Here is a 72089-nt window from a genome sequence, read left to right as displayed (position 1 = left end):
AGTTTTTATTTACGTCATTGTGTCAGAAGAGATGTAGGTACGTCCGGAAGCATCCGTATCCTGAGAATACCTGGGTCAAGTATTATTTCACGTCTCCATTTTTGGCGGTTTATTTAAGCTTTTATGTGGGGAATGAGACGGTGTGTCCATCAAAGACGACAAGACCGACGACGAAGGATTTTCTCCGTATTTTCTGATAATGTTCGAGTGATATAATTCGCAAATTATTTTAAAGGATGCTCCTTGTGGCCAGCAGATGTTGTGCAGGAGGAATCCGCCATCGATGACAAAGTCCATATTTCTGATACAAGTTTGGCCTTGTATAACATACGGCTTCAATATTTTATATAATTCTGATTTCGATGTCTTCCTCATGAGACCAAACTCATCGAATAAAGATAACGGATATGGTGAAAGCTCAAACTCAAAAGCTTTCCGTGTTTCTACCTCTTCACCATGAAAAAGAATCGATATCCGCTTAAATAGTATACTAGAGTCCACCATACACGTATCGTTGTTAACGTGAGTCTGCACTTGGGCTGCTGTCAGAATTCTTACTTTGCTTGTTACCGCTGACAATGAAACTTTGTCAGCACTTTTTCCCATAATAGATTTCATACTTTTGTTATTTTTCTCGAATGCTAGATGACCATACCGACAATCCCCGTCGACAATGAATACAAGACAGATCGAGGTTCAAAAGGTCGTTGTTCGTCAAACCAAAATATGAATTTTTTTATGTTATCATAATTTCGTTCATTCGATGGTGTTTCCTTCTGGCAATTACCCCCAGCTCTCAGCAGACCCGTGGTACGGGTCCCTCTGAGTCCCTAATCGCCGCGTACGTCTTCTCTAGATGGGGTGCCAGATAATCGAGGAGAATAATTCCCGCGGTCATCGTCACCGCATGGAATGAGGCCGTCTTATAGGCAAAGCACATCTGGACCGCCACCTTCCACGGACAGCCCGCTTGAACCACGGGTCCTGCACAGTGGTGCGCCATCACACTAGGCCTCCAGCGCCCTGATGAATGTGTCCAATAGCAGCGAGTTAAGTGCATTATTGGTATCAAGAAACACTAGAATTCCTACACAACGACGACTTACACGCCTGTACAAAATCCCTGACCTTCAGGATACGACGGAACCCGTATTGTGCCGGCGATAGCGCATCCCTAGCCTCCAAGTACTCTTTCACCCTGGCGACTATAACTTTTTCCCATAACTTCCCCACCTCATCTAGTAAGCATATGGGCCTTTAAGATTGAGGAAGGTCCGGTTGTACATCATGTCTCCTTTTAATAAAAACTAGCTTAGCTTTTTTCCAAGTTGATGGAAAGATACTAGTTTTTAGACACTTCGTATAACACTCAGCCAGCCCCTAACTGAAGTGTAAAGCCGCTATCCGGACAACCATACCTAGTACCCGGTCTAGTCCTGGAACCTTCCTGCGAGAGATCTTCTTAACTGCTCTCATCACCTCCTGAGGCGTCAATACAGCACTGTCAATCTGCACTAGACGAGTATCCTGCGCTATAGTTTGTTCTACCTAGGAAAAGAGGCTCGCTACCATTCGGTCGACAAGAGCTGGTTCCAAAGATTCAGTGACCATAATAGAGTACGATTTGAGTTTTCTCTTAACTAGACGGTAAGGTCTGCCCTATAGGTTCTCTTTTATAATGGCCTGATACTCCCGCTAAGCCAAGGCTTTGGCTTTTTTGATGGCTTAACGAAGATAATTTCACTTTGCACAAAAAAAAAAGGTATATATGTGATATCTCAGACTCAGAAGTAGAGAACTATAAGAGAGACAATAACCACTATTGGGATTCGTGGACGTCAAACACATTCATCCCTAAGTAACATCCATTTACCCCAGAAAATACAGGAATTATATCAAACATTAGCATATCAGAAAAAATAATTGATTACTTTGAACTCTTTGCTTCAGACGAGATTGTGCAATTTATTGTAAATGAAACAATTGACTATTGGTCGAAAAAAAAATAATATGAAAGATGGTGAAGCAACAACATTATCCGAAATATACTGCTTTTTTGTTGTGTCATTTCTAATGACACGCAACAAGAAGTTGTCCTTTGGGGAATACTGGAGTGTAGACAAACTCCTGCGTAGTGATATTTTTGGAAAGATTATGCCTAGAGACCGTTATTTTGAATTGTTATCGATGCTTCATATCAGCCAAGATATCATACATGTACCAATGATGAATTATAAAAAATTAGGAACGTAGTTGATATGCTCCGACAAAATTTCAGCCAATCATTCTATACTTACCAAAAATTATGCATCGATGAAAGTTTACTTCTATGTAAAAATGGACGGCTTTCATTCAAACAATACATTCCTTCAAAAAGAAGTAGATTTGGGATAAAATCATTTATTTTTTGTGATTGTCAAACTGGTTTTGTGCAAGACCTTATTGTTTATGCCGGATCATCGGCACTATGATCAACAACTAAAATAGGAAAATCAGAAAATCGGAAGCGATAGTAGATGCACTAATAATGGCACCTTATCTAGGAAAAGAATAAACAGTTTTCTTAGATAATTGATATTCAAGTCCAGTCCTGTTTAATTTATTATATAATAATCATACAACATATGACGATTACTGAAGGACAAGAAACAAGGTAAATGAGGCAATTAGACAAATCAAACGGGAGTACTGGGAGAAATTCTCGGCCGACATGGAACACGACCTATACGGAGCACAGAAAAAAAATGGAATATGATACGAAACCGAAGAAAACATGTAAACGAATCCGTACAGACCACCAAAATCACAACAGACGAATGGGAAAAACATTTCACAGAGCTCTACAAAAACAAGACGAAGGAGACGTACAACAAAAGCGAGGAAGAAAAAGAGAAGGCATTAAACGGTTACAGTATCTCATCTCAAGAAATATGAGAAACCATAGACAAATTAAAAAACCATAAAACACCAGGAACAGATTAGATAACAAACGAACTAATAAAATATTGTGGAAGACCATTAACAGAACAACTAAGTACCCTATTTAACAAAATAGTAAAACACAAAAAAGGGAAATACTAATGGAAGGAGAGTATAACAGTTTCCATATTTAAGAAAGGAACTAAGACAGAACCGAAGAACTATCGCGGAATCAGTCTTTTAAGTGCAGTACAGAAGGTGATAACAAAAATCTTGGCGAAGGTAATAGAGCCGACAGAAATAAGCGAAGAACAGTAAGGCTTTATACAAAATAGATCGACGGTGGATGCAATATTCATACTACGACAAATAGTCGAAAAAGCGATAGAATTTGACAAACCAATATACATGTGCTTCGTTGATCTCCAACAAACGTTTGACAAAATTAATCTTAGGGACGTACTACGGATCCTAATAGTCAAAGGAGTAAACAGCAACATAAGATAAATAATACAAGAATTTAACATTCAAAATACAACAATAATAAGAACAAGTAGTATGACAACGAAGAAGATCTCAATAATGAGTGGAATCAGACAAAGAGACAGTCTAAGTCGGATCCTTTTTTACTTAATCATGGACGAAATAATAAGGGAGGTGAAAACAGCTGAAGAAGGAGTTAGTTAGAAAAAGAAAAAAGAAAAATAATATGCTACGCCGACGAAGCAGTCTTCATGTCGGCAGGCGAGAGCGACCTACAAAGGATGCTGTACAAATTTGAAAGGACGGCAGGCAAAACTAACATGACTATTTCGACACAAAAGACCGAATCACTCACTATCTCCAAGGAGCCCAGATGATGCAAGTTAGCTGTATATAACAAAAACGCAAACCGAGCTATACGATTAAAATATTTATGAGCAATAATCACTGTTGAGGTACCGGTGCCCTTGATCGGTAATACGCTTTTTATTTATCGTGAAGATGCTGTGATGTTCGTGTTCTCGATTGTTGCTGCGTTGTATTTCGCTGTTGTCGGAATCCTACGATGCGCTGGCTTCGGTTTCATTGAGTTAAGTTCTTTCGTTCTGTCAAGATCTTCTGTATCGTTCGGTTACGATATATTGAATAATTCGTTAGGATGTATATTCTTATAATGCTAAGGTGCGGGGCGGCACGGTCTCTTATATTTAGGGAATGCTCGTCATCCCTTCTCTGCGCCCATTTAGCCAATAGAAAAAAAGATAATCTTTATGTTATAGTCTCGCACGAATAAAATGTATGACGGCCGTAGACGTGGAGATGACGCATCAGTAGGAACGCATTGAAATAAAGAAATTCACCCGACACGACGGCGCCGAGTGTTTACTTAGTAAGTAAACACCGATCCAATAGGTCCGAAGCACGAAAGGACCGTTGCATCGATCCTCAGATAGCCCTTTTGTTCGATATATCTATAGTTTTTTAAATATGAGCCTTTATACGTTGTTCGTGATTTTCATGATATCGTAATCGACTAAATGGCACGTCCCTGTAATCGTGATCTTGCAAAACTTTTAACGAGTCACTCATTAGGAAATGGATGGTGGGATCGCACTTTGGTTATTTTGATTGTTTGATAACAGTGGGATAGAAAGAGAATTTAGGACGGACTTTATCATAAGAATATAAGTTATAAATGATGCATGCGTAATTAATATTTTTTCAATTATACGAATCAGTTGGCGCTTGAAAGATTTTACCGATACGGTTTTTAGCATAAGATCGACCTTAGAAAATCCTTTTGCTTCGTGGTTAGCGAGCTGATTCAAAGTGCGCGTTGCTAGGAAGGATGTAGACGCTATTATTTCGTGTATTATCGTATTCATTCTGCACGTACTTTCACATTTATCTTTGTATCGACGCCAGAGAATGTTTCGAACTCTGCTGTCACGCAGATTCGTTAACATTCGTCGATGCGTTTGTGTTATATCCATCGTGGGTGCGACTACGTGTGATTTTAATCTTATGACACTCGTAATAGGAGTGTTTTGATTAATTAGAACGACCATTGGTGCGTCATTTAAAGTAAAGCCTCTGCTTAATTTTGCAAATGCGTTTAAGATTACCCGATGTTTCGTGATAATGCTAGAATGTTTAATTGACTCATGATATGTTGAGTAATGTCCCCCTTTATTACGGGAAGGTTTGTCGATTTTTTCCGTGTAATCCGGAATTCTACACTTGTATAGGAGTTCCGTATATTGGTTATGAATTTCTAATTTGTATGTTAATGTTCGTTCTAATGTATACAATCGTTTCAACGAGTTAGTGTACGACTTTTCTAACCGGTTTAGTTTTTTCTCGACTGATAACCTAGCACCGTATCTACCTGTGTTGTCTAGCCATGTAAAGCTTTTGTATTGATTCTCGCTTAATTTTTCTTTGTAATATTTAATATTACTTTTTGGTGTTTGTTCGATACTACAAATTTCGTCTACCTGCTTACGTGAATTAATACTAGCAGTAGAGCAATCCACGGTTTCTGAAGCATGCATGTTTTTCTTGGGTGCTGCAATATACTCTAATGGCGTATTTTGCAAAATCAAGAATCGATTTAATAATAAGATCTGACCCGTGCGTAATATTGCATAAAAGATTCCTCTACCATTAATTGCACCTTTTTCCGCCGGTTTATCGAAGCTGAGGTGCGCTATTCGAATGTTCGAATGTATAGCTGGGAACTTCGAATATGATTGCTGCGATTCTGATATGTTTGTTATGTTTAGCAGGAATAAAAATTTAAACTCGTCGTTATACTTCTTTGCTTGCGCTATCAATGTAGCCATAATGGATTTGTTTATGTTTATTTTTGTGTTATTCGTTTTCGCGTTATTCGTTTTTGCGTTATTCGTTTTCGCGTTATTTATTTTCGTGTTATTTATTATCGTGTTAGTCATTTCTTTAGGCTTTTCGTTAGATTGCTTTTCGCTAGTTGCGATTGTTTCATCGGGCCTACCTTCTTGAGGAGCTACGTTACTTGGAAATTCGAAATTGTTTTGGTTAAGAGACATCGAGGGTTTCATTTTCGTGATTGTATTTAATGCGAAGCAACTAACCGATCTATCGTATTTATCGTGATTTGATTCGAATTTGACTTTAGCTTGATGTGAAGATTGAGTTAACGTTTGACCGATTCTCTCAATCGGCACGTCGAATTTTTTTACTCGTTCATGCGATTTAACGATAGCAATACGACATTTGACGGTTTGCGGAACATGATTGTTTCTATTCGCTATTACAATCCAACCTAGTCGCGTATTTTGTGCGGATAATGATTTGTTAAGTTGGACGATTTGACCAGCGTGCCATAAGCTACAAAATATTTCCATCCCGATAATTGCATCTATTTCTGATGGTTTACTGAATTCGGGATCAGCTAATTGTATATTCGCGGGAATAATCAAGTTTTCCGACAATGCTTGATAAGCTGACGATATTCTCGTTATATGAGGTAGAAGTAAGAATTTTAGTTTCGCGGTATAATTTTCTGTACGTGACAGCATTGTGGTTATAATGATTTTGTTGACGCTTGTTTCAGTTTCATTTATCCCCGCTATCGGTATGTCCACGGCTTGTATAGGAATACGAAGTTTGTTGGCGAATTCCATTTTTAGAAAATTAGCTTCGGCGCGCGAATCCAAAAGCACGCGACACTTATGTGGCTTCCCGTCGCGATCTAATAATGATACTACCGCAGTTAATAATAGTGTGGGTAAAGGTACGCGATCGAGTTTTAAATGTGCGCATTTTATCGTCGTATCTTCTTCCTCTACATGTAATAAAGTATTATGCCTGCCTTTACATTTTCTACAGCTTCCTGCCTGACACGCTTCTACCTTGCGATTGTGGCGTAAACATTTGGTGCACAAACCTGCCCGCTCAATGATCTTCCTACGTTCCTCGGGTTTAGCCCTTAATAATTGATCACACTCAGATGTGTAATGATTGTTCTTACATAATGAACATCGGTATCGTATTTGCGCTGAATAAACTTGCGATTCGTTTTGACGTTCGCTTCGCGGATATTCTTGATGATTAGTATAACGTGCATTGCCTTGTATTTCGTTTCGAGGATTTGAATATCGCGAGAAAGGTTTAGGTGAATTACTTATTTTAATTCTTTCCGTGTTTTTAAATGCTCTTTCTGGTTGGGAATGTAAGAGCGCGAGTCCACTATCGCGTAAAAATCTTACTAATTCGTCTACGGTTGGTAGATCCCGTTTGGATCGTCGATTTTCCCATTCATAACGAGTTTGATCGTCTAACCGCGAGACTACCATGTGAATGGGGAAAGCTTCAAAAAACGACTTCTTAGTGGACACTAAGGAATGATAGTTCGTGCAAAGGGCATCTGATGTATCGATTAATGATTGCGGTGATTGCCTATTGGTTCTTGGACATTCCTGTATCGCTTTTATATGCTTGTTGATTAATACAAGTGGATTGTCATAGTATTCTTCTAATATATTCCAAGCCACTTGATAGTTATCTCCCGTTGTTTCCAACGCGCGTATTTTGTTTTCTGCTTTTCCCGATACGCAAGCCTTTAAATAAGAAAATTTCTGAATATTCAGTAACTCAATCTTTTGGCCGATGATAGATTGAAATTGATCCGCGAAATTCGGCCAGTCTTCGAACCGCCCGTCGAATTGTGGCAGACGCAGCGCTGGTAATTTCAAACTATTGTCGTTATTTGGAGTATTATTCGTAAATGAAGAGGCATTCACGGTGGATAGCGATACGGGCGAATCGGTCGTTTGAATTGTTAATGCATTGAGTTTTGCTAGTATTTCCTCCGCCTTTACTTTCGCGCTATGAACGGCCTCGCGATGATCATTACCCTCTTGGATACGATCTTCAACTGTTTCGTCGGAAGATTTGTCTAATAATTCGTTTTGAATATCTTCAAATGTTATCATATCTGAATCGAGCTCCTTTAATTTTAACTTGACCATTGCTATATCCTCCCGATTAGGATTGTCTAAGCCATTGATGAGTTTTTTAAAAATTGTTAATTTGCTTTTTAATGCTGCGCGTCTACGTATGAGCTTCGATTCACTAAGTTCGCTGATTGAGGAATGCATTCTCACGATAAAAAGGCACGATTTGGGAGAGATAAGAGAGGAAGTATTTCACAAACGGGTGACTCGATAAAAAGTATTGCTTAAGACTCATGTGTTTTATGTTGACCGCCCTGTGGTGATGTACTACACGCTTCCAGGCTGTGTTGATTTCCTGTGGTGAGTCACTGCACGCTTTCCAGGACGTCTTATGATCGCTTTGTTGTTTCCCTGTGGTGACGGTTTCGCGCTTCCAGGTTGAGTCTTGACGCTGATAGGCTTGGAAACTTCCACGTTCTCTTTCTCGTCTGCTTGAAGTGGACTGTATTTGCTGACGATGCCTCGATAGGATCGTGTAATCCGGCTCGAAGGACCAAAAAATATGTTGAGGTACCGGTGCCCTTGATCGGTAACACGCTTTTTATTTATCGTGAAGATGCTGTGATGTTCGTGTTCTCGATTGTTGCTGCGTTGTATTTCGCTGTTGTCGGAATCCTATGATTCGCTGGCTTCGGTTTCGTTGAGTTAAGTTCTTTCGTTCTGTCGTGATCTTCTGTATCGTTCGGTTACGATATATTGAATAATTCGTTAGGATGATATTCTTATAATGCTAAGGTGCGGGGCAGCACGGCCTCTTATATTTAGGGAATGCTCGTCATCCCTTCTCTGCGCCCGTTAGCCAATAGAAAAAAAGATAATCTTTATGTTATAGTCTCGCACGAATAAAATGTATAACGGCCGTAGACGTGGAGATGACGCATCAGTAGGAAAACATTGAAATAAAGAAATTCACCCGACACGACGGCGCCGAGTGTTTACTTAGTAAGTAAACACTGACCCAATAGGTCCAAAGCATGAAAAGGACCGTTGCACCGATCCTCAGATAGCCCTTTTGTTCGATATATCTATAGTTTTTTAAATATGAGCCTTTATACGTTGTTCGTGCTTTTCATGATATTGAAATCTATGCTATGCCGACTTCTTATGTAGTTGCGTACCGACGCAACAAGCAACATAAGATAAATAATACAAGAATTTAACATTCAAAATACAACAATAATAAGAACAAGTAGTATGACAACGAAGAAGATCTCAATAATGAGTGGAATCAGACAAAGAGACAGTCTAAGCCGGATCCTTTTTTACTTAATCATGGACGAAATAATAAGGGAGGTGAAAACAGCTGAAGAAGGAGTTAGTTAGAAAAAGAAAAAAAAAAATAATATCCTACGCCGACGAAGCAGTCTTCATGTCGGCAGGTGAGAGCGACCTACAAAGGATGCTGTACAAATTTGAAAGGACGGCAGGCAAAACTAACATGACTATTTCGACACAAAAGACCGAATCACTCACTATCTCCAAGGAGCCCAGATGATGCAAGTTAGCTGTATATAACAAAAACGCAAACCGAGCTATACGATTAAAATATTTATGAGCAATTATCACGATCAACAGAAACCTAGAGGAGGAGGTAAGAGAGCAAGCAACCAAAACCTCCATAATCTCCGGATACTTTGGGAATACCATATGGAGAAATAAGCATATGAGCATTAAAGCTAGGTACACATATACAAGACTTGTGTAAAACCGATAATGACATATGCGGCAGAGACAAGGGCAGAGTTTAAGATATCGAAACGTATCCTGAGAATTACAAAAATGAAGACGCTACGGGTAATAACAGGGAACTCACTAAGAGATAGAAAAAGAAACAAAGAGAAAAGAAATGAATGTTAGACCCAGGACGTAATAAAACGGATAAGAGGGAGAAGAAAAGAGTGGCGAGACCATGAAGACAGGATGGACGACAGTAGGCTACCAAAGGTTGTAAAAACAGGAAAAATAAAGATACGAGACTACTTGGAAGACCTCGAAAAAGGTGGCATGAAAGCTGGACATTCTCATCACAAGATCAACAAACACCCTAAAAAGAGAACTATATAGCTTGTGACGTCCCCGCAGTTTAAACGAGTAACCCCACAAAAAAAACAAAAATGCGTTCCTTATCCCGGTCAATTTCTTTTAAATTTAGAAAATCTACACGGTTTAGAACTATGTTGCCCTATTTTTGGTCAGTCCGTTCAGCCGGTACTCTACCAGGGATCTGGGCTAAAGGAACCCTTACCCAAAATAAGTAAAATCTTTTACTATCCTTGGCGTTGCCGCTGCTTGATAGGTGTTGAAGATGGTTGATAGATGTTAGTTCCGTCAGTAATTTGGATTGACTTCTCTGAATATGATTGAGGATTTTGGCCAACAGGAGTTTAATTCCAATTCACAACACACGATATTAGGTAAAACAAAATATATTCTAAATAACAGTTAATATTCAAAATTATACACTGAGTTTACACAAAATTATGTTCACAATATTAAAAAGAAAACGACGTGTCACAAAGCAAACGTAAACTAAACGTAGTATTATAAAGATGCAAGAACGTACCCCTATATTATACTTGTACAATTAAGTAAAATTATAAGTTGAGTAAATTATTAACTATTAGTTAATAATTTACGATAACTAGTGAAAAAGTCTGTCTTCCAAGTTAACTGAATAATAATAAAGAAGATTATCTTGAAAAAGACTGCTCTTTTGTTGAGGTTCGTTGACGTATAATGAAGACTGTCTTGAAAAAGACTTGTCTTAAACGAGAAGTTGTTGTATTGGAAGAGAGACTTTCTAGTAAAATTTTATAAGTACAAAATATTCAAGATTTATATGTTAAGAGTAGAGTTTATGTGTTATAAGTATAAGGGTTGCCGAATAGACTGACCGAGAGGAGTCTCTAAGCTCCCCACGTTGGGTCCCGTACGGCCGAGTGGGAGGTACCCCACTCGCGCTAGGTGCTTCCTCCACTACCGACCCCTACCATCCCGTGGGAAAAGAATGTGCTGATCTTTTAGTTTTGCACGTGCGAAAATATTAGTTATCATTAAGCGCTAAACCGCTGTCGTCAGCTGGGAATGGAATTTGCCTCAGAAAAATATCAGTTGCTATCAACCGCCAATTCTCCGTAGCGACTAAGGTGTCAAGTTACTATCAGGCAGAAATTCTCGGAACTGCACGTGCGCCTTATTACGACGGTAGAAATTTTATGTGCAAGCTAGCATTCACCACTTTATATAAATGTTACTAACTATTTGTTTTATTAATTATTAATAGTTGTCGGAGTTTATTCCTAATTAGAAGAAATCTTAATTAGAAGAAAGATGAAATATATAATAATGTTATTTGCAGCAATCATTTAAATAAAGTTAAATGCTAGTAGTAATTGTTATATTATCTGAGTGTTAAATAATAAGTGTCGGTAAAGCAGGTTTTCATATGAACGACAATTGACATATATTTTATTATTACTGTTAAAAATGATAATTATCGATGGTCGTTCATAAGAGTGCCTAATACAAAATAGATTACAGTGAATATAACATAAGTTATCGTGCGGTTAAGAGTACTTAATACAAAATAGGATTTATAGTGAATATAATATAAGTTATTGTGCGGTTATTTGTTATACAGAGGTAAATTATCAGTAATCGTATCGTAATTATGCGCAAATCCAAATAAATATATATAAATGACAAGAATTTTTAAAAATTTTTCGTATATATGACAGGAGGACAAATCACAGCCGTTGGATAGTACAAATCGTCACTAGGACGTGACAAGCTAATATATAACAGGACGAAGTCCCCTAATAATAATAATAATAAATAATAATAATAATAATAATAATAATAATAATAATAATAATAATAAAAATAATAATAATAATAATAATAAGAAGAAGAAGATACAAATGCGTGCGGGACCGTAGCAAAAAGGCGACAAGGAATGCCAAAGATTACTGATACACTGAGAAAAAGAGAGGCATCTTCCCATTCAACTAAAAATTTATTAGTTGTGAAATGGTTGGACAAAAAAGAAATATACATGCTATCCATTATGGATACTTCAGACTTTGCAATTTTTGTTAAGCATGGAGGCAAGAAAACTATTCGAAAACCTTAATGCGTCATAAACTATAATAATGGTATGGGTTCAATCGACAAAGCAGACATGGTGATAAACACTATAAATTCGACACGGAAATCTCTAAAATGGTACCGTAAATATTTCTTTCATTTGCTGGACATATAAATATGTGGAATTGTAAGATTCGTGAAAAAATTGGGCCGTTGGACAGACTGGACCGGGACTCGAGCCCGGATCTTCCGCTTTCCGGGCGACTACTCTTTAACCAATTGAGCTATCCAGGGCCCACCGTCCAATCTCCTCACGAACGCCTACTTAAGTGTTTGGCTTGGAGGTGCTCGCATCCCACAGAATGCATATTATATTTATAAGCCTAATACGCGAAAACCGATATCTATAGCCAAATTTCACTTGAATTTAATCTGAGAAATACTGCAAAAATATCATGGGAATATTTCTTATCATCATCAAAGAGTCAACAATAATCCATTACGGCTAATAGAGCGGCATTTTCCTTCAGTATATAAACCACCAAGAAAAAACCGAAGTAGAAGGTGCGTTGTCTGCACGGCAAACGACAAAAGACGCGAGTCTTGATATGAGTGTAAAGATTGTAATGTTGGTCTCTCTGTACGGAACCTTGCTTTAGAATTTACCATACTGAGTTACGTTACTAAGATGTATTGTATAATTTGATATCTAACTACCTTAACTGTATGATTACTTATAATAATAGTAAAATTTGTTAATATATAAATTTCTGAATACTCACAGTATACTCATTTTTATGTTTTTTATATAATATGATGAAGCAGTTGTTACATAACTCTTAAAAAAATATACACACAAGAGAGGATTCCAAAGTGTCATTGAAAGACGTAAGTGCGAACATCGAAGCCTACAGATGCGCTATGTGCACGCAGCAAAGTGCGGTGTCCCGTTCAGTGGTGCTACTCCCACAAAACGGACTGCCGTAGCGAAAGGGTTAATCCTATGCATCGCCATGTCGCAGGCACGAACTAAAGTTCCGCGCACCCACTCCGTATTTATATCAGCATTATCTTCAGGGCGTGATGCCCACTCGCCCGATATGAGAGCGTCAACGAAAATGTCATCGTCCAAAGCCCTCGAATCCCACCGATAAAAAGATCTACTTTGCGTGTGCGAGCTTCGGAAATATGTAGCTTCGTGTCTATAATTGAATATTATTAAGAATAATAAGGACATTAACACTTTGACGTCCGGGCGTTTCGAAAAAATTTCTTCGCTTGGCGTCGGCTGCGCTACTTAGGATTACTTCGCTCACGCGAAGTTTTTTTTTTTTAAAGTTTGGATTGGCAACTAAGTGATTGCGGATTTTATCGATAGATGGTTGTTATATTTTCTTTTGTTGCTTTAACCCTCTATAGGCCGAATTTTTGTTATAAATAAAAAAAAATAATCGCAACTGAAAATCAACAATTATAAACATATATGCAGATGAAAAAAAAATTTTAAGGATTAAAAAATTTTATTACAATAAATTCACTGTGTTACGTTCAGGTAACAACGACCCATAATATTTCCACTTCTGCGTAGAAAAATTTAAACGTGAAATTCTACAAAGTATTTTTCACCTTGCTTTAAACGTAAATGTACATTGCATTTTTAACATTTCATTTTCCGAATTCTTTTACACCCGGGATTTTTGCAGCGTCTTCTGCTGACCGAAAAAAATTGACCAATGTACTACTTCATCTTTTCGCACGTTTTGTATTGAAAGTACTGTATTGTGTCTCCTATTTATATTTTTATGTAATTGTTTATCTACATTGATAAAAAGAGAACACCGTCTTTTCTAACGGATACCTTTATGCTCCTGACATAAACAAAATACAATGTCAGTTTTAAATGTCAACAATTTATATTGATTCCTGGGGCTTTTTTTCCGTAAAAATCTATCCCTCTGGTATCTTTATAGCTCTTCCGCAATAAAACTAATAAACATTACCAGAAATTGTTGGCTGCAAAAGAATATTGGAAAGGAGAAGACGAGAAAAGATGTAGATTGTGCAAAGAATGGGAGGAAGAGTACATGCACGTACTGGTGGCATGTGAAGTAAGGAGGAGTGAAGAAAGAATAGAAAAGATACTAAGTCAGGATGCGAAGGAGGTAGAAATACTAAAACGAGTGATAGGAAAGAGAAAAGAAGCGGAGAAGGCCTGAGAGAAGAGTGTTAAGATAATTTTTATATAAAGTCAGTTATCAATTTGAATTTTTGATTATCAATTGTTATGTTTGTAATATAGTTTATATAAGATGACGAATAGAGAGTGGAAGTGTATAGTTAGAATAAATATTTTTGTAGGGGGGTTATTGTAAGAGAAAGAATGTAAAGGAAGCCCTCCAAACCCGAAAAGAGAATAAAAAATAAATAAATAAATAAAATAAATTGTTCGCTGCAACAAATTTCTCAACTTGTTCTGACATTTGACGGAACACACAAGCTTTATTCTAAATATAGAGAAATGTCTCTTATAAACTATAGTTACTTCAAAGTAACAGTGAATTGTATTGGTTCAATCTCTGACCGTTACTATTATTTTAATGTAACATTTATTTATTTATAAACTATTTCAGAACTTTTGAACGGATAACGAAATGTGTAGTTGATCGGGTTCGTGTAACTTCTTCATTAACTTTGGTGAGGTACCGGTGCCTTGATCGGTAACACGATATTTTTGTTTATCGTGAAAATGCTCGATGCTTTCTTCTTCTCGATGCTTTCTGGCTGTGTTGTTTCGATATGTTAAGATGTCGTGTTTCGATATGTATGATGCAATATAATGATCTCGCAGCGGTTGCAAGGGGTTTTTATAGTGTGAGAATGAGCGCCATCCCCTCCCCGCGTCGATTAGCCGAACAGAAAAAGGTTCAGTCATAGCTGCATATGAACAAAGTGTCTGGCTACCCGGACGCAGAAACAAGGCACGAGAAAGATCTATGAGGAATAGAGAAAATCGTCCGTCTCGGCGGCACCGTATGTTTACCCAGTAAGCAAGCATCGATTTAGATATCTGGCGATAGAACGGTCTGTCGCGCCAATACCCCAGACAGGGCTTTGTTCGACAAGTTCTATGGTCTTGAATAATATCGAAACCCATGTCATGCTCTTTTAATACCGTTGCGTAACGACGCAACAAATACAATTAATTACAGAACCAACACAAATAATTTAAATAGCATTTACAACGAGATATTAAATTTTAATTTTCATCAATAGGACACAGTAATAGAGGAAGGGCACTATAGTAGTGAGGATACCTAGACTATTAAACACTAATCTAGATTGAATCAGTATTGTTTTGATTACGTGTTTGAATATAATAGTTTTAGGCTAACGATTTGTAAATGTTAACTACAATTATTTTTTTTAAAACATAAGAATGTATGTCTTCGTAATAATATGTAAAAGACTCTAAACAACGATCGAGGTAATATTAAATAACTTTCTTTTTAATTTTTTATATATTGGGTTGGCAAGAAAGTAATTTCGGATTTTTAATGTGATATAAAACTTGAATTTTCTATACAAAAAATAAACTTTAATCAGTCAAATATTTTCCATTCTGTTCGAAGACCCTTTGCCATCTTTCTGATAACTTCATTATCCTGCGCTCATAGAATTTCTGGTCCTTAATAGCAAAAAACTCAACTAAGTGCGATTTGAGGTCATCGTTATTACCGAAATTTTAACCCTTTAAGAAGTTTTGTAAACTTCGGAATAAATGATAATCCAATGGTGCAAGGTCGGGGCTGTATGAGGAATGCGACATCACTTCCCAACCAAACTCCAATAGTTTCGTACGTGTTGCTAAAGATCTGTGAGGCCTCGCATTGTCGTGGTGGAACACGATTCCTTTGCAATTTGAAAATTTTAGCCTTTACTCTTTTAATTGCTTCCTCCAATTTCATAAGTTGTTAGCAGTAAACATCTGAGTTGATCGTTCGGTTGTTTGGAAGCCGCTCAAAATACACAACACTCTTGTAATCCTCCCACCAGATTGACAGCATGATCTTTTTTTGATGCAACTCAGCTTTTGATATGGTTTGTGCTGGTTCATTATGCTTGGACCATGATCTTTGTACGATTGATCCGGCTCGAAGGACCATTTAATGCGATTGATCCAACTCGCAGAACCAAATGTACAGTTGTACGGTAGTGCTGGTTCCCACTCCCGTACTGTGCACGCTTTCGTGCACGCGCTTTCTCACTTTGCTAGGAAAAAGACTGCTGTCTCTTTCCACTTCCGCGTTGTAAGGACGGAAGGAGTTGATCCAAATAATACACTTCAACTTGTAATGAGATGTGAATATTTATTAATACTCGTTTCCAAGAGATCAGTATGGTGCTTGGGCCTTGTATACTGATCTATGCTAACTTTGATGCTTAGTACTAGCAATAACCTCGGGTTACTGACTAGTTGTATTTGTGTAATGTATTGAATCACTTGGATGTGATTCCGCCTAGCGAGTATGGACAACTAACTCTTTTTGGTCTAAAATGTAACTGCCCTCTTCCCCCCCCCTCAACGATACATCCCACCAAGGGGTTCCGATGCGACCTTGGAGTCGGGGTATCTGATCAAATATACTGCGTTACAGTTTCTAGGAATTCGAAATAAGATGCCCTATGTGATTGCTATATTTGTTCTTTATACTCTATGAATAGATGCCGACGCAATAAAACCCAAAGGTCCTAAACAAATACTCTCTATTTCTTTGCATAGTCCTCGGTCGGGCATCTTTGTAAATGCGTATCTTATCCAAATCCTCCGTTGTATAATCTTACTTCTACTGTTCCGATAAATGACGGAACAATCTTTTTGGATTAACGTTATTGTAGAAAATCCAGTTTTCATCGCCAGTGATAATTCGTTTCAAAAAAGGTCGATTGCATTACGTTTGAAATGCGTATCACAAACATTGATTCGTTGTGTTGGGTGAATTTCTTTTAATTCGTGCGGAACGCAAATATCGATCTTAACAAGTCAAAGACGTCTTATATGATTTTGAATTGTTGAGTGTGTTATACATTTAACCGTTTTGCAATTTCTCGCACAGTTATGTGACGATTCGATTCAATTATCGCTTTCATTTTGTCCTCATCAACTCCAGAAGGTTGACCAGAACGTTGGTCATTTTTCAGTGAGAAATCTCCAGAACGAAATTTTTTAAACCAATTCTAACAATTTCGTTCTGTTAAACAATCAACATCATAAACTTCAGATATCTCTTTGTGAGCCACAGCCGTTTTCTAGCCTTTATGAAAAAAAAAAAAGTAAAATGTGTCGAAAATGCTTATTTTTGCACTCCATGTTAAAACTGACAGTTAACTTATTAATTAGACGGTTCTATTATATTTTCCAAAACATTCATTTGCTATTGTAGTCCAAGCAGTTTTTTCTCTTTTCTCATTTATCTTACATCTAATCTTGTTTACTATGGTTTGATTTAACCTCTCATTCAATTCATTAGAAAAAGGTGTTTCACTGCCGTAAATGTTAATATAATGTTCTTTTTGTTTAAAAAGTTTTTAAATTCTTCTGAATTAATGCTCGGATATTGATCTGACAAGATCATACCTATTTTATTGTCTGCTGTTATACTCCGTATTAATCGTATGAAATTGTTTGCATTTTGAGTTCTTGATATCAGAATATGAGCATATCTCGTGAAGTGGTCAACAAGTAAGTGTAAATATTACTTTGTTGAACGGGAGCCCCCGAATTCTCCAATTGTGTCTATAGAAACTATCTCATACGGATAAGTAGCCTGACCCAAATGTGACATCAATCCAATTTTATGTCCTCCTCTCGATTTGTTCTTTCTACAGATTTCACAATTTTCACAAATTCTTTTTATATTTTGATCTAGATTCTTTGTTACATAAAATGGTTTCATTTTTGCTTTCATTTGTTTTGTTCCTATGTGACAATAGAGCGAATGTATTTTCTTTATAAATTCTTTACTGAAACTTTCTGAAAGAATAATTTTTTCTTTTTTCCTTACTTTTTTATAATACATTTTACGTTTGAAAATCAGGGTATCTTTAGCATTTTGTAGATCAGTATTGTGCTTTTGATCGCATTCAATCTCCTCCACTTTTATAAAATTAGCAGTTTTCAAAATTGTATCTTTATTTTCATGAGATTCTAATACCGGGTTTCGGTTTACAATCTGCCACTAAATTGTGTTTCCCTGGACTGTACTTAATTTTAAAATTATATTGCGATAAGTAATATAATTTTAAAAATAATCTCCCAAATCTTCATCTGTTCTAGTCTTAATATTCATATTTTCTAAGGGCTTATGGTCCGAGTATACCGTAAATTTTTTTCCGATGAGCCAAGGTTGCTAATATCTTATTGCTTCTTTTATTGCTAAGCATTCTATATAAATTGCTTTTTTTTTTCTGAGCTTCATTCAACTTTTTCGAAAAATATGCCACTGGTTTTTGTTCTCCATTTGATTGTGTTTGCTTCAAAACGGCTCTAATACCTTGTAGCTCGCGTCGGTGTAAATGTATATTGGGAGACTTGGATCAAAAATTATTAAAATTGGCTGGGAGCAGAGTAGTATTTTCATAATTAAATGCCTTCTTACATTGTTCCGACCAAATGAACTTTTGTTCTTTTCTTAGTGACTTATGTAGTGGTTCTAATGCAGTCGAAATATTTGGCACATATTTTTCGTAGAAATTAATCTTTCTCAAAAATTGACGCACATTTTTTCTTGTTTTAGGTGTAGGAAAATTTTTTATAGAGACCATATTATCTTTCAGTGGACTGATTGAGTTGTTTTTTATTATATGGCCCAAATATTTGACGGAATCTGCAGCAAAAATATATATTTAGAAAACTCTAATTTAAAGCCCTCATCCATAATTGCTTGTAATAATCGTAACAAATGATCTATGTGCTCTGTAAAATCCCTAAAGAAAACAAAGATGTCGTCAATGAAATTTACACAAAAATCAGCAAGTTTATGTTTTATGTTTTCTTATTATATTACTTAAAATTCTTTGGAAAATCGCTGGTGCTATTTTCAAACCAAATGGTAAACACGTCCATTAATAATGTCCGTCTTGAGTTACAGAAGCTATTTTCTGTCTATCTGCAATCTTTAAAGGAATCGACCAAAAAGCTGAGTTTATGTCGAGTGTTGAAAATAGTTTGCAAATTCTGGTCTTAACTATAAGATCCTCAATTAGCGGAAACGGTTGCGGTTGAGGGATAACGATTTTGTTTAGTTCCCGAAAATCTATGCATAACCTTGCTCTTTTTTCCTCATCTTTTTTAAATGCCAAAGTCACTGGAGCCGCAAACGGACTATACGATTCCTCAATCAAGTTTTTCTCTAATAATTTTGCAATTTGTTGTTCTATCTCTTTTTTATCTTCTATGGAACATCTGTATGGTCTTTTGTAACAATATTTATTAATTATCAGGTCTATATGAGCTTCATAATCTCTAACCGTTCCTACATCATATTTATCTCTAGCAAAAACTGTTTTATGTTTATCAATCAACTTATCAATTTCAATTTGTTGTTTAATTTCTAAATGATTGGTTGATATCTGAAATTCACTTGTATCTATATGTTCATTGTAATTTATTTGATATTCATTAATATTTTCTTTTTCTCTTTTTGGATTGTCCTTTGAGCTTTGTGGATTTATTTTGTTTTTGATTTTATCCTTAGGGATAGACTGAATTTTTTTTTGAGTTATTTCCAATCTCTCATTCTGAGTTAGTAGGAATTTTTTTATACAGTCTAATCCAATTAAAAAATCATATTTAAAATTTTCTTTATCCACTACTAAAACATCCATTTCCTCTTCAATTTCAAAAATTTTTATTTTTAAGGTGACCATACCATCTATCTTTTTCACACCATTAATCGTTGTTAAACCTACATTTTTTGTATTACTAAATCTTTTCTTTGGTATGTTTAATAGTTTTGAATTTATCAAGGAGACATTCGAACCGGAATCATAAATACCTATAACCTTGATAGTGTCGTTTAACAAAATATTTATCTTGATTAATGATGGTAATATTAGTTTTTTTGATTGACATTATTCAATTCCAGTTCTAATTCGGAGTTATTTACGTGTTTGATTCGCTCTTTCTTACTCTGTTCGTTTTCTTTATCTTTGTACCAGCATAACGATTCTGGATGGAAGCGATTGCTTTTATTTCTCTGTTCGCAGATCGTACATGGTTTGCGATTATTAGGTCCATCTTTAGGTATTTTTTCATAATTAACAGTAGTCCTCCTCGCTACATTTTTTGTCATATATTCTAGGCCTCTAATCTCGTTAAGTAGGGTTTCGACCGTTGTTATTTTCTCTCTATCTATTCTATTCCTTATGGGATTCGGTAATCCTACAACAATAAGACTAATTAAAGTAGTTTCTGTCATTTTCTTATCAATTTGTAATAAAAGACCATGCTTTCGCACCGCATAATCCAACAGTGAACCGGATAAATATTTATATGACATCGCATTAGTGACTGGAAGCCACCCTTTGTCCGCGTAAACTCCGCAAAATTTTTCCTTCCATTGCGACCACTTTGACTCTATCGTTAGCTTTATAAGCATTGAATTATACCAGTCCATACATCCGTCTTCTAGAAACAATCTAAACATCTCAATTTTATCTATATCGTTTTTAATACCTAATCGAGTACATTCGCATTCAAACGTATCCATCCATTCAGTTACATTAAAACTTTTACCTGAAAATTTTTCTAATACAAACTTTTCTGATAATTTTTTTATATTTTGTTTTTCCGAATCTTTGTTCCCTTGTTGTTTTACCAATTCCTCCCAGATCTTTGTAAACATTTCTCCCGGCAGGTTTAGTTGTGGCGTAGCCGGTGTTTCCGTCAATATCTCTTCCAATACGTAGTCTTTGAATACCATATTTCCCTCTTCGTCCATGTATAACCTATATATATCCGTTGGTAATTTGATATTCATATTTCGAGTTTGTCCTCTTTTATTTAACGAATTTTGTATTTGTTTATATGCTGTTGTTGATGCCAGCTTCTTATGGTGCTCCATCAGCTGATATTGCTCAGGCATAGCATAACCTTTATTGTCCTGTGTTGCTATTTTCGTCAGAGATATCACGTTTGACTTTGGATCGTTGGGATGTGCTTTCAGAACAAATGTAAATTTTAAACTGTCCATCTCAGCTAATTGTATCTTTTTTTCTTAATTAGCAATAAAAATGTTGTTTTATAAGGTATATTCTATATGGTTCTTATAGGGATAATGTCTTGGAAATATAACTGCCTTGAGTTTCTGCAAATAAGAGAAACAACATTTACAGCTAATATTCACTAGACTGTGCCAAATAAATCGACTATTTTTTTTTTCGGTCCCATATCAAAATTTCGTTGAGAGTGACGAAAAAAAAATTGTGTCAAAATTTGAGCCCTCTATCTTCATTTTTCAGCTAGCGCTCGCTAAAATAAGAATTTTCGCCAAAAAAAGTTTTTTTTCACTTATTTTTTGGTTATAGACAATTCAATATACCAAATATTAAAAAACCCTTGGTATGGTTTTGTAGGAAATTAAATTCTCTACAAAGATGATTTTTTATCGAACTTAAAAAGTCAACAGCTTTTTTTTATAGCTGATTAAATTACATTTCGTTCTATAATTTTCATTTTTAATTATTGATGAACACTTATTAAACTACTTCCTAACGAAAAGAACATACTAATGCAATTTTTCTAGGAATATTTATGATCTAAAAAAATAGTTTTTATGCCGTAATGAATGTAAATACTGTTGAGTAATTTATATTCTTTACTTTTAAAATAATGAATTACATGTCAATTCTATTTTTTTTTGTTTTTCACCTTATTGATTCAAAATTCGGTGAAATTTTTCTGTTTACAGTGAGAATTGCACAAACCTATGATTGTATAAAAAATCATTAGTATTTTAATAGAAATAGATAATTACTAAAAACGAAATATCTTAAAAAATTTTAATAAATTAAAAAAATGATATGCTAATCTTTATTATTGTCTTTATAAACATTGTTTATATCAAAGGTTGGTATAATGCACCAATCAGTATCTACGCTCCGTATCAGGATTTCATGTTCTTGAGTAGTATATTAGATTTTAAACACATAAACGTAAAATTTTCCGAAGCTGCATCAACTAAATTTCTTAGACATCTCTGGTACTTGGCCGAAGATCTTGTGGCATTATCATTCTTCGATGAAAGAATTCCATCGGCCATCAAGATAAAAATGGTTCAAGCAATAAAAAATCGACAGAGTACAACAGAAAATACGAGAAAGTTATGTTTGAAACAAGAAGATTTAAAATCATTCGGCTCAAAAGATATAAGTGATTTTGTTACTCAAAAGTCGATGGTTTTATTCGAGAAGTTCGGTTTATCTACAAGTTTTCTTGATTTACCTGTAGATCAATGGGAATTCGATGACGAGTACCAGGCTTCTTTAAAAATTGTTCGATCGATAAAAGTTGTAAATGATATTGCCGAAAGAGCTGTAGCGTTAATTGATAAATATAATGATAGTCTCACTTGTGATGAAGAACAAAAACAGTTTTTATTACAAGTTGTTGCTGAGCATCGCAAAAAATATCCCAATTGTAACAAACGAAATTTATGTGAGTAATATGTTTACTCGAATCTCATAACTGATTTTAAAATAATTCAAGTAAAGATCTTATTAGTTTCATTTATATATAACAAGATTAAAAGTGTGTCTATCATAATTATATTAATGTTTATTTAAAAAATGTAAGCTCTTTAAAACTAGTAAAACATATGAATAAAGACAATAATAAAGATTAGCATATCATTTTTTTAATTTATTAAAATTTTTTAAGATATTTCGTTTTAGTAATTATCTATTTCTATTAAAATACTAATGATTTTTTATACAATCATAGGTTTGTGCAATTCTCACTGTAAACAGAAAAATTTCACCGAATTTTGTGTGAATCAATAAGGTGAAAAACAAAAAAAAATAGAATTGACATGTAATTCATTATTTTAAAAGTAAAGAATATAAATTACTCAACAGTATTTACATTCATTACGGCATAAAAACTATTTTTTTAGATCATAAATATTCCTAGAAAAATTGCATTAGTATGTTCTTTTCGTTAGGAAGTAGTTTAATAAGTGTTCATCAATAATTAAAAATGAAAATTATAGAACGAAATGTAATTTAATCAGCTATAAAAAAAAGCTGTTGACTTTTTAAGTTCGATAAAAAATCATCTTTGTAGAGAATTTAATTTCCTACAAAACCATACCAAGGGTTTTTTAATATTTGGTATATTGAATTGTCTATAACCAAAAAATAAGTGAAAAAAAACTTTTTTTGGCGAAAATTCTTATTTTAGCGAGCGCTAGCTGAAAAATGAAGATAGAGGGCTCAAATTTTGACACAATTTTTTTTTCGTCACTCTCAACGAAATTTTGATATGGGACCGAAAAAAAAAAATAGTCGATTTATTTGGCACAGTCTAATATATATATATTTAATTAACTAAACAATATAATTATATCACATAATAACATAACGAATTTATATATCAGAATATAAATTGGGAACAAAGTTTCTTCATTTATATATCAAAGCGAGCTGAGTGGTTCATCATATGAATTTGCAATATATATATAAAAGAATATTAGTAAAAATATTTATTTACCCTTCTTGCTACTAATAATCCAGTACAGTAGGCTGATGCGTAGTTGGTGAGTCCAACTTTAATTCCATATCTGGGAAGTTCATGACTGTATGCAGCACATACAATTTTATCTCCTTCAATTCTTGAATACGCAATCTATAAAATATACAATTTTAAAAACAATACTGCAAGTAAGTTTAAAATATTGTGCAAATATACTCCATTCTATTTAACTTACCTGGCATGTGATATCCTTGTTAGACAAACGAACAATTAATCTATATTTCGGAGTATTGTATTTATTTTTATCTTGAATTGTTAATCGTTTACGCGCATAATAATCAGTTTTACCTTCACGTCGCCTCTTGAATTTTACTTGATAACGCTTAAAGTATTGTTTATTTTTAACTACCTTTACAAAACCCTGTAACAAAATTTTAACTATTAAAGTAGTTTTTAAGAAACATGTTAAACAATAAACAAGAATAGTTAAGTTCATGTATGTTAAATTCATAACCAATAAAGCTATATTAAATACAATAATATATTAAATAGAATCTAATACTAGAATACTAACCACATTATCTAACCATTATACATAAAATTAATTTTGTGATGATTTTTTGACACATGCGCGTCATCTGAGTCAAAGTAAAGCTTATTTTTGATATTGTGTTTTACAATGGCAATTTGTAAGCTTTACAACGGCATAAAAGATTATAAAGTGTCTCTGATTATTTACAATTATATTTTTTCTTTCTATGCATTACAATTAATTGTTTTAATCGTAATTTTATTTTTATTATACAGTACGAAAAGATTCCCAGGCTATAATAGTGAGTCAAAAACATTCAAAGCCGATGTACATCGAAAACATATTTTTGGACAGCATGTTGCCAATTATATGAGAATTTTGGAAGAGCAAGATGACGAAATTTATAAAAAAAAATTTTCCCAATATATCAAAAATGGAATTAGCGCAAAAATCGTGTTGCACAGAAGAAAGCATCTTTCCTTAAAACTTTGGAAGAAATGGAAGCCTAAAAGGCTTATTATTATTTTATATTATTCCCAGCCTTATCCAACACAGTATATTTAATTAACAGTACAATTGTGTATTTGGTATATATATATATATATATATATATATATATATATATATATGAGCCGTTTATTTTGAAAGTGGCCTAACTCCATTTTTCATTTTTTTATAAAAAAAAATAAATATAAAAAAAAAATATTAAAAAAAAAATATAATATAATATATAATATAATTAATATTATATAATTATATAAATATATAATATATATATATATATACATATTATTATATTATATTATTATTATATATATATATATATAATATTTTTAATATTTTTTATTAAAAATATTTTGAATCGCATAATTTATGTTTTTAAAGTGTTATAAAGATATGTAAAATAAAATAAGTATTGTTTTTTCGCAATTTGAAGGGTTGAATTGAATAGGAACTGTAAATTTAATACCTTTAGATACACTTAAGCAACATAACTCATTGTTATTCTTTACGTATATTTTTAATTGCATTGAAACGCAAACCTTTAAATATCTCAATTTAAGGTTATATGGAGTAAGGCCACTTTCAAAATAAACGGCTCATATATATATTAATGCATGCACTTGATAATTCACAAAAAGTACGATTAATTCGAGCGATCATTAATAAAAAATTTCTCATCTTTCATTCATTGACATACATACTTTCTGAGAATTGCTATTAAAAGGTGGTCTATTTATGAATAAAAATATACATCATTGTGTATTTTACGATCGCTAGTTTTGTTATTTTAAATAAAACGGATGCGTCTATGTGCCGGCAATGAGTGGAAAAGAAAAAAGAAAAAAGAAAAGAAAGAAATAAATTGACGAAATATTATCTCATATGTATGTATATATACATGATACATGCATATAGTCGATAATATAGCAAATTTCGATACTTTCGAGTCGTTATCAAAATTGACGCACGTGCATCTATTTAAAATCTTATCTGGCTCGAAACGATCGAATCGAATTCTTTTCTCACACTTCACATACACACACAAACACACACACACACAAATATCAGTGCCATACCGTAATAATTCGTACTTCTGTTTTTTTGTACTCTGTACGTGTTTAGAAGAAGGCAATCTGTTCGAAGAAGGATTAACTATGATTACCGAAAAAATTGCATTATTTTTGTTTGTTTGTCCGTATTTTCAGTTCATATTACACTCTCGGAAGAGTCTACGTGGAATAATGTCACCAGAAGAATCTTTTTAGAAGACGATGCTCTGTCCGTTCTTTTAGTTTTTGCGAGATAAAATTCTATCGGTTTTCCTTCATTTATGTTATGTTTTTTTTTCTTTTTGTAATATTTTATTTTACTTTATTTTATTTTATTTAATTTTATTTAATTTAATTTTATTTGTCATTAAAGCTGAATCTGACTATGAGGCGGCACGCGCAAAATGGATAACCGAACTCTGTCTTTGTGAACCAAGGAGACTCGCGCATCTCTCGCTTTCCATTGATTCGAGAATCATTTTGCAACGTTTCCTTGGCGGTAAAATTAATGTTTCCTTTACAGGTATCGCAAGATCAAGAGGATCCAGCGAGGGTGCTGGACTAACAGGGTTGCTACTTGGCGGGGTCAGCATTTGTTCCTCTTTTTTCACGTTCATTCCGTATTCCCGTTGTCTTTCTTCTTCAACAGCTTCCAAAGCTGCCTCAACTCTTCTACGAGCATCGTTTCCGGGTAAATTCATTAAGGATGGACATTTACTAACCATAGTAAATGGTTCAGCTCCTCTGTTTGGAAATGCGAACTCGGTTATCGTGTAAGGATTTGAGGATATGTCGGAGTAAAGGAAGACGTGAGACTGCTGTTCGAGGTTTACAATCTTTTGAACCGATTTTTCTTCGACTCCTCCGTTCAACAGACTCATTGGACCGTTTATCGAAGCAACTGATTGCGGATATTGTTCTCTCGGGAAAACGAAATACGAAAAATCTCGTTGATTCGGATATACTTCACTCGAACTACATGGTATGTTATCTACGTTTTTACGCGGAAGTTCCTTGTTGCTTCCGTTAGGGATAGGAGGTATTGGCGAGGGTGCGTTATTAAGAATGACAGAATTGCTTTGCGAAATCTCCGTGATCGATTCGATCGGTGAGTCCCTAGCGGAAGAGATTCCGCTCGATGTCGAGGACGAAGAAGAAGAAGAAAAAGGTGTTGACGAGGATGAAGACGAGGAGGAGGACGAGGACGAGGACGAGGACGAGGACGAGGACGATGAATCCGAGTGTGTTTTTATGTGAAGTTCCATTGTTTTTTTCGAGCTAAATGTTTCGTGACATAGTGTACACTTATAGACTTTTTCATCATAATGCGCTACTTGATGGAGCTTCAATACATGATTGTATCCGAATGACTTGCCACATATATCGCAAGTATAAGGCTTTTCCCCGGTATGGGTGCGAGTATGCACTTTTAGTTGCTTCGAACAGGTAAATTCCTTGCCACAGGACTTACATACGTATGGTTTATCGCCGGTGTGCGTAGCATATGTATTACCAATTGGCCACTTTGTATGAACGTCTTCGAGCAAACAGTACACTTGTGTGGACGTTCGCCCGTGTGAATTCGCATATGACGATGGAGTTTGCCACTGTGCTCGAAGGCACGTTCACAAACGTCGCACTTATATGGCCGTTCCTTCGTATGTATCCGCCGATGAACGCTAAGATTTTCCTTCACGGAGAAGGACTTATGGCAATATTCGCACTGAAAGGGCTTCTCACCCGTGTGAGTCCTGTAATGTCTGGTTAAACGTGCCGGTACCGCAAACGTTTTGTCACATTTGTCGCACTGATAAGGATCCTCGCCCTCCTTACTGTGCGAACGCAGGTGACTCTGATACAAATTCTTTTGATCGAAAATTTTCTGACACAGTTGACACTGGTAAGCCTTATCTTCGTTCGGATTCGCCAGACTTTCAACGGCTACAGTAGCAGCCGTGGTACACGTTGTCGAACCAAAGACTGGAAGATCCGGGCTACAAACTAGGTTCTTCACCGGATTCATTATTTCCAAATTCGTCAGCACGCTCGTCATTGGATTCGGGATCGGCTCGGTTTGGTAATAACTCACCATCGTAAGTCACTACAGTGTAAGAGCGTGGCCTACGGAAGAACAATTCGATTTATTCGATTTGCGATTAAACAAATATATTTTCTTTAATGTAGTCCCGTTTAAAAATGAAAACTTTTATTATAAACGTTAAATACAAATACGTTTGCTTTTTAATATTTTATAAAAAGATTTAAAGTTGTAAACGCTTATGCAGGTTCGTGCGCGTTGGCGCCTGCACTAGTGTGAGTGCGTACGGATGTTTGTTTAGTATATCGATATTCTTAAGATTAAGTGTGAGGAACAGAGGCTGTATGCGTCACCCGTGGAGGGAGGCCGATGCTTCGTTGTTCGACGGAGAAGTACAAAAGGGCAGTCGGACATTACGGGTGGAGTAGGAAGTAGCAGTTAGTTAATCTTATGTTCTTATGTGCGAGAAGTAGGAAGTAGCAGTTAGTTAATCTTATGTTCTTATGTGCTGAGTAGTAGGAGGTAGTAGGAAGTAGCAGTTAGTTAATCTTATGTTCTTATGTGTTATGAGAAGTTTACAAATTTCAGAAGTGGGATGTTTACAAATTTCAGAAGTGGGATGTTTACAAATTTCAGAAGTGGGATTCAAACTCGCTAAATTAGAAATTCGCGATTCGCGCGTGTGTTATGAAAAGTGGGATTGAATCTATTACGTTATTAGTGTAGTTATTAGTGAACTTACGTGTTTGAGTGACTTAACATTTGAAGTCTAAAAATTTAGAAAACGTTTGCATTGAAAGTGTCTACGGAAATTAAGAAACATGGCAACTTACGACGACGGAGCGACCGCCTTAGAAACACCGGCCACCGAAAACGGCGAAGTAGAAAGTCTCCGTCGGCAGGTAGAAGATCTTATGCGTGAGGTCGTGCAACTCAGGGGAACAACGGAACAACGACCAAGAGTGAATGATCGACACCGCGAGGTCAGCTTAAGTGTAATCTCTGATATGATCGACGTTTTTGATGGAAGCGTTGGTACCTTTACCGTCTGGGAAAGACGAGTGCGCTATATACAACGAATGCACCAGCTTCGGGATACCGAAATTGTTATGATAATTAGTCTAAAATTGAGGGGAAAAGCATTGCGATGGTTTCACTCAAAACCCGAATTCGTGACTTATGGAATGGAGGAATTATTAGCAGCAATAGGGAAGATGTTTAGCTCGCGACAAAGTGTTATCACGTTGAGAAGACAGTTTGAGGAACGTAGGTGGAACGGCAACGAGTCGTTTAGAGATTACCTACATGACAAAATGATTCTGGGTTACCGAATTCCCCTCCCAGAACAAGAAATTTTGGAGTATGCGATAGACGGCATTCCAGACATTGCATTAAGAAATCAGGCCCGGATGATTGGTTTCCGAGACCAGGAGTCGTTGCTGACGGCTTTCGAAAGTATTACGCTATACGCCGGGTTAAGGATGCGAGCGACGGGCCCTCGAAGTCCTACAAAATACGAAGGAAGGCGGCCGACGGGAGAAGGAAGAAGAAAACCGATCGACCATAAGAGGCCGTCGGAGGAAAATTATGCCAGATGCTTCAACTGTGGAGAGACAGGACATTTTGCGGGGAACTGCCCCCGTCCGAAGAGGGAAAGAGGCAGCTGCTACAAGTGCGGTAAACATGGACATCTTAGACCAGAATGCCCGGAGAAGGGTGGCGAAGTCCACAGCGTCACCAGGAACGTGACCACCGATGACGACTACATCAGGGAGATAACTTATGATGTCGATTCGGGCAGTACACACTACATCTTAGTTTTGGACACCTTGTTGGATTCCGGCAGCCCCGTGAGTTTCATAAAGAAAGGGTTAGTGATGGGACCGATCGACCCTGCGCCGGAACTCGGAAGTGAATATTATGGTATTAATCATAGTCGTCTGCGAGTACACGGCTCGATACAAGTTAGTTTAAAATTAGATGACGGCGAAAGGGTTGACACTCGTCTGTTGGTAGTACCGGATACTACAATGGTGAACTCCGTTATTTTAGGTCGCGACGCATTAAAAAGATGTGGATTAGTTTTTAGCAGAAAAGATAAGCGCTCCGAAGAAGAGGTAGTGATAGATCAGGTTATGAATATAGAAATAGATGATTCCACCGATAATCAAATTACCGAATTAGACATTAATCCCAAAATCGCGGTGGAAAAACAAAACGAATTAAAGGAAATCTTAAAGGTAAATTACTTAAATGCACCTCGTCCGGAAAAACCTAGAATAAGCATGGAGCCGAAATTAACATTACAAGAGCATAAGCCATTTCATTTATCTCCCCGTCGCTTATCGTTTGTCGAGAAAAACCAAGTTAGGGAAATAATAGGAGATTTGCTAGAAAGAGGAATAATTCGACTGAGCGAATCGGATTACGCGTCCCCTATTGTGTTAGTCAAAAAGAAAAACGGTAAGAATAGGATGTGCGTCGATTACCGCGCGTTAAATAAAGTCACAATAAGCGAACGCGATTTAAAAGCAATTAGGAATAAGGCCGAAGATAGAATGGCTGAGAAGCAGAATTATAACAAGAGGTATTATGATAAACGCCATCATAAGATACGGTCAGAATTTAATGTCGGTGATTATGTGGTGGTAAGGAATTTTGATAGCACTGTAGGGATTGGAAAAAAACTGATACCAAAATTTAGGGGTCCGTACGAAGTTATAAAAAAATTACGAAACGATAGATATGTAGTTGCCGATATAAGAGGCTTCCAAATATCTCAAAGACCGTATCATAGTCTACTCAACTCGGGCCATCTCCTTCGAATCTCAGGAAAGAAGGTGGAAACTTGATATAAGGGTAAATAGACGACGCTGAATCGAATGGTGCTAATTTTTTTGAGGTGGAAAGTGCCGTTTTTGAGAAAAAGGGTAAAAAAGGGTCAAAAATAACTTTATCTTAGAATCTAGGCATTTAATCGAAAAAAGTTTCAAACAAAAGTTGTAGAGAATTGAAAAATACTAAAAAATGCTCTATGAGTTATCTTCGTATTTTCAAAAATAAGCGCATAAAATTGGATTGAAGATGGGAAAAAAATTGTAAGAGTGGGAGAAAGCAAGCTTATCCCTCCGTCGCGTTTTAAACGCGAGCGAGCTAGTGTGCGTGCGAGCGTCCGTGTGCACTAATACACAAACGAAGGATCTTCGGCAATCTTCGGGACTCTCGGTCTTGAATGCAAGTGAGAGTGAGAGAAGAAACCGATATTTCCCTTTTCTATTTGTTTAGGCGATAACGAGTATTATTGTCCTTGGGAGCGTTCTAATATTTCTCTTTTTATATATTTTCTTTCGGTAGCAAGAATTTTACGTCTTGGCCATCGAGCGTCGTGCGTTTTGTATACGAGTGCGAGTGAGAAAGAAAACCGATATTTCTCTTTCTATTTTTTCTTTCGGTAGCGAGAATTTTTCGTTTTGGCCATCGTGCGTCGAGCGTTCTATATCTATATATATCGGCGTATAAGCGCGGCATTTTTAAATCGAATCTTGATGCTTATGGCACGCCGTTTCTTTATTTATTGTCAAAAATAATGAACCTTGAATAAAAAAAAAAATAATTCATTTTAGCAGAAACTATTATTATTTAGTTGAGAGTAAAAATAATGAATTAATTTTGTGTCTCGCCATAAAATTAATTAGAATAATTAATTGATATAAATTCTTTGCCTCATAAAAATTTATTTGTATATCAAATTGAATACGTATTCTCTTTAAGACGAAATTTAAAATTTAAATATTTTTCCTATTAAATTATGTATTTTATAAAATTTTAAATTACTGACTTTTCGTCTCGTAAAAATTTATTAGTTTATCAAATTAAATACATATTTGAAAAAGAAGAATTTTATAACCACACATAAAATTAATTCAAGATATATATGAAGGATATTCTAAAAACGTGGAATTTATTTTTTGTCTATACTAATTTTAATTCATTTTTATTATGTTATAAGAAAAAAACATTCTGATTCATCTTCGAAGTCTTAAGAATTGTACGATTGCTTCGGCTCGAAGGACCTTTGGTATGATTGATCCAACTCAGCAATGTATGAAAGGTATTCTAAAAAGTGGAATTTATTTTTTGTCTATACATAATTTTAATCATTTTATATGTTTAAGAAACAGTAATCCATTCTGATTCATCTTCGAAGTCTAAGAATTGTACGCTTGCTTCGGCTCGAAGGGACCATTTGGTATGATTGATCCAACTCGCAGAACCAATGTACAGTTGTACGGTAGTGCTGGTTCCCACTCCCGTACTGTGCACGCTTTCGTGCACGCGCTTTCTCACCTTGATAGGAAAAAGACTGCTGTCTCTTTCCACTTCCGCGTTGTAAGGACGGAAGGAGTTGATCCAAATAATACACTTCAATTATGAAATGTGAATATTTATTAATACTCGTTTCCAAGAGATCAATATGGTGCTTGGGCCTTGTATACTGATCTATGCTAACTTTGATGCTTGCTTGTACTAGCAATAACCTCGGGTTACTGACTAGTTGTATTGAATGCTGCTCGGATCACTTGGATGTGATTCCGCCTAACGAGTATGGACAACTAACTATTTTCGTCTAAATGTAACTGCCCTCTTCCCCACCCCCTCCACGATACATCCACCACAGGGCTCCGATGCGACCTTGGAGTGGGGACATCTGCTCAAATATACTGCGTTATCGTTCGAGGAATTCGGAATAAGATACCCTGGCGATTGCTATGTTTGTCCTTATGCTCTATGATTAGATGCCGACGCAATAAAACCCAAAGGTCCTAAACAAATATTCTTATTTCTTTGCATGGTCTCCGGTCGAGCATCTTTGTACATGTGCATCTTATCCAAATCCTCCGTTGTATACTCTTACCCCCTACTGTTCCGATAAATGACGGAACATGCCGGCCCCCTTGAAAGGCCTGCCTTTCAACATACAATTGGAATGTAGTGAACCTTATATACAGTATATTCTAAGACTAATCAAAGCTTCCAAGCACCACCTTAAAGATACATTGAACATATTTAAATACAACAATTTTTATGACCGCCTACGGCTGCTCTATTGGCAGAACACACAGCCTTGTTGCAGCCCGCTTAATGGTTCCCTTAGATGTTCGAATCATTGCTGTCCTCACTATTCCGTCTGCGCCTGCTATTAGCTGCTCCACCCTGCCTAATAGCCATCGTAGTGGGGGTAAATTGTCATCTCGAATGACAACCAAGTGGCCTTCCTGTAGTGGATCACGTGTTCGTATAGATCTCGCTGGCCTCTGGTTGAGTAGATTTAAATATTCCTTCGACCAGCGTTTCCAGAAATGCTGGCGCAGCTGCTCGATTAGTTGTAGCCGTGATAGTCTATTAATTGCTATCTCCCTTATGTCCGGTTCCGATACCGACAGCAGGGAGTCTCCGATAAGGAAATGTGCAGGAGTAAGGGCGTTTAGGTCTCTAGGATCGGCGGATATAGGTAATAGAGGGCGGGAGTTCAATATTGCTTCTATTGGGTAAGTATGGTATTTAACTCTTCGAACGTTAAGGAAGCGTTCCCTACCACGCGCCTCAGGTGATATTTCGCAGCCTTCACTGCCGCTTCCCACAAGCCACCGAAATTTGGAGCGCCTGGCGGAATGTAATGCCAGGCCACTCCCTCAATACTTAGTTGATCGCTAATTTTGGCCTTTGCTATATCATTGAAAACCTGCGTTTTAACTCTCCTAACGCCCGATTTGCCCCAACGAAGTTCGTCCCATTGTCCGAATATATATTGGCAGGCTTACCCCGCCGTGCCATAAATCGCTTCAGGCACGCTATAAAACAGTCTGTTGACATGTCTGTTACTAATTCTATGTGCACGGCCTTGTCGCCATGCATACAAATATCGCACCGTATGCCTTTACATATTTGGCATTCCGTCTTCTCCCTTCTTTGACCAAAAAAGGGCCGCAATAGTCTACTCCGGTGTTTGTGAATGGTCGCGAGGGGGTAACCCGTGATTCCGGTAGATTACCCATCACATATCTCGAATTCATCGGCGCATTTTTAAAACAAACTACGCACCTCCGAATTATTCCGCGGACGGTACTTCTGCCTGCCATGGGCCAATAATTCTCTCTTACCGCCGCGAGTGTTAGTTGCGGGCCCGCATGGAAATTTTTTATATGTTCGTGCTGAATTATTAACGCGGTAAGTTTGTGCGATCTTGGTAGCACAATTGGGTACTTATTGCCGTACGCTATGTCCGCGTTTTGCAGCCTCCCCCCGACACGCATGATCCCGTTGGTATCCAGAAACGGCTTAAGACACGCCAGTCTACCATGTACAATAATCCTTGGGTTTTTTGTTATTGCCCTTATTTCCTCGCCGAACTCTTGCGCTTGACACAGCTTTATTAAACGCTCCCTGGCTTGCGCGATTTCAGCCACCGTTAACGGACCGATGTCCTTGGTTTGTGCACGCCGCGCGTTTCTGCAAAACCTGCCGCAGTATGCTATGACCCGCACTAGTCGGGTGAATTGCGAATATTTATTGAATATACGATCACAAAACTCTCGCGACCTCTGGTCGCGGCCTATCATCGCGACCGTGCACGTGACACTCGTATTTCGACGTTCTGGTAATTCTTCGAGTGGGACTTCTGGCGCTGTATCCGTCGCGTTCCCGAAGACCATTCCTGGCCCGTGCCACCATAGATCCAGACTTAACAGTTCTGTTGGGGTTACCCCCCTCGATATGAAATCCGCTGGATTTTCGGCGGACGACACATGTCCCCACTTCGCGTTTGGTATTCGCTCTTGAATTTCCGCCACGCGATTGGCCACAAACGTGGTCCAATTTCGCGATGGTGCTCTTATCCATGCCAATGCAATGGTGGAGTCTGACCAGCAACATATTTTCCTGAATTCTACGCGCATGTTCGTCGTCAGCTTGTTTATCATCCTCGCGAGCAATACGGTAGCGCACAACTCCAATCGCGGTAGCGATACCGCCTTTAACGGTGCTACTCTCGAGCGCGCACACAATAAGTTGCTGCTCCCGTTTCCGCGCCCGTCCTTCGAAACTATATAGATGCAGGCCCCATACGCCGTTTCGGATGCGTCCGCGAATCCGTGCATCTCTATTTCCTTCGCGTTTTTACAAATAGTTTTCCGTTCGACCCTTATGTCATTTAGCACTGGGAGTTGTTTCGCGTAATGCAACCATGCTGTCTCTAAATCCATTGGTATGGATTCATCCCAATGTATGCCCCTTTGCCATAGTCTTTGTATGATAACCTTCCCCGTTACAGTGACTGGCCCAATTAATCCCAACGGATCGAATACCTTAGCAACCGATGCCAATATGACCCTTTTCGTGATTCGGTGCACTGGCGCCGCTATCGGAACGGAATACTGAAATGAATCATCGCTGGGATCCCACAAGACGCCCAACGCCCTTATATCGCCTTCCTTATTTAGATTCAGTATTTGCTTTGAATCGACCTTTTCGGGAATGTGCGGTAATATTTTCCCCGAATTAGCCGCCCATTTATGCAATTTAAACCCTGCTTTGGCTAATACCTGGTTTACCTGATCGCGTATTTCTCTAACCTCCGCAATCGAATCTGCTCCGGTCAGCAAGTCGTCCACATAAAAATCGCGTCGTATGACCTGCGCGCCTATCGGATGATTTCCCTCCTCTAAATCCGCTATCTCTTTTAGACACCGCGTAGCCAAAAATGACGCCGACGCCGTACCGTACGTTAGAGTTAGGAGCTCACACGTGCTCACTGGGTTTCGCACATCATCACGCCAGAATATCTTCTGTAGGCTAACCTGCGATTCGTCGACACGGATCTGTCTATACATTTTCTGAATGTCCGCTGTTATCACGTACGCGTATGTTCTAAACCTCGCTATTATCGAAAATAAATCATCCTGTATATTTGGTCCTATGGCCAATGCGTCGTTTAACGATATGCCTGACTTCGACTTGGCCGACGCGTCAAATACCACACGCAACTTTGTCGTTGCACTTTTCTCGTTTAAAATTGCATGATGTGGTATGTAGTAAGTACTTAGCGGAGTTGCTTTATCTTCTGGTAACGTCCGCATGTGCTCTAAATCCCTGTATTCTTTTATAAAGCTTGAGTACGCATCTCGCAATGTTGGATTTTTAGCTAACTTGCGCTCTAGGGAGAAAAACCGATTCAATGCCGCGGTCCTATTATCCTGGAGACTTACTATCTTTTCTTCTATGATGGGGAGGCGCACCACGAATCGACCGTCCGCGTCACGTCTGTACGTTCTCTTGAAATGCTCTTCGCAGTACCGTTCTTGCTCTGTTAACGGATGAACATCCGCGACGTTATCCAGTTCCCAAAACCGCGACACCAACTGGTCAACATCCTGTACTTGCGTAGCGATGTTACATGCTACCTCCTTGGGGCTGCCCTTTACATCACGCAAACAGCCGCCTACCACCCATCCCAACTGCGTTTTTTGCAACGTTGGATGCGAACGCGTTGCCTTTATTTGGCCCGTACATAAGATCTCTAGATAGACCTCTATTCCCAATAACACGTCGATATTCGCACTTTCGTAGAATGCGGGGTCCGCTAACCTTATATTACCGGGAATCGCAAGTTTATTCCCGTCCATAGATACGGCTGGTAATTTTTTTGTAATTGAATTTAATATTACGCAATCTATTTTTCTCCGGTAGTTATTGTAGTTGGACTTGAGCACAACCTCTATTTGATGTAGCGGTTGTGTCGTCATTTGACCAATTCCGGCGATCGGCGCTCGGAATTCCTTTGATTGCAACCTTAGACGCTGCGCTAAGTTACGCGTTATTATGTTTACTTGGGACCCCGAATCCAATAATGCCCGAACGGTTATTGGTTTTCCATTTGCGTCTAATAGCTTGACCTTGGCTGTTAAAAGTAACGCCTCTCGATGAGATGCTGCCTTTAACCCGCGACCTATGTTTGCAACCGCCGCTTCGCTGTCTGACTCGCCGCGTTCGTTAGCGACGGCCGTGGAACCCTGCGACGGTTCTGACTGGGTATGTAGTAAGGTGTTATGTTTCCGGTTGCACACCTTACACCGACTCGCATTGCATTCGATGGCAAAATGATTCGTCGACCGCAAGCAATTAAGGCATAACCCTTTTTTCCTTGCCTCGGAGACGCGATCCCTAACTGGCATCTTCCTGAACCTTTCGCATTTGTAAAGCTGGTGGCTTTCCTTGCATATCGGACACGCGAGTATGCTTGTAGTTACCTGCGAAGACAATGCCTGGCGCGGTTTCGGTCGGTTGTGATTCGTCACGAGCGGCATTGGTGGTTTTGCGATTGCTTCTAATACCTGACACCGGTGCGTCAGGAATTCCATTAATTGTGCGAAGGTGGGCACTTCCGACGGTGAAAGCTTGCTTTCCCACTCTTCGTTCGTTTTCGCGTCTAACTTGTCTACCACCGTGCATACCAGTAAGTCATCCGACTGATTGACCGGCCTTTGCAGTGCACTAAGTGCCCTTGTGTTTCTTGAGGCAGCGTCAACTAATTGGCGCAGCGCAACGCTATTTTCCTTTGAATCTTAGGTATATCCATGATACCCCTTATATGAGTATGCACTATCCTACGTTTGTTGTCGTACCTATTTTGTAGCAATTTCCACGCTTCTTCGTAATTTACGTCCGAAATCGTTAATGCCCGCGTTATGTCCGCCGCCTCGCCTTTTAGTGACGAGCGAAGATAATGGAACTTTTGGATCGCCGATAACGACGAGTTTTCATGTATTAGTGACTTAAAAGTATCGCGAAAAGAATACCACTCTTCGTACGATCCACCGAATTGTGGTAATTCTATTTTCGGCAACCTGATATGCCCGTTAGAACCCGCGGATAATTGTGATTGCGTCGGAGAAGGTGCATTCGTCGACGCGGAATGCGCTGAATTCGACCAATCTTCCAATAATTCGTCGATGTTGCCGATGATTGTAAAAAGCGCGTCTTCAAAAGATTCACGTTCCACACTGTGATCGGATGTATCATCAATTAGTTCGATTTTGGTTTGCACTTCTTCGAATTCACGCGATTTGACCAAGATCTCATCGCGACGAAACCTGAGGCGGGGTGTACTACGCGTTTGTGCTAGTTTATCAATATGACTCTTTGCCCTAGTCATATATGCCTTTATCTGACCCCGTTTAATGTGTAAATCTCTTAATTGCTCAGCCATGTTTGTACCGAGATAGTAGCAATATTAAATGAAGGAGAAGGATAGGCTAAGAAGGAAAAGAGACTGACCTGTTACCGATAACGATACCGTCCGACGGCAGATGCTCGTGTTGATGCTGCGTGGCTGGATACCGTGTATTGCCTCTTCCTGCGTTTTCCTATTCTTCCTCGGCGTTGATGCTATTGCTGCTCTCGTTGATTGAATTCACGAACTTGCTTGCTGATCGTTCGCGACCTTTCGTAGAGCACTCCGGCTCGAAGGACCATTTAATGTACGATTGCTTCGGCTCGAAGGACCATTTGGTATGATTGATCCAACTCGCAGAACCAATGTACAGTTGTACGGTAGTGCTGGTTCCCACTCCCGTACTGTGCACGCTTTCGTGCACGCGCTTCTCACCTTGATAGGAAAAAGACTGCTGTCTCTTTCCACTTCCGCGTTGTAAGGACGGAAGGAGTTGATCCAAATAATACACTTCTAATTATAGTGAAATGTGAATATTTATTAATACTCGTTTCCAAGAGATCAATATGGTGCTTGGGCCTTGTATATTGATCTATGCTAACTTTGATGCTTGGTACTAGCAATAACCTCGGGTTACTGACTAGTTGTATTGAATGCTGCTCGGATCACTTGGATGTGATTCCGCCTAACGAGTATGGACAACTGACTATTTTTCGTCTAAGATGTAACTGCCCTCTTCCCCACCCCCTCCACGATACATCCTACCACAGGGCTCCGATGCGACCTTGGAGTGGGGACATCTGCTCAAATATACTGCGTTATCGTTGCGAGGAATTCGGAATAAGATACCCTGGCGATTGCTATGTTTGTCCTTATGCTCTATGATTAGATGCCGACGCAATAAAACCCAAAGGTCCTAAACAAATATTCTTTATTTCTTTGCATGGTCTCCGGTCGAGCATCTTTGTACATGTGCATCTTATCCAAATCCTCCGTTGTATACTCTTACCCCCCTACTGTTCCGATAAATGACGGAACAAGAATTCTACGAAAAAAATTGAACAGTTACCAAGTCGTGCGTTAGCGTAAGTAGTAACGTCTTCGCTTCTCGCGCTGGTTTATTAACGTTCGATTCTTCATGGGGGAATTTTTTTTTATAAGTTTTTCTATCCTTAGGTTATATAAATTGTTTTTACATTTCCTAATTTCTAATTATATATAGAAAAAAATTAAAATTATTACAAAAAAATTAAAAGCAATAAATTTTTTTACATCTTGCACAAATAAGGAAGATTTATTACTTAAATTACAAATTCATCCTGTAAATATCATCCTAAAAAATGTCTCGTTTCGGCACGTTAAAAATTAATTTTTGTTATTTATTGGATATTATTTAATTTATAATTAGTAACTTTATTACTCGCGTAATAATGTTGATTTTTTAATAAATTTTATATCGTTATTTAAACGTTATCGTTATTATAAAATTTTATCGTTATTAAAATTTAAAAAAAATCTGAGGTGGGACTCACTGACCGTCTCCTTGTTAAGGATAGAAAAACTTATAAAAAAAATAATTCCCCCATGAAGAATCGAACGTTAATAAACCAGCGCGAGAAGCGAAGACGTTACTACTTACGCTAACGCACGACTTGGTAATTGTTCAATTTTTTTCGTAGAATTCTTAAGACTTCGAAGATGAATCAGAATAGATTACTGTTTTCTTATAACATAATAAAAATGAATTAAAATTATGTATAGACAAAAAATAAATTCCACGTTTTTAGAATATCCTTTCATATATATCTTGAATTAATTTTATGTGTGGTTATAAAATTCTTCTTTTTCAAATATGTATTTAATTTGATAAACTAATAAATTTTTACGAGACAAAAAGTCAGTAATTTAAAATTTCATAAAATACATAATTTAATAGGAAAAATATTTAAATTTTAAATTTCGTCTTAAAGAGAATACGTATTCAATTTGATATACAAATAAATTTTTGTGAGGCAAAGAATTTATATCAATTAATTATTCTAATTAATTTTATGGCGAGACACAAAATTAATTCATTATTTTTACTCTCAACTAAATAATAATAGTTTCTGTTAAAATGAATTATTTTTTTTTTACTCAAAATTCATTATTTTTGACAATAAATAAAGAAACGGCGTGCCATAAGCATCAAGATACGATTTAAAAATGCCGCGCTTATACGCCGATATATATAGATATATAGAACGCTCGACGCACGATGGCCAAAACGAAAAATTCTCGCTACCGAAAGAAAAAATAGAAAGAGAGAAATATCGGTTTTCTTTCTCACTCGCACTCGTATACAAAACGCACGACGCTCGATGGCCAAGACGTAAAATTCTTGCTACCGAAAGAAAATATATAAAAAGAGAAATATTAGAACGCTCCCAAGGACAATAATACTCGTTATCGCCTAAACAAATAGAAAAGGGAAATTTCGGTTTCTTCTCTCACTCGCACTTTCATTCAAGACCGAGAGTCCCGAAGATTGCCGAAGATCCTTCATTTGTGTATTAGTGCACACGGACGCTCGCACGCATACTAGCTCGGTCGCGTGTAAAACGCGACGGAGGAATAAGCTTGCTTTCTCCCACTCTTACAATTTTTTTCCCATCTTCAATCCAATTTTATTCGCTTATTTTTGAAAATACGAAGATAACTCATAGAACATTTTTTTAGTATTTTTCAATTCTCTACAACTTTTGTTTGAAACTTTTTTCGATTAAATGCCTAGATTCTAAGATAAGGCCATTTTTTACCCTTTTTACCCTTTTTTCTCAAAACTCGGGATCAAATTTAAATAAAATTAGCACCATTCGATTCAGCGTCGTCAACTTACCCTTAGGACAAAGATGCACGCGTTTAGCTAAAAAACTGGAAGTAAGGCCCGCGTTGACTGGCCTATAATTCTCCGAGAGAAAGAAAGAGAAAGATTATTTTACTTTGTAAACTCCTCAGCACATAAAAACATAAGATTAACTAACTGCTACTTCCTACTACCTCCTACTACCTCCTACTACTCAGCACATAAGAACATAAGATTAACTAACTGCTACTTCCTACTTCTCGCACATAAGAACATAAGATTAACTAACTGCTACTTCCTACTCCACCCGTAATGTCCGACTGCCCTTTTGTACTTCTTCGTCGAACAACGAAGCATCGGCCTCCCTCCACGGGTGACGCATACAGCCTCTGTTCCTCACACTTAATCTTAAGAATATCGATATACTAAACAAACATCCGTACGCACTCACACTAGTGCAGGCGCCAACGCGCACGAACCTGCATAAGCGTTTACAATCGGCCAGTCCTGACGGTGACCGCCCTCGGTCACTAGACCATCACACATACATAAAGGCGCAACGTAAAATGAACATGAACATAAGGTTAATACATACATAAAAGTACATGAATACAAACATAAGAATACGATCATAAATAAAAGTATAATCTGAAAGAAGAAATATAGATAATCCATACATAAGATACAATCACAAAATAAACACAAGCGCAAGGCTAGTATAAAACGTCCTAAAAATGCTGATATAAAGGGTCTAAAGATTAAATGAACGCATACATAAGAATAAAATCACTCGGATACAATATTTCTTTTTCCTTTTTTTTTTCGATCTAATCAATAACTAAAATAACATTTATTCTTTGGCCTGTTCCGTTCCTCGCCAGGGACGCATGTTACAATATTCCCATGTTCCCTGATTAGTCTACTCAACTCGGGCCATCTCCTTCGAATCTCAGGAAAGGAGGTGGAAACTTGATATAAGGGTAAATAGACGACGCTGAATCGAATGGTGCTAATTTTTTTGAGGTGGAAAGTGCCGTTTTTGAGAAAAGGGTAAAAAAGGGTCAAAAATAACTTTATCTTAGAATCTAGGCATTTAATCGAAAAAAGTTTCAAACAAAAGTTGTAGAGAATTGAAAAATACTAAAAAATGCTCTATGAGTTATCTTCGTATTTTCAAAAATAGCGCATAAAATTGGATTGAAGATGGGAAAAAAATTGTAAGAGTGGGAGAAAGCAAGCTTATCCCTCCGTCGCGTTTTACACGCGAGCGAGCTAGTGTGCGTGCGAGCGTCCGTGTGCACTAATACACAAACGAAGGATCTTCGGCAATCTTCGGGACTCTCGGTCTTGAATGCAAGTGAGAGTGAGAGAAGAAACCGAAATTTCCCTTTTCTATTTGTTTAGGCGATAACGAGTATTATTGTCCTTGGGAGCGTTCTAATATTTCTCTTTTATATATTTCTTTCGGTAGCAAGAATTTTACGTCTTGGCCATCGAGCGTCGTGCGTTTTGTATACGAGTGCGAGTGAGAAAGAAAACCGATATTTCTCTCTTTCTTTTTTCTTTCGGTAGCGAGAATTTTTCGTTTTGGCCATCGTGCGTCGAGCGTTCTATATATGTATATATATCGGCGTATAAGCGCGGCATTTTTAAATCGTATCTTGATGCTTATGGCACGCCGTTTCTTTATTTATTGTCAAAAATAAGATTTAGGTAAAAAAAAATAATTCATTTTAACAGAAATAATTTAATTCATTTTATTATGTATAAGAAACAGTAATCGATGCTGATTCATCTCGAAGTATTAAGAATTCGACGAAAAAATTGAACAATTACCAGTCGTGCGTTAGCGGTAGTAACGTCTTCGCTTCCGCGCTGGTTTAAACGTTCGATTCTTCATGGGGGAATTTTTTTTATAATTTCTATCCTACAAGGAGACGGTCAGTGAGTCCCACCTCAGATTTTTTTTTTTTGCACTAACGATATAAAATTATTAAAAATCAACATTATTACGCGAGTAATAAAGTTACTAATTATAAATTAAATAATATCCAATAATAACAAAAATTAATTTTTAACGTGCCGAAACGAGACATTTTTAGGATGATATTTACAGGATGAATTTGTAATTTAAGTAATAAATCTTCCTTATTGTGCAAGATGTAAAAAAATTATTGCTTTTAATTTTTTTGTAATAATTTTAATTTTTTCTATATATAATTAGAAATTAGGAAATGTAAAAACAATTTATATAACCTAAGGAGAGAAAAACTTATAAAAAAATAATTCCCCCATGAAGAATCGAACGTTAATAAACCAGCGCGAGAAGCGAAGACGTTACTACTTACGCTAACGCACGACTTGGTAACTGTTCAATTTTTTCGTAGAATTCTTGTTCCGTCATTTATCGGAACAGTAGGGGGGTAAGAGTATACAACGGAGGATTTGGATAAGATGCACATGTACAAAGATGCTCGACCGGAGACCATGCAAAGAAATAAAGAATATTTGTTTAGGACCTTTGGGTTTTATTGCGTCGGCATCTAATCATAGAGCATAAGGACAAACATAGCAATCGCCAGGGTATCTTATTCCGAATTCCTCGCAACGATAACGCAGTATATTTGAGCAGATGTCCCCACTCCAAGGTCGCATCGGAGCCCTGTGGTAGGATGTATCGTGGAGGGGGTGGGGAAGAGGGCAGTTACATCTTAGACGAAAATAGTCAGTTGTCCATACTCGTTAGGCGGAATCACATCCAAGTGATCCGAGCAGCATTCAATACAACTAGTCAGTAACCCGAGGTTATTGCTAGTACCAAGCATCAAAGTTAGCATAGATCAATATACAAGGCCCAAGCACCATATTGATCTCTTGGAAACGAGTATTAATAAATATTCACATTTCACTATAATTAGAAGTGTATTATTTGGGATCAACTCCTTCCGTCCTTACAACGCGGAAGTGGAAAGAGACAGCAGTCTTTTTCCTATCAAGGTGAGAAGCGCGTGCACGAAAGCGTGCACAGTACGGGAGTGGGAACCAGCACTACCGTACAACTGTACATTGGTTCTGCGAGTTGGATCAATCATACCAAATGGTCCTTCGAGCCGAAGCAATCGTACAATTCTTAAGACTTCGAAGATGAATCAGAATGGATTACTGTTTTCTTATAACATAATAAAAATGAATTAAAATTATGTATAGACAAAAAATAAATTCCACGTTTTTAGAATATCCTTTCATATATATCTTGAATTAATTTTATGTGTGGTTATAAAATTCTTCTTTTTCAAATATGTATTTAATTTGATAAACTAATAAATTTTTACGAGACGAAAAGTCAGTAATTTAAAATTTTATAAAATACATAATTTAATAGGAAAAATATTTAAATTTTAAATTTCGTCTTAAAGAGAATACGTATTCAATTTGATATACAAATAAATTTTTATGAGGCAAAGAATTTATATCAATTAATTATTCTAATTAATTTTATGGCGAGACACAAAATTAATTCATTATTTTTACTCTCAACTAAATAATAATAGTTTCTGCTAAAATGAATTATTTTTTTTTTATTCAAGGTTCATTATTTTTGACAATAAATAAAGAAACGGCGTGCCATAAGCATCAAGATTCGATTTAAAAATGCCGCGCTTATACGCCGATATATAGATATATAGAACGCTCGACGCACGATGGCCAAAACGAAAAATTCTCGCTACCGAAAGAAAAAATAGAAAGAGAGAAATATCGGTTTTCTTTCTCACTCGCACTCGTATACAAAACGCACGACGCTCGATGGCCAAGACGTAAAATTCTTGCTACCGAAAGAAAATATATAAAAAGAGAAATATTAGAACGCTCCCAAGGACAATAATACTCGTTATCGCCTAAACAAATAGAAAAGGGAAATATCGGTTTCTTCTCTCACTCTCACTTGCATTCAAGACCGAGAGTCCCGAAGATTGCCGAAGATCCTTCGTTTGTGTATTAGTGCACACGGACGCTCGCACGCACACTAGCTCGCTCGCGTTTAAAACGCGACGGAGGGATAAGCTTGCTTTCTCCCACTCTTACAATTTTTTTCCCATCTTCAATCCAATTTTATGCGCTTATTTTTGAAAATACGAAGATAACTCATAGAGCATTTTTTAGTATTTTTCAATTCTCTACAACTTTTGTTTGAAACTTTTTTCGATTAAATGCCTAGATTCTAAGATAAAGTTATTTTTGACCCTTTTTTACCCTTTTTCTCAAAAACGGCACTTTCCACCTCAAAAAAATTAGCACCATTCGATTCAGCGTCGTCTATTTACCCTTATATCAAGTTTCCACCTTCTTTCCTGAGATTCGAAGGAGATGGCCCGAGTTGAGTAGACTATGATACGGTCTTTGAGATATTTGGAAGCCTCTTATATCGGCAACTACATATCTATCGTTTCGTAATTTTTTTATAACTTCGTACGGACCCCTAAATTTTGGTATCAGTTTTTTTCCAATCCCTACAGTGCTATCAAAATTCCTTACCACCACATAATCACCGACATTAAATTCTGACCGTATCTTATGATGGCGTTTATCATAATACCTCTTGTTATAATTCTGCTTCTCAGCCATTCTATCTTCGGCCTTATTCCTAATTGCTTTTAAATCGCGTTCGCTTATTGTGACTTTATTTAACGCGCGGTAATCGACGCACATCCTATTCTTACCGTTTTTCTTTTTGACTAACACAATAGGGGACGCGTAATCCGATTCGCTCAGTCGAATTATTCCTCTTTCTAGCAAATCTCCTATTATTTCCCTAACTTGGTTTTTCTCGACAAACGATAAGCGACGGGGAGATAAATGAAATGGCTTATGCTCTTGTAATGTTAATTTCGGCTCCATGCTTATTCTAGGTTTTTCCGGACGAGGTGCATTTAAGTAATTTACCTTTAAGATTTCCTTTAATTCGTTTTGTTTTTCCACCGCGATTTTGGGATTAATGTCTAATTCGGTAATTTGATTATCGGTGGAATCATCTATTTCTATATTCATAACCTGATCTATCACTACCTCTTCTTCGGAGCGCTTATCTTTTCTGCTAAAAACTAATCCACATCTTTTTAATGCGTCGCGACCTAAAATAACGGAGTTCACCATTGTAGTATCCGGTACTACCAACAGACGAGTGTCAACCCTTTCGCCGTCATCTAATTTTAAACTAACTTGTATCGAGCCGTGTACTCGCAGACGACTATGATTAATACCATAATATTCACTTCCGAGTTCCGGCGCAGGGTCGATCGGTCCCATCACTAACCCTTTCTTTATGAAACTCACGGGGCTGCCGGAATCCAACAAGGTGTCCAAAACTAAGATGTAGTGTGTACTGCCCGAATCGACATCATAAGTTATCTCCCTGATGTAGTCGTCATCGGTGGTCACGTTCCTGGTGACGCTGTGGACTTCGCCACCCTTCTCCGGGCATTCTGGTCTAAGATGTCCATGTTTACCGCACTTGTAGCAGCTGCCTCTTTCCCTCTTCGGACGGGGGCAGTTCCCCGCAAAATGTCCTGTCTCTCCACAGTTGAAGCATCTGGCATAATTTTCCTCCGACGGCCTCTTATGGTCGATCGGTTTTCTTCTTCCTTCTCCCGTCGGCCGCCTTCCTTCGTATTTTGTAGGACTTCGAGGGCCCGTCGCTCGCATCCTTAACCCGGCGTATAGCGTAATACTTTCGAAAGCCGTCAGCAACGACTCCTGGTCTCGGAAACCAATCATCCGGGCCTGATTTCTTAATGCAATGTCTGGAATGCCGTCTATCGCATACTCCAAAATTTCTTGTTCTGGGAGGGGAATTCGGTAACCCAGAATCATTTTGTCATGTAGGTAATCTCTAAACGACTCGTTGCCGTTCCACCTACGTTCCTCAAACTGTCTTCTCAACGTGATAACACTTTGTCGCGAGCTAAACATCTTCCCTATTGCTGCTAATAATTCCTCCATTCCATAAGTCACGAATTCGGGTTTTGAGTGAAACCATCGCAATGCTTTTCCCCTCAATTTTAGACTAATTATCATAACAATTTCGGTATCCCGAAGCTGGTGCATTCGTTGTATATAGCGCACTCGTCTTTCCCAGACGGTAAAGGTACCAACGCTTCCATCAAAAACGTCGATCATATCAGAGATTACACTTAAGCTGACCTCGCGGTGTCGATCATTCACTCTTGGTCGTTGTTCCGTTGTTCCCCTGAGTTGCCCGACCTCACGCATAAGATCTTCTACCTGCCGACGGAGACTTTCTACTTCGCCGTTTTCGGTGGCCGGTGTTTCTAAGGCGGTCGCTCCGTCGTCGTAAGTTGCCATGTTTCTTAATTTCCGTAGACACTTTCAATGCAAACGTTTTCTAAATTTTTAGACTTCAAATGTTAAGTCACTCAAACACGTAAGTTCACTAATAACTACACTAATAACGTAATAGATTCAATCCCACTTTTCATAACACACGCGCGAATCGCGAATTTCTAATTTAGCGAGTTTGAATCCCACTTCTGAAATTTGTAAACATCCCACTTCTGAAATTTGTAAACATCCCACTTCTGAAATTTGTAAACTTCTCATAACACATAAGAACATAAGATTAACTAACTGCTACTTCCTACTACCTCCTACTACTCAGCACATAAGAACATAAGATTAACTAACTGCTACTTCCTACTTCTCGCACATAAGAACATAAGATTAACTAACTGCTACTTCCTACTCCACCCGTAATGTCCGACTGCCCTTTTGTACTTCTCCGTCGAACAACGAAGCATCGGCCTCCCTCCACGGGTGACGCATACAGCCTCTGTTCCTCACACTTAATCTTAAGAATATCGATATACTAAACAAACATCCGTACGCACTCACACTAGTGCAGGCGCCAACGCGCACGAACCTGCATAAGCGTTTACAACTTTAAATCTTTTTATAAAATATTAAAAAGCAAACGTATTTGTATTTAACGTTTATAATAAAAGTTTTCATTTTTAAACGGGACTACATTAAAGAAAATATATTTGTTTAATCGCAAATCGAATAAATCGAATTGTTCTTCCGTAGGCCACGCTCTTACACTGTAGTGACTTACGATGGTGAGTTATTACCAAACCGAGCCGATCCCGAATCCAATGACGAGCGTGCTGACGAATTTGGAAATAATGAATCCGGTGAAGAACCTAGTTTGTAGCCCGGATCTTCCAGTCTTTGGTTCGACAACGTGTACCACGGCTGCTACTGTAGCCGTTGAAAGTCTGGCGAATCCGAACGAAGATAAGGCTTACCAGTGTCAACTGTGTCAGAAAATTTTCGATCAAAAGAATTTGTATCAGAGTCACCTGCGTTCGCACAGTAAGGAGGGCGAGGATCCTTATCAGTGCGACAAATGTGACAAAACGTTTGCGGTACCGGCACGTTTAACCAGACATTACAGGACTCACACGGGTGAGAAGCCCTTTCAGTGCGAATATTGCCATAAGTCCTTCTCCGTGAAGGAAAATCTTAGCGTTCATCGGCGGATACATACGAAGGAACGGCCATATAAGTGCGACGTTTGTGAACGTGCCTTCGAGCACAGTGGCAAACTCCATCGTCATATGCGAATTCACACGGGCGAACGTCCACACAAGTGTACTGTTTGCTCGAAGACGTTCATACAAAGTGGCCAATTGGTAATACATATGCTACGCACACCGGCGATAAACCATACGTATGTAAGTCCTGTGGCAAGGAATTTACCTGTTCGAAGCAACTAAAAGTGCATACTCGCACCCATACCGGGGAAAAGCCTTATACTTGCGATATATGTGGCAAGTCATTCGGATACAATCATGTATTGAAGCTCCATCAAGTAGCGCATTATGATGAAAAAGTCTATAAGTGTACACTATGTCACGAAACATTTAGCTCGAAAAAAACAATGGAACTTCACATAAAAACACACTCGGATTCATCGTCCTCGTCCTCGTCCTCGTCCTCGTCCTCGTCCTCCTCCTCGTCTTCATCCTCGTCAACACTTTTTCTTCTTCTTCTTCGTCCTCGACATCGAGCGGAATCTCTTCCGCTAGGGACTCACCGATCGAATCGATCACGGAGATTTCGCAAAGCAATTCTGTCATTCTTAATAACGCACCCTCGCCAATACCTCCTATCCCTAACGGAAGCAACAAGGAACTTCCGCGTAAAAACGTAGATAACATACCATGTAGTTCGAGTGAAGTATATCCGAATCAACGAGATTTTTCGTATTTCGTTTTCCCGAGAGAACAATATCCGCAATCAGTTGCTTCGATAAACGGTCCAATGAGTCTGTTGAACGGAGGAGTCGAAGAAAAATCGGTTCAAAAGATTGTAAACCTCGAACAGCAGTCTCACGTCTTCCTTTACTCCGACATATCCTCAAATCCTTACACGATAACCGAGTTCGCATTTCCAAACAGAGGAGCTGAACCATTTACTATGGTTAGTAAATGTCCATCCTTAATGAATTTACCCGGAAACGATGCTCGTAGAAGAGTTGAGGCAGCTTTGGAAGCTGTTGAAGAAGAAAGACAACGGGAATACGGAATGAACGTGAAAAAAGAGGAACAAATGCTGACCCCGCCAAGTAGCAACCCTGTTAGTCCAGCACCCTCGCTGGATCCTCTTGATCTTGCGATACCTGTAAAGGAAACATTAATTTTACCGCCAAGGAAACGTTGCAAAATGATTCTCGAATCAATGGAAAGCGAGAGATGCGCGAGTCTCCTTGGTTCACAAAGACAGAGTTCGGTTATCCATTTTGCGCGTGCCGCCTCATAGTCAGATTCAGCTTTAATGACAAATAAAATTAAATTAAATAAAATTAAATAAAATAAAATAAAGTAAAATAAAATATTACAAAAAGAAAAAAAAACATAACATAAATGAAGGAAAACCGATAGAATTTTATCTCGCAAAAACTAAAAGAACGGACAGAGCATCGTCTTTTAAAAAGATTCTTCTGGTGACATTATTCCACGTAGACTCTTCCGAGAGTGTAATATGAACTGAAAATACGGACAAACAAACAAAAATAATGCAATTTTTTCGGTAATCATAGTTAATCCTTCTTCGAACAGATTGCCTTCTTCTAAACACGTACAGAGTACAAAAAACAGAAGTACGAATTATTACGGTATGGCACTGATATTTGTGTGTGTGTGTTTTTGTGTGTGTATGTGAAGTGTGAGAAAAGAATTCGATTCGATCGTTTCGAGCCAGATAAGATTTTAAATAGATGCACGTGCGTCAATTTTGATAACGACTCGAAAGTATCGAAATTTGCTATATTTAGTCCAGTTAACGAGGGCCGTTTCCTCCATGTCTCAGGAAAGAGGGTAAGAACTTGATATAAGGGTAAATAGACGGCGCTGAATCGAATGGTGCTAGTTTTTTTGCGGTAAGAAGTGCTGTTTTTGAGAAAAAGGGTAAAAAAGGATAAAAATTGGTAAAAAATGGCTTTATCTTAGAATCTAGGCATTTAATCGAAAAAAGTTTTAAACAAAAGTTGTAGAGAATTGAAAAATACTAAAAAAATGTTTTTATGAGTTATCTTCGTATTTTCAAAAATAAGCGAATAAAATTGGATTGAAGATGGGAAAATAATTGTAAGAGTGGGGAAGCAAGTCCCGCCTCTCAGTCGGCTTTTACACGCGAGCAGGCTAGTGTGCGTGCGAGCGTCCGTGTGCACTAATACACAAACGAAGGATCTTCGGCAATCTTCGGGACTCTCGGTCTTGAATGAAAGTGCGAGTGAGAGAACAAACCAATATTTCTCTCTTTTTATTTGTCATGCGATAACGAGTATTATTGTCCTTGGCCATCGATTGTTGAGCGTTCTGATATTTCTCTTTTTATATTTTTTCTTTCAGTAGCAAGCATTTTTCGTTTTAGCCATCGAGTTTCGAGCGTTCTGTATATCTATATATATCGGCGTATAAGCGCATCGATCTTAAATCGAATCTTGATGCGTATGGCACGCCGTTTTTTTATTTATTGTCAAAAATAGTGAACCATGAATAAAAGGAAAACAATAATTTATTTTAACAGAAACTATTATTATTTAGTCGAAAGTAAAAATAATGAATTATTTTATGTCTCGACACATAAAATTATTTAGTATATTTAATTGATATAAATTTTTTGCCTTAACAAGATTTTATTTGTATATCATATTGAATACGTATTCTTTTTAAGACAAAACTTAAAATTTAAATATTTTTCCTAATAAATTATTTATTTTATAAAATTATAAATTACTGGTCTTTTTTTTGTAAAAATTTATTTGTGTATTAAATTGAATACATAGTGTAGTAGTGTAGTGGCTACAGTGACTACAGTGTGTGTATGTGTGTTTTTCACATCGTCGATACCTATATCTTATCTTGACAGCGCTAACAGGTATTTTTAACTTTCTTTCTTTCTTTTTCTCTTCGTTTTTTTTCTTTGCTTTCTTTTTCTCTTCGTTTCTTTTCTTTGCTTTCTTATTTTTTTTTTTGTTATTGTGAAGTAAGCTTAATTAATTTTTTTTTCTATTTTTTCAATAGTATTTTATAATCATTTTATAGGAAATATAATTAAAAAAAAATGCATTTGTATTATAGGAAGTGCGAATTTATTTTTGGCTAACGATATAAATTTTATTAAGAAAAATTTATTAAGAAAAAAAAAAGGCTGGTGTGTGTATTTATGTACACACTTAAGAAGTTATACTTCTTTTGCCTACCGAAACGAATATAGCATCAAAAACCTAAAAAATAACTTCAAAAAAATAAGTATAATCTTATTTATTTATACATGAGGAAGAAGAAGGGTTTAATTAAATTAAGAAATAAAATAAGAAATAAGAAATAAGAAATAAAAAAATTCATCAAATAATAAGCTTTGAGATAAATTTTCTTCGCTAGTTGCAATACATAAATATTGTTTTTCATCCCACATTAATGTCTGTTGATACGCAGTAAGACTCTCTTCTAAAGGAATGTATTCGCTGACATCATTTTGTTCAACTTTGTCGTGAATTTGATTATCATTAAAAAATGAATCATCAATTTTAATATCGTACATTCTATACAATGGAGAAGGTATTAAAATTTGTAGCTAAGCTTTAATTGTACACTTGTTAACAATGCCATCTAAGGAACTAGATCTGTGAATTTTCTTACGTTTAATATGTACATTTATACAATAATCGTCATCAATATTTCTTTGAAGAGATTTGACCATTGTATTAACTGAAACAGGCACGTTAATTACTTGACCATAAATGGCGTATTTACCATTCACATGTCTCAGACGTCTGATCTGCATAAAAGAAATACGAGGCGAAATTAATCTTTCAGAAACTATATCTAAAGGTGGTAGATGCTGAGGTACATCTGAATATTTAAAGCCGTTATGTGTTATATTAAAAGAATATTCTTCTTGTTTAAAACTTGTATGCATGTATTACAAAGTTTAGTATTTTTCATAGGTACATTAGGTATAAATTGTATTAGAATATCCTTATGTTCATTAGATAGCTCTTTTAAATCCTTTTTAAACCACAATCTGTTACATTCTAAGCATAAATGTCCAAATGAATTGTCCAAGAAATTTATTTTAAATTCCTTATGAGCTCGTTTAAATTGATGATAATTGCTATATGGTAAAGAAGGATCTAAATCCATATCAATTTGCTCGCCAGTGGAATGATTAATTACTAACTGGTCTGAAGAGTTAGAATAAATAGAGGGTACATCTGATTGAGGTAATTCCTGATCCATGATTGTTTAATCATCTTGGTTTAACGAATTGCGTTCTTCATCCGGTACAATGTCTTGATTAGACAATACATGTATAATCGAAGCATCAGCTAAATATTGATTATTTCGTGCTCGAGATCGTGAACTTTGCTTCATGTTTGTTGATGTAATGTTTTTTGATGTTATACGATGATGACACGACATAGAAAAATTTTCCATATGCACATCAGCTTGCACAGTAATGTAGTTGTGATAGTCATCTTTTGCAGTAGACAAATCTTGAAGAAGTAAATGTAAAAAATAAAGACCAAATTCCCAAACGTACCAAAAGAAGTATTAATTCAAAAATAATAATTAGCAGTACTATTAGTTATTGCTGTGAATTTTAAATTGTATAAATTTGTACCGGTAATCATAGGCTGAGTCGATGGTTCAGAAGTCACTAGTAAATTCGAAGTCGATGGGGCACATAAAGTTCCATTCGCAGACAATTGGTTTTCTTGAAGAAATAAATGTAAAATAAATGTCAAATAAAATAAACGTAAATAACTTCAAATAACTTCAAAACATAAAGACCAAACAAAAAAAATAAATAATTAGCAATAATATTAGTTATTGCTGTGACATTTAAATTATTTAAATTTGTACCGGTAATCACAGGCTTAGCCGATGGTTCACAAAGTAAATTAGAAGTTGACAGAGTACATAAAATTTCATTCGCAGGCAATTCATATCCTTTTTGAATCATTTTTCCTTGCAGCCAATGAACCCTACAACGTTTCGCATTAGCGTGCATTATGGTTTCCTTATTTTCTTTATTCCTTTTCCTCCGAAGAGGATGATCTTTACATTTCTCTGCATTAGTTTTAGGCATTTCGAAAACTTAAACAGAAATTTAAATGTATACTAATAAATATAATAAAATAAATAAAATAAAATAAATAAATTTTCAACAATAATTAATAACAAATAATTAAATTTAATCTATAGATAAATGTGAATGCTTAATCTTAATTTTTGTATTGTTGCTAAGAAGAATAGTTGAAAATCTACGTCCGATCGGCACTATTGTTTTATTAATTTGAATCGCAACGTGTCTAGCAACTTCCTGTACGATTTTCGTGCTAATCTTTAGTGAATCTGATAACTTAAGCCACACAACATTTACTTTTCCATCTTCATTGTATTCAATATGAAATAACTACAATTTTCCCGAATGCCAATATATACTCTACATTTGTAAATAAAATAAAATATAACTTCAATAAAAACTTTAATAAAATAAAGATAATAAATACAAATTAAATAAAACACAATTATTAAAAAAATTAATAAAATAAAACAACAAATAAGAAAAAAGAAAAACTCTTGGTTAAATCAATACAAAGTATAATACTATATTGGCTCGTCAGGAAAAAGCCTTGTAGTATAAAAGCTCTGGTTGATAAATTAAATATAATAAAGAATTGCGGGTTTAACATAAGATTGAACACGTATCTTACCTCTTGCTCGCTTCGCTTGTATACGGATTCAACAAAAAGGTTCACCTCGTTTATGGAAGTATAAGGAATACTTATACTTTTCTTATTTCGCTTCTAGCTTAAATCGCTTTGTTCGTCGCTTTCTTTGTAAATTCTTCGCTGGTTAATCTAAAACGTGACGTCGTATGCGTCCAGTGGAAGAATAGGACGAGTGTCTTTGTTTAGTAAGCCCAGCAGGGCGTGCTTAGCGACGGTTTGTAGAGTGGGATGGGACGATAACAAAATTTCGATATTTTCAATATTTTCGAAATGATTGAGTATTGTTACACAATTATCGATTTATTTTTTTGTTTTTATTTTCTTTATGAAGTGATTCTTGGAACATTATATATTGTAATTTTATTGTTTAATTATGGTAAAGAAAATAACTAAGTGTAGTACCTTTCTATCGTTTCTATAATTCGTTATATAAAACGATAGCGAACGTTATAAAATTTCTCGATTAATCAAAATACGTATCAATGCTATTTTCGTTGAAGCTCACTTGCCTTTTCGATAGAGCTTAAAAAACAACGAAAAAGTATTTTTTAATTCGTAGAGCACTTTTGAAATGTTAAACCCAAAACACACAATTTATGTTATATAATATTTTTACTATTTCTATTAATCTGATAATATCAGAAGATATTAATGTTCAGTATCAAATACATTTCTCATATAAGAGTCCTCTCTCTTTCTATAATAAGCATACGTCATGTACGCATTTTATTTTTTTGTTATTTACATCACACATTCCTAATTTTCTAGGAGTTACATAGAATCCACTTATTTCAGACACACACATTCTTTCTCAGCGGGCACGCCTTTTTTCTTTCATTCAATACTTGATATCCTAAACAAACATCCCTTCTGATACATTTCTGGCTTTCATACTTTGTCTTATCATCGGTCGCCTACGTCATATACTCCTTGTCGTCCGCTTCTTTTTCTAAACACGTATCCAACTGGCGACCACTAACCCTTAAATTTTTTAACACAAACAAATGTGCCCTTGTAACATAACAATCAGCCTTTCTCACATAGTCTACACTAAGCATAGTTAGTTGTCCGTAAGCATTTATATAGTCCACACACATCAAGCATTCAAATAATTGTACTGCAGCCGCCAAGACTTAATAATAAAAAATCATTGTTGACTAAAGAATTGCCTTTAGTATTACTACAAAACCATCCACACTGTATTAATTTACTGTCGTCGGGATTCCGTAAAAGATGAGCGTATAATTCGACTTAAAAAATTTGAACGTTAGTTTGAAACGGATTCGCGTTTTTATAATTTTGATCGCGTAATTTATGATCTTTTAATTTTTGATTTCTTAATAATTAAATCATCTTTCATAGATATTTCGTGTACAAAATAGTTTCGTTGTCTCAGGTTTGCCAGGCGTCCCTCGACAGCCTTAGCGTTTTTTTATATTTCATAGATAAACTATTTTCTTAAATAATTTTAGATAAGTATGCAGTTCTACACTTTTTAATCCAATGAAAAACTGTAACACATCCAAGAAAAAGACTCTACTACAGCATCGGATCTATGCATATAAATTTCATTTTCAATGGTTAACGATATAAAGATTTCTTTTAACTAATGTCTCCTCCATAAAGAGTCTATGTGAATTATTATGCGAATAAAATGCAGCTGCAGTTACAAGGAACAAGCAAGACATGTATCTGTTAAAAGGTAAAAATAAAAATTTTGCTTCTGAAAAAAACAAATATTATAATTTTCTTGAAAAATATTTATTTATAGCAATAATAAGCTTATTCTTTCTTCATAGGTTTTCAATTAATTTACTGGAAAAGAGAGTACAGTAAAACCTCTTTTTGTGCGGTGGATAAAGACCGCATAAAAGAAATCGTACAAAAAAATATTCGGTAATTTTATAAATACTTACATATTATAAACAACTTTGTACGATATACTACCTAATTTTTTTTTATGCGGCGGACAGGGACCGCATAAAAAAAGTCGCACTTAGAAAATACATCAATTATTTGTGAAATACATATGTATGCAATTGTTAGGAGATTGTTTAAATCAGATGAACAGCGTCGCGAAGTCCGGATACATCGTCGTCAAGGAGACCATGTAATCAGAGTTCGTCCCACATGTATATATGTACATTAAAAGAAAACATAAGACTGGTAGCAACGTAGTCCAGTCAACGGGGGCCGTTTTCCTCGATCTCAGGAAAGAAGGTGAAAACTTGATATAAGGGTAAATAGACGACGCTGAATCGAATGGTGCTAATTTTTTTGAGGTGAAAGGTGCCGTTTTTGAGAAAAAGGGTAAAAAAGGATAAAAATTGGTAAAAAATGGCTTTATCTTAGAATCTAGGCATTTAATTGAAAAACGTTTCAAACAAAAGTTGTAGAGAATTAAAATATACATAAAAAATGTTCTATGAGTTATCTTCGTATTTTCAAAAATAAGCGAATAAAATTGGATTGAAGATGGGAAAATAATTGTAAGAGTGGGGAAGCAAGTCCCGCCTCTCAGTCGGCTTTTACACGCGAGCGGGCTAGTGTGCGTGCGAGCGTCCGTGTGCACTAATACACAAACGAAGGATCTTCGGCAATCTTCGGGACTCTCGGTCTTCAATGAAAGTGCGAGTGAGAGAACAAACATATATTTCTCTCTTTTTATTTATCATGCGATAACGAGTATTATTGTCCTTGGCCATCGATTGTTGAGCGTTCTGATATTTCTCTTTTATATTTTTTCTTTCGGTAGCAAGAATTTTACGTCTTGGCCATCGTGTGTCGAGCGTTTTGTATACGAGTGCGAGTGAGAAAAAAAACCGATATTTCTCTCTTTCTATTTTTTCTTTCGGTAGCGAGAATTTTTCGTTTTGGCCATCGTGCGTCGAGCGTTTTGTATATCTATATATATCGGCGTATAAGCGCGGCATTTTTAAATCGAATCTTGATGCTTATGGCACGCCGTTTCTTTATTTATTGTCAAAAATAATGAACCTTGAGTAAAAAAAAAAATAATTCATTTTAACAAAAACTATTATTATTTAGTTGAGAGTAAAAATAATGAATTAATTTTATAAAATTTTAAATTACTGACTTTTTGTCTCGTAAAAATTTATTAGTTTATCAAATTAAATACATATTTGAAAAAGAAGAATTTTATAACCACACATAAAATTAATTCAAGATATATATGAAAGGATATTCTAAAAACGTGGAATTTATTTTTTGTCTATACATAATTTTAATTCATTTTTATTATGTTATAAGAAAACAGTAATCCATTCTGATTCATCTTCGAAGTCTTAAGAATTCTACGAAAAAAATTGAACAATATCCAAGTCGTGCGTTAGCGTAAGTAGTAACGTCTTCGCTTCTCGCGCTGGTTTATTAACGTTCGATTCTTCATGGGGGAATTATTTTTTTTATAAGTTTTTCTATCCTTAGGTTATATAAATTGTTTTTACATTTCCTAATTTCTAATTATATATAGAAAAAATTAAAATTATTACAAAACACGATTGTGAGAGGCGGGACTTGCTTCCCCACTCTTACAATTATTTTCCCATCTTCAATCCAATTTTATTCGCTTATTTTTGAAAATACGAAGATAACTCATAGAACATTTTTTATGTATATTTTAATTCTCTACAACTTTTGTTTGAAACGTTTTTCAATTAAATGCCTAGATTCTAAGATAAAGCCATTTTTACCAATTTTTATCCTTTTTTACCCTTTTTCTCAAAAACGGCACCTTTCACCTCAAAAAAATTAGCACCATTCGATTCAGCGTCGTCTATTTACCCTTATATCAAGTTTTCACCTTCTTTCCTGAGATCGAGGAAAACGGCTGAGTTTTCCAGTCCCGTTGACTGGACTAACGCTGCTGAGATTTAGATACCGCATAAAAATAAATCGCACAAAAATAAAATCGCACAAAACAAATCGCACAAAATAAAATCGTATAAAAAAGGACCGCACAAAAAGAGGTTTTACTGTATATAACTTTCCACAATGATAAGAAAAAGCTGACAACACTGCAATCATAATAGATTTTGGAAGATACCGCCTTCTTTTTACGTATAATGGTAGAAAATCAAATTTATTATTATTCTACCAAAGGAAGTGAAGAAAGAATGCATCTTAGTTATTATAAATTTGAAAAACTAATAGCAAATACAATATATTAAGAAAATTATTTATATAATCATGATAACCGAGACGTAAAGGCGACAATTAACGGTGAGTGATATAATTTCTATTTCTTTCAATTGGATTGCCCATCCGGGTTAATCGTGACAAGAATTAGATCACGGACCGTGTCCGTGATCTATCGTCGTCCATTGTATTTGATACCAACCAGGGTATTTATGCCGCAAGGCTTTTCCCTGACGAGCCAATAAAGCATTGCACTTATTGGCTCAATCAAGTGTTTTATTTATTTTAATTCACCTTTTCACCCTCCTCATAATTAACTTAATCCAATCGCCGGAGGACTCCGTGTTGTAGGAATTTTGGCATATACATTTTGGTGCCTTCTGTGAGAAGTGAATTTCTGATTTCTGGTTTAAGTGAAGCTGCGTATTCGGAATCGTCACTGAGAAAGTCTAGTTCCTGAACATAGACGCTGCCACGGCGAGCTAGTCATCACAAAGGATTCGGATAGGAGATAAGTAGATTGCATCATTTGTGTGTACGCTTATGCGTATCCATTTTTAAACATTATTAAATATTCTATAGGAAATTGCGTCTTCGAACTCCGTAGAAGTTCGCAATTTCTAATATAACTTTCATTCTTTTCTCTCATCTTTCTTACTAAATTGTTGTATTAAAATCGGAAACGACTTTTCGATTCCATTTCAAAATTTAACCAAAGTAGCGTATATTAGTAGAATTTGAAAACCGCTTTGTTCTCGGACAAAGGACGATAACAGTTTCGACGGTTACATCGCTTAGCAACGATACATTCCTTCAAACATAAGACTAGGCAACAAAGAAATCGTGACGTCAGTAGGGCCGATAGATAAGGGACCCTACGTTCGGTAAACAGTATAACCCCCTTTACCAATTCACAGCTCAGGAGCGTAACCGCGTGATGGGAAACCCGACGCATTATAATAAAAATTATTCATATATTGAGATCTTCACATTCAACATAATTTAAATTAATCCGCTTTCGAAGAGTAAGATAATTAAAACCGGTAGACGATGGAACCAAAAGAACGTTTGAATCGGTTACAAAGGACATTAAAAATGCAACTGTCAATTCTTGAACAAGTGCTTGCCAGGGACAAATTAGATGAAACTACATTAGTAGGTCGATTTAAGAAAATCACGAATCACTTAGCAGCATACGAACAGGCACAACTAGAGTGTGATGATGAGGATTTAGGGGAAGAAGTACAAGAAGTAACGCTAATATTAGACTGGTACCATGCAATAGAAACGAGAATTAAACCAAATCCAACACCCGCGGCTAACATCACGAACGATAGCAGCATAACTTCAAACCAGACTAGTACGACCGAACGGCAGATTAAATTAAAACGTATCGAGACACCTAGATTCGATGGAAAGCTAGAAGAATGGTTGGAATTTAAGAAAGGTTTTTTTAACTCTGATAGACGCGCGGACCGACATATCCGATTTAGAAAAACACGCGTACCTTCGAGATGCATTGTATGGCCATGCGCTCGAAGTGATTAAACTATATTCCGTGGACGGGTCGAATTACAAACTCGCGTGGGAAACATTACTAGAAAAATATGATAAAAAACGCGTACTTCTGGCAAGACTTCTCGACGCGATTCTGGATTTAAAACGTTCCGAGGACAATTCGGCAAGAGGGATTCAGAAACTCATAAGAGATACGGAGGCATATCTCAATATGATTGATTCATTTAACGAGCCTCATGCCCCACAAGTGTGCATCATCGAGCGCCTTTTACCTCATAGCGTTCGGGAAGAATGGGATCAACAACTCAATTCGGACGATTACCCTACCCGTAAGGAACTTTACAAATTTTTAAAAGAAATAGACCACCGATACAGTGCATCAGAGGAGCTGACTACGGATATTAAGGACGAACCCCGCGAAAAACGTAAACATATCCAAGCGAACACATTACAATCGCGAAAACGGCAGGACACTTATCTTACGCATTCGGTCCCCATTAATACATCGCCTAACTGCGTCCTTTGCGAACGAATCGAACACCCGTTGTACCGCTGTCCTAAATATAACGACATGACGATAGTCAGCAAATGGGAGGTAATTCGAAATTATAAAATATGTCAAAACTGTTTGCGAAAGCATCAAGGTGCATGCAGATCATCGAATTGTCGAATATGCCATCAACCACATCACACATCCTTATACTGAACCGATAATGAGAACATACCTTCGACGCGCGATCCCACATCTTCAAAACGGGAAACACTCGCGTCAACATTCCAACAAACCTCGAATCCACATAACTAACTCCTATATTCTGTCTCTCTCTCCACGTCGTCACACTAAATACACCGAATCAACTACTTATAATCGTGACGTACCGCATTAGAAGAGGTGATAGAACTTTGAGACAATAGATATAAACGGAATCTTTCTTAATAGTACATTACTAGTCGGGTACACGATACAGGATACATTGGTAGAGCATTTATTACGACCTCATAACGGACGGATTCATACATTGAACTCAACTTGGTCACATTCGGTATAGTATCAGTATCTTTTATCACCATCCGGAACTTAAAACAGCTCGCGAAAGACGAAAGCGCCAATCACCCGTTCAGAGCCGAAATTCTAACTAGAGATTTGTACATAAATAACTTTATCACGAACATCTAACCTATTCAATCGTGCCGATATATTTTCGCGAAAGAGTTACGAAACATCATATTCTATCGGAAATCGCGAGGTAGAGTCGGAGAGCGTATTTCTGCAGTTATTAACTATACGCGACTATTGAAAACTATAACACGGTGCAGAGGATGGATTGACCCTTTGAGTACAGAATACTTTCTCGCGCAGTATGGATCTTGTCTGCGGTGAATAACACATTATAATATAGAATACCATCTAGTTAATATTTCTTTGTCTACTCTACATTGAATGAAACATTTTTTATTTTCAATATATACTTTTAGGAAATTAACATTTAACACATTGATATTTAAGAAAACAATAATAAAACTAATAACTCATTTGCGTACGATAAATCTCAAACAAATATTAACACACAATCCGATATCATATTTTTTACGTTCATATATGGTGCATCATTCCTTCTTTGCCGTCTTCTACAGACAACAAAATAGAAATAATTGTCGAAGATATACGTTCGACTATAGCACTCAAAGGGTTAAGACGCATTTGTATCGAAGAGAAAGTTTGACCGTGGAAATAATAGACACGGAACGACGTGTATTAAAATTAGTCCAAGAAGAACAACTTCGCGCCGAAAGGGAAAGATTAACCGATTCGGGGGGAGCAGTTATCGATGAAGTAGACTTGATTCGAGTTGGGGACCGATTAAGAAACGCGAAATTAACTTTCCAGAAGAAATGTCTGACATCTTTACCATTTCGCAACCTCATCACCAATCTCATCATTCAAAATACCCACACAGATATTCGGATCACTATTTATACCATATGATAACGATATCAATTTCGTTGGAACAAGCTATATAATGAAGGATTTGTAGACTTTGATCAACTCTGTTGAATGCAAACGAAAATATACAACTTCATAATAGGTAGGAGATATACCTGACATATCAATCTTCCGTTTTCCTCCCAGCTAGGATGGTTGCGGGAACCATCGTTCATATATCAAACTCCATCCCAAATAAGTCGCATAAGAACTTTGTTCACTCATAAAGAATTAATTACACGAACGATTGAAATCAAGACAATATCAAACTTACAACCTCCACGATTCCATAACACTAACTCCAACTTATTTTTTAGTGGCAAACCATTTTCGATGATACTTAAAGTGAGACGACAGTGGGAATGTATCCTGGATGCACACCCTACCACCGATAAGGAAGTTCGAATCGAAACGGTAAAAGCCGTCCGAGAAAAATAATCAAGCGCAGCGATTGTTTATACTTTATCCAATAATTTTAAATGTACTACATTATATATGCTAACTGCGAAACATCGACACGTCAGATAAACTCATAACTATCATTCTTGTACGTACAAGACGAATAAATCGCCTGGCCAGCGATATGCAATTATATCAAACAATCTACGACCAAACTTTGTAAACTTTAGCGTAAGACATCACGGTACACTTACACCGAAAGAGAATGTTATTGATCGGTACCCTCTCAACGGGGGGAGTATGTACGATCGGAATTAATCGTAACCAAAATCGATATTCATAATACGCGCCCTAGTCGATAGAGAGTTACTAGACACTAGCGTCCATATCCCCACCACTCGACCCTCGAGTGCGTGCACCCTGCAGGGCCCATTACCGAAGACATTCGGGCTATTCCATCGCTGGACGCCTACGAGGATAATTGGAGACAACGAGCGAGAGCATTATTAGAAGGGCAAAGAATTCACATACTAAACAGAGGCGATAATTAACGGTGAGAGATATTATTTCTATTTCTTTCAACTGGATTGCCCATCCGGGTTAATCGTGACGAGAATTAGATCACGGACTGTGTCCGTGATCCACAGTCGTCCATTGTATTTGATACCAACCAGGGTATTTATGCCGCAAGGCTTTTCCCTGACGAGCCAATAAAGCATTGCACTTATTGGCTCAATCAAGTGTTTTATTTATTTTAATTCACCTTTTCACCCTCCTCATAATTAGCTTAATCCAATCGCCAGAGGACTCCATGTTAGAGGAATTTTGGCATATACAAATTGAGTCGTCTCGATTTTTAAGAAATTTTTAATTTTTTTTTTAATTTATGATTTTTGAAGTTATACTTCTTTTTAATTTTTGATTTCTTAATAATTAAATCGTCTTTCATAGATATTTCGTGTACAAAATAGTTTCGTTGTCTCACGTTTGCCAGGCGTCCCGCGACGGCCTTAGCGTTTTTTTATTTTTCATACATAAACTATTTTCTTAAATAATTTTAGATTAGTATGCGGTTCTACACTTTTTATTCCATATACAAAAACTGTAAAACATCCAAGAAAAAGGCTCCACTACAGAATCGGATTTATGCATATAAATTTCATTTTCAATGGTTCACGATATAAAGATTTCTTTCAACTAATGTTTCCTCCGTAAAGAGTCTATGTGAATTATTATGCGAATAAAAAATGTAGCTGCAGTTACAAGGAATAATCAATACCAGAATCTGTTAAAAAAGGTAAACATTATATAATTCTCCTAAAAAATAATTATTTATAGCAATAATAAACTTATTCTTTCTTCATAGGTTTTCAATTATTTTACTGGAAAAAAGAGTATATAACTTACCACAACGATAAGAAAAAGCTGACAACTCTGCAATCATGATTGATTTTGGAAGATACCGCCTTCTTTTTACGTGTAATGGGAGTAAATCAAATCTATTAATATTCTATCAAAGGAAGTGAAGAAAGAATGCATCTTAGTTATTAAAAATTTGAGAAACTAATAGCAAAAATATTAAGAAAATCTATACTTGTGCGTAATGTTTCTCCAAGCGTCATACCAGGTATTGAAAGAGATATTATTGCTTATTAACTTGCAAGAAAATATTGTAGACTTGCATCAACTAATGTCTTCTTCATAGAGATTCCATTTAAATTTTTATGCTAATAGAATGCAGCTGCAGTTACAAGGAACAAGCAAGACATGTATCTGTTAAAAGGTAAAAATAAAAATTTTGCTTCTGAAAAAAACAAATATTATAATTTTCTTGAAAAATATTTATTTATAGCAATAATAAACTTATTCTTTCTTCATAGGTTTTCAATTATTTTACTGGAAAAGAGAGCATATAACTTTCCACAACGATAAGAAAAAGCTGACAACACTGCAATCATGAAAGATTTTGGAAGACACCGTCTTCTTTTTACCACACTGCAAAGAAACCATGTGCATTTATTTTCTATAGAAAAAATTGAAGAAGGAATGCATCCTAGTTATTACAAATTTAAAATATAAATAGGAAATATATTATATTGGAAGATTCTTTAATTCGCAGAGGTTTCATGTGAATTATTATGGGTATAGAATGCATCTACAGTGACAAAAAATAATTTTAACAAGAATCTATTAATAGGTAAAAATAGAAATATTGTTTAAGAAAAGAGAGAGAGAAACAAATATTATAATAATGTTAAAAATTATTTATTTAAAACATTGTAAAATTTATTTTTATTGCATTAACTTTCATTCTTTTTACAGGAAGAGATTGCGTAATCTTTATTTTATTATCGACAAGTGAAGTGAGTATACCCACATCTCTGCAGATCCAGCTGATACCAACGGAGAATGTTGTTAGGCGTATAGGCTGTGAAAAAAAATGATTGCACAAGCATACCAATCGACTGCGAATGAAATTTTATGTACTCCATCAACTTTGAATTTACTAATGACTTCTGCACCATCGCCTCAGCCTGTGATTATTGGTACAAAAATTGTTATGAATTTAGCGGATAGCAATTATCATCAATTTGATACTATCTATTATCAAAGTCAGTGGGCTCACTCCGATGAACTGCTGATTGATTCAATTATACAAAAATCTCAAATTTTAATGTTGAGAAAAACTTAGTTATATGATTATGAGTCCTTTAGTATACCAAATTGCAATTGTTTAATTCAATACAAACGATTAAATGTTTGAGCTGGAGGTATTGCTATCTATCACAAGGCGAATGATATAACTAACATTGTGACCACTACCATTGACATGACTGTGAGGGTTCTGTAACATTTCAACCAACGACGTTTCAACCGTGACTGTTAAACTGCGACATTTCAACTGACAACTTTTCAACCGGATGACAATTCAATCGACGATTTTTCAACCGAGTGATAGTTCAACTGACGACTTTTTAACTGCGACTATTCAGCCTTATGACAATTAGGTTGGGATTGAGAATAACTACTTCTTTGGCAGTCGAACACGATAAAAATTGAACAATTACTGACATTTTATTTTAATCTCGGTATTATCAATAATAAATGAAAAATTAATGGATAAAAAAATTATAATGACAATACAGCAGCAATATCATGAAGAAACTGTAACTTTTTAGCTAGATCATAATCAGTTACAATATTTTTAAGCCGTAATTCAATGTCCACGTAAATCCTCTTCTTTTTAGCAGCAACCGTCATCCTAGTATTCATTTGCACTAATAAACATTCAGTAATGGACTGCTCACACTTCAGGATACTAATATACTTGGACAATGATGCATGATTAACACGAACTTTACCGTTAAATGAGTTGTGCCAACCCTCGAGTGAATTGTTTGTCCTCATTAGGTCTTGAAGTACAACATCATGACAATTCCATAGCTTAAACGAAAAATATAGCTTTAATCGTCGCTTACCGCTATGTGAAGGAACACCAATCCACGTAACTAAAGTAACTAACTAAAGGCTTCAAAACCACTTCATTTTCTTCAAAATATTTACACCGGACCAGTTCATTAAACGAAGCACATACATCATGTTTAGGCACAAAAGCAATAGCCATTAACATCTGCACATTCAGAGCAAACCTAACATCGTTATTGTACTGTTTTAACAACCATAAACTTTGCACTTGACGGCAAACTCACTGCGAAAAATGGAAAAAATATCCGGATACATCAACACCGAGGAAACACAGTCCAAATGCATTAATAAATGCAGACTAAAAATCAACCATCATTCGTTTTACATTACCACTTGGTAAATGATCCTTCAACACAAATAAAACTTTAAAATACGTGTCTTCATTTTTATTTGGCATCAACACATATACTAAAGAGAGAGATTTACCATTTACAAAGCCACGAGCTGTGTATAACTGCTTGAAGATTGACGGAACCGAAGAAAAAGTTCCATCGCAAGCTCATTCCTGAGACTCAGCCGAAGCATTTTAATTCTCTTGAGTTGCGAAAATTAAAAAACGATTTCGTTATTTATTCGTTTTGTATGGGTTTAACCGGGTCAAGCTGCACTGTCGATTCATCTTGCACATCAAGTTCATTAGCAATTCAAAAAGCGTACGAAGCTATAAAAGCTGGAGATTGCGAATACGCGATTGTTAGTGGTTGTATATTAAGCTTACTTCCCCAAACATCTCACCAACTGTACGAATTAGGTAAAATAAGAGTATATTAGATATAATTTATTCCAGTTCTTGCATGTAAAGACAAAAAGGCAATTTTTCTTATATTTTTTTTTCTATGATAATTACAAATCTTAGAACAGCAAGTTAAATTTTTCGTAATTTATGAATAATTTTTTTGTTCTATGCATTCCTTTATTTAGGTTTGTTGTCAACAGACGGGGTAAATAGATCTTTTGATAAGAAAGCGTCTGGATTTTCGAGAAGCGACTCGATAGGAACCATTTTCCTTCAAAGAGCCGAAAATGCAAAGCGGGTTTATGCCGAGGTCGTTAATCTTTCTGTTAAGTACACTGAAGCAATTCCAAGAAACACGTGTCTATTTCCCACAGCCGAATCTCAGGCTCAAATAATGAAACAGACATTGAAACACTGCGGCCTAAAACCAAGCGACGTAAGTAACATACATCGAGGCCGATGGTACAGGAATAAAATCAATGGATCTCGAAGAATTAAAGGCAATAGATCTTGTTTATGGTCAAGATCGAAGTCTTTCTAATCCTCTTTTAATAGGATCTGTTAAGTCGAACATTGGTAACACATATAATAATAATGCAATAAATTCGATAATCAAGGTAAATTTTTTGAAAAGACAAAATTAAATATAAAACAAAACAAATTTGGTTTAATTTTCTACATTTGTTTATTTTTTATTTCTAGGTACTAATTGCTATGGAGACCGGAGTTATACCTCCGAATCTTCATTATTCCGAGCCTCCAGAAGAAGCCCAATGTCTTTGGGATGGACGCGTAAAAGTAATTACCGAACCAATACCTTGGACGGATTGTTGCGCTGCTGTTAACACAGCTGCTTTAAACGGTTCCTTCTCTCACATTATCCTAAAACGTTATTCAAAAAAGAAGCAAAGGAGAAAACTTTCATCATATAATATGCCACGACTTTTTGTAGCTTCTTGTCGAACTCAGGAAATGATATCGTCGATCTTTAATATTGTAAGATATTTATTTTACGACCGAAGTGATTAAGCAAAATGATCGTGATTTATATTCTATTTGTGTTTAGTTAAATTCGAGCAGAGGAGATGATGAACTGGCTCAATTAATTACTGATATTACTGAGAAACCATTTCCTAATTCTCTGTATTCTGGGTATACAGTAATTCCAGATTTTGAAGCAGCTGATTCAGAGCAATCGATAGAGATTGTTCAAGCTAATTTTTCAGCTCAATCTCGAGAAATCTGGTTCGTTTTTTCGGGAATGGAATCACAATGGACTGGAATGGGTACTACAAATTTTATATTTAAATAATTAAAAAAATGTTACATCTCTCTCTCTCTCTCTCCTCATATATAATAAATGTAAAATTCTCTTTTAGGTGAATCACTAATGAAAATACCAATCTTTGCCGAAGCAATAAAAAAATGTGATGTAGTTTTAAGACCGCGAGGTTACGATATTGTGCATATTATATGCGATAAAAATCCAACAATATACGTTAATATTATAAACTGCTTTCTGGGAATAGCAGCAATACAAGTAATAATATATCTGATGTTCCCCCTTCAGCGCAGTGTTTATTTTTTTTAAATGAATAATTTCGAATAATTGTTACATAGATCGGTCTGGTGGATACTCTATATGCTGTTGGCGTGAAACCGAATTACATGATCGGGCATTCTGTTGGTGAGCTGGGTTGCTCTTACGCAGATGGTTGCTTTACTGCTGAGGAAATGATTTTAAGCGCTCTTTCTCGTGGTTTGGCTTCAGTGGAAAGTGATTTGATACATGGAACGATGGCCGCAGTAGGTCTAGGTTACAAACAGTTGCGACATTTTTGTCTTGAAGACATTGATGTTACTTGTCATAATGGACCCGACAGTTCTACCATAAGTGGACCTAACGAGTCCATAAAAGCTTTTGTAAAAGAATTACAGGTAATGCTTAGAAGAGATTTTTTCATAAACATTTAAAATATTAAAATTTTGAAACTGTAATTATATTTTCTTTAGAGTAATGGAATATTTGCTAAAACCGTGCCGACTGGTAATATTGCTTTTCATAGTCTGTACATTTCTCCAGCTGGTCCAAAGTTGTTAGAATACTTAAAAAAAGTAATCTCTCAACCAAAAACTCGCAGTAAACGTTGGATATGCACGTCTATTCCAAAAAATGAGTGGCATTTAATGAAAGCTCACTTTTCCTCACCGGAATATCATACGAATAATCTGCTTTCTCCTGTCCTATTCGAAGAAGTATTAACAATGTTACCACAAAACGCTATAACGATTGAAATTTCTCCCCATGGACTTCTACAGGTTTCTTCCTTAGAAAATATTTCTTATTAGAATTTTTTTAAATTAAATAACCTAATACTTTTAATTTATTAGGCAATTCTAAAAAAATCATTGGACAGTAGTTGCATTAATTTATCATTACCAAAACGAGGCCATAAGGACAATGCAACTTTTATTTTATCCACATTAGAAAAGCTTTATAATCTTGGACTTCCAATTACGCCAGGGAAGCTCTATCAGAGAGTTCCTTATCCTGTTTCTAGAGAGACCCCATCTATTTCTCCTCTTGTTCGATGGGAACATAGTTCTGATTGGTAAGTACAAAATAGACTTTTCTCAAATGGATGGTATAAACTATTATTGTGTATGTTTGACAGGCACGTGGAAGGTGGTAAATTGCGGGAGACTCAACAAACTGAAGAACTGGTAGATTTGGAATCGGATAAATACAAGTTTTTACGAAATTTTAAAATTAACGGCAATGTTATCATTTCTTCAGCTGTCTATTTAAAGTTGGTTGTGAATATTTACTCGAATTTTATACCGAATAAGACTAATAATTCTTTTATACTCGAGAACATTATTATTCACTATAAATTACTAGAAGTACCTAGAAATGGCAAAATTCATTTAACTATTATGACATTTAAAGGTATAAATAGCAATCCTATAAATATAATATTTTAAAACAATATTTGAAACAATGTAAATTTTCAGGTTCGGGAAAATTTGAAGTAAAAACCAAAGATGAAATTATGATAGCTTCTGGAACTATTCGCTTAGCAGAAACAGAGAAGAAATATATTCCAGAAATCATTTTACTAAAAGAAGAAACGGAAATTTTAGACGAAAAAAATATTTACTCTAGTCTACTTTTACATGGTTACCAGTATGAAGAATCTTACAATATTATTAGCGGACTTTCTACATCGTGTTCCAATGGAACGCTTAAATGGAGCAGAGACTGGGGGTTATTACTAGAAGAATTAGTTCAAGTCCATATTATCAGCAGTAGGAATAAAAATATGTTGGTACCGAGTAGGATACAACAACTTGTAATCGACATGGAACAATTAACAGAAAATATGAAAAAAAACAATGGTAAGCATTTGAAACCTAATATTAACTTACTCGTGGTTATTAAGTTACAATATAGACCGAAAGTCCTAAAACTCTTCAAATTCTTTACCACATAAATAAAAATTGAAATAAATGTGTAGAATCTTAAGAGCATTTTTTAAAAATAAATAAATTTTAATTTTCTTTATTTATTAATAAAGAATAAAAAGTTAAAATTAATATTATTTATTAAATTATGCTTTGATAATATATTATTTACGACTGTTTCCTTAACAATAATAATCGGCAGCTTATTTTTAACGTTATGTACTAACATTTACAATTAGGAAATATTACAATAGACAATTTGTTAAAACAAAAACGACTAGTATGCAAGAAGGCAATACGTATATATTTTTCCAAACGACATAAAAATAGTTTTTACATCAAATATGCTCGTACACCAGACTTGTTATATTATTAAAAAACATTTTTCTGATCACTTATTTAAATATCGTGTTTATAAATGTTTCAAAAAAAATAAAGTAATGTATCATTGTTTAACAAATTATATGAACTATACTGATTTTTTTTCGTAGCCTTACCGATGAAGTTTGAAAAACGGGCAAACGTCATTGCTTGCCCGGAATTGCAATGAGTGGAATCCAATTTAAAGAAATAATATTTAAAAACAGGAATTTGAAAATTGTCACGGATGAACTTCGATTTATCCAGAATATCAATAAAACAAAGATGGATATCGACGACGTATTAAACGCAGTACTAGGATTAATTTCACAAAATATTAGCATGAACAGTGAAGAAGAGATATTGTTAACGAATGAGTCAAAAAAAAATACTGAGAATATTTTGGATTTTTCCGAGAATTCCATAAAAAGGACGAGGAAAAACTTCAACATAAAATTAATTGCTAGAGAGTTGTTTTATAAGACAATTCATGAGAATTTTATTTTAACGATCATAAATAACGCGCATTATACCGATGTAAGAAGACTTATTAGTACTCTCGATAAAGAATCATTTTTATTGACACTCATTGAAACGAAAGAGGAAGATAATGCGATTTCTGTATTGACAAGTGTGGGATTAAACGTCGTCCTGAAAATAAAAATTGCTCTCTGTCGTACAACTCTTCTTTTACATAAAGAAAGAAATTTAGGAAAAATTGTTATCGTTAATAACCACGAAAACTGTTTAGATCGGTTAAAAATCTGCCTACAAGACTCAAAATATGACAATGTTATATTTGTGGTTAACACTATTATCGATAATGATATATTTGAGATACTTCGAGATATAAAAGGAGAACCGGGGTATAAAAAAACTTCAAATTTTAGATTTACAAGATGCTAAGGCACCGAAATTCTCACTTCAAAATGAATTCTATGAATCACAAGTAAAACTTAATCTTCGTGAAAATGTATTAGCCCCAAATGGGGTATGGGGCACATACAGATGGATGCCATTGCGAGCAAAGTCTACTTCTTCTATGCGTTGGCAAGCAAAAATTAATAAATCTGGATCATTAGTATGGATGGAAAAATTACCATTGATTAAAGAAAAAAATAATAAGATTGTGAATATTAAATGTTCTGCATTTGACTTAAGTGTTTACGAATACTTGTTAAAAAATGATGTCAGCCTAGAATCACAGATATCTATTGCCGAATATTCAGGGACAGATGAAAAAGGTCGCAGAGTAATGGGACTAGTTGATAATTTCACTATAAGTAATGAAATTTCAGCCGATCCAGATTTTACTTGGATTATTGCAGACAGTTAGAGCTTCGAAGATGCTTCAACAATTCCCCAAACCTATTTGGCAGCTTTCTGCATTTTGCATTCGGATACTTGGAGGTTTAAACGAATTAAAACTGTATTAGTACATTATGGTGCTAGCGACGTAGGACAGGCTCTCATAAATTTATCCTTATCGTATAATTTTGATGTTTACACTACTTACGAAACGGAAGCAGAAAAACGAGTGATCGAGTCGATGCGACCACGTTTACCACAGTCTAATATTATCAAAGTTAAAGACTATAGAATTAATATTATGAATATTACGAAAGGCAAAGGTTTTGATTTTGTAGTTGCAAACTATTCCATCTTAGACAATCTGGAAGATTGTTTGGACATTGTTAAAAATTTAAAACATTTGGTAATAATTTACGATTCTT

The 72089-nt window shown here is 36.0% G+C and overlaps 8 protein-coding genes and 1 long non-coding RNA gene across 9 annotated transcripts; 5 read left to right on the top strand and 4 right to left on the bottom strand.

Annotated features, from left to right (window-relative positions):
* Positions 1-23622: 23622 nt before the first annotated feature.
* LOC122526417 (60S ribosomal protein L5-like) lies at positions 23623-24232 on the bottom strand. The gene is made up of 2 exons (XM_043649811.1): positions 23972-24232; positions 23623-23889 (listed from the first exon to the last, which is right to left on the bottom strand). The coding sequence occupies exons 1-2, from the start codon at positions 24230-24232 to the stop codon at positions 23734-23736; spliced, it is 417 nt and encodes a 138-aa protein (XP_043505746.1). The 3' UTR covers positions 23623-23733.
* Positions 24233-25950: 1718 nt separating this feature from the next.
* Positions 25951-27859, bottom strand: LOC122526333 (Krueppel homolog 1-like). The gene is given in 2 exon segments (XM_043649696.1): positions 25951-27325; positions 27328-27859. Coding segments are annotated over 2 exon segments (1638 nt in total). The 5' UTR covers positions 27845-27859; the 3' UTR covers positions 25951-26204.
* Positions 27860-32029: 4170 nt separating this feature from the next.
* LOC122526416 lies at positions 32030-37466 on the bottom strand. The gene is made up of 3 exons (XM_043649809.1): positions 33789-37466; positions 33456-33586; positions 32030-32281 (listed from the first exon to the last, which is right to left on the bottom strand). The coding sequence occupies exons 1-3, from the start codon at positions 37273-37275 to the stop codon at positions 32030-32032; spliced, it is 3870 nt and encodes a 1289-aa protein (XP_043505744.1). The 5' UTR covers positions 37276-37466.
* Positions 37467-48063: 10597 nt separating this feature from the next.
* On the top strand, positions 48064-49790 carry LOC122526282 (Krueppel homolog 1-like). The gene is given in 3 exon segments (XM_043649593.1): positions 48064-48648; positions 48651-48975; positions 49017-49790. Coding segments are annotated over 3 exon segments (1626 nt in total). The 5' UTR covers positions 48064-48098; the 3' UTR covers positions 49768-49790.
* A 14128-nt stretch (positions 49791-63918) lies between these two features.
* Positions 63919-64208, top strand: LOC122526460. Its single transcript, XR_006306068.1, has 3 exons — positions 63919-63936; positions 64044-64092; positions 64190-64208. It is a non-coding gene; the product is annotated as an uncharacterized LOC122526460 (long non-coding RNA).
* A 1230-nt stretch (positions 64209-65438) lies between these two features.
* On the bottom strand, positions 65439-65940 carry LOC122526415. Its single transcript, XM_043649808.1, has 2 exons — positions 65833-65940; positions 65439-65753 (listed from the first exon to the last, which is right to left on the bottom strand). The coding sequence occupies exons 1-2, from the start codon at positions 65938-65940 to the stop codon at positions 65439-65441; spliced, it is 423 nt and encodes a 140-aa protein (XP_043505743.1).
* Positions 65941-67462: 1522 nt separating this feature from the next.
* LOC122526414 (fatty acid synthase-like) lies at positions 67463-67843 on the top strand. Its single transcript, XM_043649807.1, has 2 exons — positions 67463-67527; positions 67598-67843. Exons 1-2 carry the CDS (start codon positions 67465-67467, stop codon positions 67841-67843), a joined length of 309 nt encoding a protein of 102 aa, XP_043505742.1. The 5' UTR covers positions 67463-67464.
* Positions 67844-69414: 1571 nt separating this feature from the next.
* LOC122526330 lies at positions 69415-70652 on the top strand. The gene is made up of 3 exons (XM_043649691.1): positions 69415-69481; positions 69547-69930; positions 70488-70652. Exons 1-3 carry the CDS (start codon positions 69469-69471, stop codon positions 70544-70546), a joined length of 456 nt encoding a protein of 151 aa, XP_043505626.1. The 5' UTR covers positions 69415-69468; the 3' UTR covers positions 70547-70652.
* On the top strand, positions 70642-72036 carry LOC122526413. Its single transcript, XM_043649806.1, has 2 exons — positions 70642-70977; positions 71213-72036. The coding sequence occupies exons 1-2, from the start codon at positions 70642-70644 to the stop codon at positions 71690-71692; spliced, it is 816 nt and encodes a 271-aa protein (XP_043505741.1). The 3' UTR covers positions 71693-72036.
* Positions 72037-72089: the final 53 nt, after the last annotated feature.

This window comes from Polistes fuscatus, unplaced genomic scaffold (genome assembly GCF_010416935.1).
Source record: "Polistes fuscatus isolate 324 unplaced genomic scaffold, CU_Pfus_HIC Scaffold11, whole genome shotgun sequence".
In the NCBI taxonomy this organism is placed as follows: domain Eukaryota; kingdom Metazoa; phylum Arthropoda; class Insecta; order Hymenoptera; family Vespidae; genus Polistes; species Polistes fuscatus.
Note: the sequence above shows the minus strand (reverse complement) of the source record. Positions and strands in the feature narration are given on the sequence as shown.

What these genes read in the sequence shown, in the direction of transcription:
- LOC122526417 (XM_043649811.1), bottom strand. Translation starts at nt 24,232, where the DNA reads ATGAACTTAACTATTCTTGTTTATTGTTTAACATGTTTCTTAAAAACT. An exon ending in ACAAGGATATCACATGCCAG is followed by an intron (nt 23,890 to 23,971) that starts GTAAGTTAAATA and finishes TATATTTTATAG; the next exon opens with ATTGCGTATTCAAGAATTGA.
- LOC122526416 (XM_043649809.1), bottom strand. Translation starts at nt 37,275, where the DNA reads ATGGAATTCCTGACGCACCGGTGTCAGGTATTAGAAGCAATCGCAAAA. An exon ending in CAAATATGTAAAGGCATACG is followed by an intron (nt 33,587 to 33,788) that starts GTGCGATATTTG and finishes TCAATGATATAG; the next exon opens with CAAAGGCCAAAATTAGCGAT. An exon ending in AATATCACCTGAGGCGCGTG is followed by an intron (nt 32,282 to 33,455) that starts GTAGGGAACGCT and finishes TCATAATTGAAG; the next exon opens with TGTATTATTTGGATCAACTC.
- LOC122526415 (XM_043649808.1), bottom strand. Translation starts at nt 65,940, where the DNA reads ATGTTAATGGCTATTGCTTTTGTGCCTAAACATGATGTATGTGCTTCG. An exon ending in AAGTGGTTTTGAAGCCTTTA is followed by an intron (nt 65,754 to 65,832) that starts GTTAGTTACTTT and finishes TTTTCGTTTAAG; the next exon opens with CTATGGAATTGTCATGATGT.
- LOC122526414 (XM_043649807.1), top strand. Translation starts at nt 67,465, where the DNA reads ATGCCACGACTTTTTGTAGCTTCTTGTCGAACTCAGGAAATGATATCG. An exon ending in TATCGTCGATCTTTAATATT is followed by an intron (nt 67,528 to 67,597) that starts GTAAGATATTTA and finishes ATTTGTGTTTAG; the next exon opens with TTAAATTCGAGCAGAGGAGA.
- LOC122526330 (XM_043649691.1), top strand. An exon ending in AAATATGAAAAAAAACAATG is followed by an intron (nt 69,931 to 70,487) that starts GTAAGCATTTGA and finishes TTTTTTTCGTAG; the next exon opens with CCTTACCGATGAAGTTTGAA.
- LOC122526413 (XM_043649806.1), top strand. Translation starts at nt 70,642, where the DNA reads ATGGATATCGACGACGTATTAAACGCAGTACTAGGATTAATTTCACAA. An exon ending in AGGAAGATAATGCGATTTCT is followed by an intron (nt 70,978 to 71,212) that starts GTATTGACAAGT and finishes GAGATATAAAAG; the next exon opens with GAGAACCGGGGTATAAAAAA.